Below are 72089 nucleotides of genomic sequence, written 5' to 3'. Positions count from 1 at the left end.
AAATCTCCACTTCATTGCTATCTTGGAGATGCTGTGTCTCATCGCTCGTGCGCCGACTATAACACCACGTTCAAACTCACTTAAATCTTGATAACCTGCCATACTCTCAATCCATGGTGCGTACCCATTAGAATGTTCATTCCTTTCAGCAGATCATGTAACTCTTCTTTACTTTCACTGAGGATACCAGTGTCATCAGCGAATGTTATCGTTGATATGCTTTCACCTTGAATTTTAACTCCACTCTTGAATGTTTCTTTTACTTCCTTCATTCCTTCTTAGATGTATAGATTGAGTATTAGGGGCGAAAGTCTACATTCGTGTCTTACACCCTTTTTAATCCGAGTACTTCGGTCTTCCACTCTTATTATTCTCTCTTGACTCTTGTCCATGTTGTATATTATCCGTCTCTCACTATATCTTACTCCTATTTTCCTCGGAATTTCGAATATCTTGCACAATTTTGCATCGCTGAAAGCCTTTTCTAGATTGACAAATCCTATGAACGTGTCTTGATTTTTCCTTAGTCTTGCTTCCATTACACTAGTCAACAGCCATTTTGTATCTGGGATGTGATACATCAACTAGTATGTATTTTGATGTGTAAAATCCGAATATACCTTTAAAAACGTTCTAGAACGTACCATTTTTGAGTTTTTAAGTTTTTCTTTTATTTTTCGTATTCAGTATTTCGCTTTTTGCTGTTCTTCTGTTTTGATGTCTAATTGTTTGTTTTTTATTTGCAGAGGAGAGCTAGAAGATCTACAGACCGTCAGTAAATTGTTGGTGTGATAATCCAGTGGTGTGACAAAGAGATCCTCAGTGAGTGTTTCCTGTGAAAGATAGCGCAAACTTTTTGTGTTTGAAACTTACACTAAGAAAAATGGCAACTAGTAAATCTCGTTGCTGTCGAAACCACCCTGGCAACTTTTGTTATGTGTGTGGGTAATTCACTCCAAAAGCCCAAAGAAAACCAATCACTGATTTGGTTAAGAAGGCACATAGATTGTATTTTGATTGTCTTGTTGGTGATCAAGATAAAAATTTTGCACCTCATATTGCCTGCATAACCTGTACTACAATCTTAACTGAGTGCCTGAAAGGAAAACGCTGAGCCATGCCACTCGCTGTTCCGATAGTGTGGTGTGAGCCTAAAGACCATTATTCAGACTGTTACTTCTTTGTTACAAATATTCGGGACATTCAAGCAAAACTAGACATAAAATAAAGTATCCAAATGTATCTTCAGTGCATTCGCCTGTGCCCCGTGATGAGTGGTTGCCTGTTCCTGCCTGTAACTTGAAAGTCACGGAACCAGACACCATGTCAACTGAATCAGAGAGTATAGAACATATAGAAGAGTACTGTCCTCAATATCATGACACTTCGCCTCACTCTTTAATCAAAAGGAACTGAACGATTTGGTTCGCGATCTACAACTTTCGAAACAGCAAGCTGATCAATTGGGCTCGAGGCTGTAACAACGGAACCTTCGAGCTCCAGGGATAAAAATTTTCTGTTTCAGATCACGAGGTGCTTCCATCGCTCACTATTTCGATAGGCAGAATTCAGTGTGTGTATGTAGAGGTGACAGTGGTCTGATGAAGCAGCTAGGTGTATGACACAATCCACAGGAGTGGCGACTATTTATTGAATCCAATAAAACCGGCTTGAAAGCACTTCCATCGGTACCTTTGGCTTAAGCAGTAGACATGAACGAAACTTATGAAACCATGGCTTTGCTGATAGAGGCAATCAAATATAAGGATCATGAATGGCAGATCTGCTGTGATTTAAAAGTTGTTGCACTCCTTATAGGTTTACAGGCTGGACTGACGTAATACTGCTGCTTTTTGTGCCTTTGGGACAGCCGTGACACAAAGAACCACTATACAGTCAAGGAATGCCCTATAAGGAAGTCATAAGTTCCTGGAAATGTAAATGTGAACAATACCCCACTGGTTGAGCCCGATAAAATCATTTTGCCTCCCCTTCACATGAATTTGGGCCTTGTAAAAGCTCTGGATAAAGAAGGTGTGACCTTCAGTCACTTAAAAGAAAAGTTTCCCAAATTAATTGAGGCAAAGCTGAAAGAAGGTATATTTGTTGGACGACAAATAAGAGAATTGCTGAAAGATACAACCTTTGATACCAAACTCACAGATATCCAACAATCTGCTTGGTCTTCTTTTAAAGCAATTGTGAAGGGCTTTATTGGTAACAGAAAAGACAGAAACTATAACACTGTGAATGATCTATTGGACAACTATAAGAGCATGGAGTATAAAATGCCTCTTAAAATTCACTTTTTACATTCTCACCTTGATTTCTTTCCGGAAAATTTGGGAGCCGTAAGCGATGAGCATGATGAACGCTTTCACCAAGGCATTCTTACAGGGAACACCGTTACCAAGGCCATTGGAACCCTTCGATGATGGGTCATTACTGCTGGGGGGTCTTGTTAGGGAGAGTGATGAAACGGCAAACAAAAGAAGAGCTCCGTCGTCGCACATTTCAAAAATCAATGACGATTAAAGGTGAAAATATCTCCTGAACTTAATTGTATCAATTTTCGCTATTACCATTTTTTATTCTGCTGTGTATCTAGGAAATGTGACGTCATAGAGAAAACTGGTTTTACCAGTGCATTCAACATCCAAAAAATAGGTAAATCCACCCATTTACAAACCAGATGCTGAAAAACGTTTAAATTTGTTAACTAATGTTATCAACCGCAACCTCAGTACTACCCCTCTGGTGCCATTTCCTTTCCTAAAGCCAAACTGATCGTCATCTAATACATCCTCAATTTCCTTTTCCATTCTTGTGTATGTTATTCATGTCAATAACTTGGATGCAAGAGCTGTTAAGCTGATTGTGGCATAATACTCGCACCTGTCACGTGGTGCAATCTTCGTAATAGTCAAATGGTATATCGCCAGACTCACACATTCTACACACCAACGTGAATAGTCATTTCGTTGCCTCTTCCCGCAATGATTGTAGAAATTCTGATGGAATGTTATCTATCCTTTAAGTCTTCCAAAGCTTTTTTAAATTCTGATTCCAATACCGGGTACCCTATGTCTACCGACTCCTGTCTCTTCTTCTGTTTCACCTATCCAGTCTTTCCCCTCATAGAGGCCTTCAGTGTACCCTTTTCACATATACGCTGTCTCCTCTGCATTTATCAGTGGAATTTCCATTGCACTCTTAATATTACCATTTTCGCATTTAATTTCACCGAAGGTTATTTTGACTTTTCTGTATGCTGGGGGCCAGTCCTTTCGACAATCATTTCTTTTTCGATTTCTTCGCGTTTTTCATGCAGCCACTTCGTCTTAGCTCCCCTGCGCTTCCTCTTTTTTTTCATTCCTCAGCGACTGGTACTTTTGTATTCCCTGAACATTTTTGTATTTTCTTCTTTCGTCGACCAACTGAAGTATTTTTTCTGTTATCTACGGTTTCTCGCGGTTACCTTGTTTGTATCTATGTTTATCTTCCCATCTTCTATTATTGCCCTTCTTAGATATATCCATTCCTCTTCAACCGAACTGTGTACTGAGCTATTCTTTATAGCAGTATCTGTAGTCTCAGAGAACATCAGGAGTATCTCTTCATTCCTTAGTACTTCCGTCTCCCACTACTCTGCGTATTGATTCTTCTGAGTAGTCTATTACACTTGAGCCTACTCTTCATTACAACTAAATTGTGATCTGAGTCTATATATATATCTGCTCCTGGGTACGCCTTATGACCCAGTATCTGATTTACATTCTCTACCTGACCATGGGTAATCTAACTGGTGTATTTCCGTATCTCCCGGCATTTTCCAAGTATATTTCCTCCTCTTGTGATTCTTGAACTTAACTACTAGCTGAAATTTATTTCAGAACTCAATTAGTCTTTCTCATCTCTCATTCCTTGTCCTAAGCCCATATTCCCCCGTACCCCTTTCTCCTATTCCTGCCCATACAACCGCATTCCAGTCCTCCATGACTATTAGATTTTCGTCTCCCTTTACATACTGAATTACGCGTTCAATATCTCATATACGTTCTCTGTCTCGTCATCTTCATCTTGCGACGTGTTTTCCATTGTCGGTTTGTTGTCGATTCTGATGAGAACAACCTTATCATTGAACTGTTGACAGTAACTCACTCGCTGCCCTACCTTCCTACTCATAACGAATCCCACTCCCGTTGTACCATTTTCTGCTGCTGTTGATATTACCCTAAACTTACCAGAAATCCTTGTCTTATTTCCATTTCACTTCACTGACAACCTACTACATCTAGATTGAGCCTTTGCATTTCCCTTTTCAGATTTCCTAGCTTCCCCATCACGTTCAAGCTTCTGACACTACACGGATCTACTGATTAAACGTTAGCCTCTCGCTGGTTGTGCTATCTTTTTCTTATGGTCATCTCCCCATTGGAAGTCCCGAATGGGAGACAATTCCGGAATCTTTTGCAAATGAAGAGATCATGATGACACTTTTTTCAGTTAGAGGCCACATGTCATGCAGACACACATTATGTGTCTTTAATGCAGTGATTTCCATTGTGTTCTCCATCCTCATGCCGTGGATAATTGCATATTCTTCCTCCTTTAGGGGCAGTTTCCCACCCAAAGGGCAAGAGAGTGCTCTGACCTCTGTCCACTCCCCCGCCCTCTTTAACAAGGCCTTTGGCAGAATGAGGGTGACTTCTTTATGAAACCTGTTCAACAGAAATAGTGTGGATCATTGTTGTGTGCCTAATATACTTGATAACCATTAACGTTACATTTTTCTGAATTAGGCCAGTGCATCTCATTTCAAGGATGTTACCGTTGGATATTTCTATCTTTCTGATTTCATTGTGAATCTCTCCACTTTGAAATAAGCTGCGGACGTTCAATGCTGCTGTATTTTTCACGACTAGCTCGGATACTGTTAGCACTTTCCACTCTATGAAGGGCTGTTGGCGGCTGGGGGTCTTGGCTTTACGTTTCTCAGTCGTGGTAAAGACTTTCCTTGGGAATAAGTACGAGGTGATCTCCCGTCGCCTTCTTCTCGCAGTTTTGAAACTGCTTATTTCATTATGGCTACGCTCCCAAATTTGTGTCAGCCCATATATAAACTGGTCCCTGTGTACACTAATAACTAAGCTGCTGCACTTTGTCATTACGAATTTCGATGGGATTCCCTCCTTGAAGGCTCCTCTGCCCGAAGCTGTTGTCATTATAGGGTGAAGACGAAAGACACCCTCAGACCTCGCAACCTACTACTGCCGGGGTCGAAAAAGCGAGTGGTCAAGAGAGGCCGATAGGAAAGGAAACATTCGTATATTAAGGAAGCAGAAGACTGACACAGGTATATGGGAGAAATGCCAGACTAGGCTAAGGAACCATGTTGTTGCTGCGCACATACTCACAAGAAGGAAGCGCCTGAAGGGACTGGTCTTTGTCTGCTTTCTCACCTACCGACGAGTCTGGCATGGCTGACCTTATTAAGAGCATACATCTACATAAAGCTCCCGTCAGCATAACTCTATGGCTCACTAAGGTTCACAGACCTCCTCACCACGTTGGTAGTCCATTTGGAGAACTAAAATTCTACCATCAGGAAAGGCGACTGTTTGTAGCAATTTCTTGAACCCTCCACAAGAACTTACATGATAGTCTATCTGATGTCGCTCGTTGCTGATCTGTTACGTCTTTCGTCACACATTTGTCCAAGATGTCTGCATGCATCTTCATCCCCTGAGGCGTTTGTTACTTCAAGGAAGTGGACAATGCCATCTGCTGCCTCCTCGACGAAAGAACTCTTCATTTTTACCGACGCTGAAAACTCAGAGCTCAGTGAAAATCTGACTCATACATACCGCCAACGCAACTACAAAAAGAGGACAACATGGAATAATCTTCCACGCACACCAAGCCTCCTAAGATGTACCAGGAAATCAAATAATTTTTTTTTTGTTTCACTGAAATACCCGTTAATAAAACATGTGTTTTAAGTATGTATTATCCTACGAGCCACTTTTCCTTCACGTAACCTGTTTCTAACTGTATAAATTTGATCGCGTTGGTGTATCTTCAGCAGTCTTCTGCCCCAGAAATACTTAAAACAGCTGCTGCGAGAGGGAGTCAGTACACCCTGAAAATCAGTTTTAATAAGCTATTCAATATGCTCTTTGAGTTTTGAAACAAGAAATGCAACAGGAGTCAAAATAACTTCAGAAAAGTACTAAAGTAATACTAATATTCTGAATAAGTTCAACAAGCCTTTGTGCTAATTAACTTGTGCAACTTTGTTAATTTATACACAACAATTTCTGTCATAGGTTCACAGTTTTCCTTGACATGCTACCTGACAAAGAAGTACGGACGTGTCGGGAGTGAGCTCGGTGCAGAGTCACACGCCACAGCGTTTGGTAAACTGGTTCCGGACGTTGCTGTTGGATGCTCCATTACATCACCGAAAACTGAGTCCGTTATCAAGACCAATTCTAGAGGTTTGTAGTATTACGTCTCTTGGGGGTGATACTTTTATGTCAAATGCCGGCCGTTGTGGCCGAGCGGTTCTAGGCGCTTCAGTCTGGAAACGCGCGACCGCTACGATCACAGGTTCGAATCCTGCCTCGGGCATGGATGTGTGTGATGTCCTTAGGTTAGTTAGGTTTAAGTAATTCTAAGTTCTAGGGGATTAATGACCTCAGCTGTTAAGTCCCATAGTGCTCAGAGCCATTTGAACCATTTTTTATGTCAAATATACTACAAGAAGAAGAAGAAGAAGAAGAAAAAAGGACGCCCCCCGAAAGAATTATCCGAACGGGACGGAAATCGCTAGATGTTCCATACATGTACAAACAAATGATTTGCACCAACTGCGACATAGTCGCGTATGTAAACAGTGATACAATACTGTCAAATGTTTTTTATTCCAGTCTTTGATCACAATATCAATTCTTTAGACGATGACCCGTTTCAGTCCGTAATGACCATCCTTTTTTAACACCATGTCCTAAAGTGAAAAGGCCATAATGGCATCGTCAAAACATATAAATATAATCAGAACAGCATCGTCACATAGATATAAAATAAGGCGTAGAATAGGCCACAACGTCAACACAGTCATTATTGCAACTGGCTACTTATGGTGTAAAAAAGATCTGAGGATGGTCATTACGGACTGAAACCGGTCATCGTCTAAAGAATTGATGTTATGATCAAAGACCGGAATAAAAAACATTTGAAATGATTTACAATTTCTTGAAAATTATATAATTGCTTCAAGAGAAACAGCTTCACAAATCGAGCAAGTAAGTAGCACACTGGTCCACCTCTGGCCCTTATCAAACAGTTATTCGGCTTGGCACTGACTGATAGAGTTGCTGGATATCCTCCTGAGGGATATCGTGCGGCGGGTTAGATCGTCAAAATCCCGAGCTTGTTGGAGGGCCCTACCCATAATGCTCGAAACGTTCTCAATTGGGGGGAGGTCCGGCGACCTTGCTGGCCAAGGTAGGGTTTGGCAAGCACGAAGACAGGCAGCAGAAACTCTCGTCGCATGGGTGCGGGTATTATCGTGCTAAAATGTAAGCCCTGGTGGCTTGTCATGATTGGCAACAAAACGGGCCGTAGAATATCGTTGACGTGCCGCTGCGCTGCACGGGTGCAGCGGAAGACAACTGCTATGAAATGAAATGGCGAACCAGACCATCAGTCCCGGTCGTCGACCGTATGGCGGGTGGCAGTCAGATTGGTATCACACCACTGCCTGGGGTGCCTCCAGTAACTCCTTCGCTCATCATCGGGGCTCAGTTCGAAGGGGGACACATCACCAATGACTGTTCTACTCTAGTCATTGAGATTCCAGCCCCACTGATCGGGGAAGACGCAATTTTTTTTTTAATATGAATTGGTAATTCCAAGCATTATACGAAGTTCCCTTTTTGATTTTTAATGATTTTTGTAAGGTAGCAGAGTGTTTCTTGCAATATGAAAAAAGTCCGACATCTTTTAGTATCCTATTCCACGTTATTTCCTTTCTCTTTAGCACGATATTTTGATTCTCTTTGCAATTCATGGTAGTTTTGTTCTCTATTAGCACCACACTTTATTGTTTTCTTGGGAAAGAAGCTGTAAAATACTACTAAAATAAGTCAACAAATACATTAAATTTAGCACAGGCATCTCTCATATTGCAGACGTCACTGTAGCCAGTTTCCTGTAAGCCTGCACTGAAAATTTCTGATCCTTGTTCGGTAATTACTGCTACGCACTAACGCGCTGCTTCCTGGACTCGGGTAGGCTCGCCGACCCTGGATCGAATCCGCACGGCAGATTAACGACGAGGGCCGATGTGCCGGCCAGCCTGGAAGTGGTTTTTAGGCGGTTTTCCACATCCCACTAGGTGAATACCGGGCTGGTCCCCATGTTCCGCCTCAGTTACACGGCTCGCAAACATCTGAACACATTCACACTATTCCATGGATTACACTCGACGCAGACAGTTGGAGTACACTAATTCCGTCCCAGGGGGTACGGGAAGGCGGCAGGAAGGGCATCTGGCAACCGCTTAACCATTAATGTGCCAAATACGATTAACGATGGCTGACACTGCGTAACTGCAGGACAAGGCTCAAGCGACAGATAGAATTCGTTAATTACTGCTACATCCTACCCAGACTTCTGGTGGTAGGGCAAGGTAAATCAATGTGCTATACTTTCTTTTGACCTTTTTCTTTGTTGCTTTAAACGTTCTTGTCCCACCTCAGCTTCCTTATCAACTAACACCTCTTTCAGAAGTGGGCTTGTTAAAAGACTTGTGCTTTGCGTACTGTGACTTTTCTGTTTTCAACTGACTTAAAAAGAAAAAAAAAAGGTTGTCGTTTCATAATATACATTTTGTTTTATTTCTTTATACATAACGACTCATTGGCCTGACTGATTTTTATGATTCTGGATGCATCCATATCGTGACCTGACAGATTACGAAGGGTGTCTCATTGTGGTTCTCCATTTGCCACGCTGATCGAATCGTGCAGTATTCAGATTTGTGGGGCATTTGGATGTAACAGTGATTCGATGGGCTCGATGCTGAACTAAATGGGAACGTGAACGCGGGCTTTCTCGGCAAGATTCCGGTCGACATTCTATGTCTTCCCACACCATTTTTCGGAGACCAGCAGCAGTCTATTAATTACCTCTGATACGTTCATCATTCGTGGTTGAATGTCTGCAACTCTACTCACCAGAAGACTATGGCAAAGTAATTGGCGTCCATCTAACATACTGGGTGGTTATAATTAAACTTTCCCTGTTTAACACGGAATCTAATTACCGTACGAGTACCAAAGGTGGTAGCATTAATGTCCAGAGTATGGGGTGCATGATTCCCGTGCGTCACAGCGCCACAGTCCAGTTCCAACTATGGCTACCAGGTGCCGTGATCGTCATTGATAGTCTCACACGTGACCAGTCGCAGTGCACTTGTTGAAACGTTTGGACAGGAGTAGCAGGGCATTATTGGTGATGCTCTATTATCAAAACAACAGTAATGATGCAGCTGCACTTCGAGAATATCACCGGCTGAATGGATTACAGAAGGATCCTCTTTCTCCATTTGCTGTTCGGTGCGAGATCAAGAAGTTCGAATCAACTGGAGAACTGGGTGTCGCTCCGGGAAGAGGCCGACGACCGGTTGCACCACAGGTGGTTGACGAAATCGCTATTGCTATGGCAGAGAACGTTGCGCGCAATTCCCGATCGTCGGGCAGTGCGCGTGCTGTGTCACGACGGCTGAACATGTGGTCTACTGTAGGGAAGGTGCTTCGAACCGCTATCAAATAGTATCTTTACAAGATCCTTATCGTACAGCAACTTACACCACGGGACGCACAACGATGTGTTGACTTCGCTCTCCACTTTCTCCCAAGGACTGAAGTTGACGAAGGCTGGGCCTGAACCCTACTACGGACAGACGAAGCTCACTTTTCTCTAACAGGTGAGGTGGACACACAGTATTGGCGAGTGTGGGGACCTTCACCTCCTCTCTGTATGAAGTTCCTCTGTATGGTGGAAGTGTCACCTATGGTGTGGCTTCATGGCTACGTTCATTATTGGCCCCTTTTTTTTTTTGACAGGCTGGTGCTCAAGGACCGAACACATGCAGTATGATTGGCCAGCGTTACTGCGATATATGTCATATCCACCCTATATTAGAGAGACGCATTAAACTCAACAGTTTTCATCCAAGATGGGGCCTCACCGCACATCGCTCGTGAAGTTCGCCTGCTTCTCCGAAACACATTTGGAAATGATCAAATTGTCAGCCGATTGGTTCCAAATGTTTGGCCGACACGATCACCTGATCTCACTCCCTGTGATTTCTGATTGTGGGGCTACATGAAGGACAGGTTTTACCAGGCTAACATTCACAAATGTGTTAATCTGAAGCGCAGTATATCAAGAGAGGTAGCCAGCATACCCAAATACATGTTTCAGTCTGCTGTGCAGAATGCAATCCTGCAGTTTCAGACACTCTTGCCAGGCGGTGTGGCCGAGTGGTTCTAGGCTCTTCAGTCTGGAACCGCGTGACCACTACGGTCTCAGGTTCGAATCCTGCCTCGGGCATGGATGTGTGTGATGTCCTTAGGTTAGTTAGGTTTAAGTAGTTCAAGTTCTAGGGGACTGATGACCTCAGATGTTAAGTCCCGTAGTGCTCAGAGCCATTTGAACCATTAGACTCTCTTCGACACTGGCGGGCACCATATTGAAGCCCTTTTGTAGCAGTAATGATACCGGTATGTAATGGTGTGCTGTACAGTAGCAGGACATAAAAAAATGTGATTCAGCTTAACTGATTTTGCATTATTTCTCTTTCCCATGTCCTTGACGTTAATACTGCCAAGTTTGGTCCTCGTACAGTAATTAGTTTCCGTATTACAACGTGTTAAATACGGAAAGTTTAATTATAACCACCCGGTACAACGAAACTCCGATAGAAGTGCTCAATTGAAAAGGATCCTGCGAACGCGTTTCAGTCAGCGTAGTCCGTCGCATAAACAGGCACAACACTTGCACTTGGTGGAGGAGAGACTGAATAGCGGTGCAGGCTTCTTGGTGGTGATAAGCATAAACCTTTTCCCTTGGAATTCAATTGATCGACAGAAGACAAGATTTCCTTAACTTGCTGAACACTGATGAGGGCTTCCCGCCAAATAGTTCTTGAAAGAAACTGAGAAGGATACTTTCTGAAGGGGAAATAACGAGCAGCAGCTATATTAATTAAAAGGCGAATCTATTAACGGGGATTACTACGAGGTGCATTCAAGTTCTAAGGCCTCCGATTTTTTATCTCCGGACTGAAAAGAGATAGAAACATGCGCATTGTTTTAAAATGAGGCCGTGTTCATTGTCAATATGTCCCAGAGATGGCAGAACCGTACGGCAGATGGAATTTTACCGCCAGCGGCGAGAATGAGAACTGTTTTAAATACTTAAAATGGCGACGTTTTCCTTACTTGAACAGCGTGCAATCATTCGCTTTCTGAATTTGCATGGTGTGAAACCAATTGAAATTCATAGACAGTTGAAGGAGACATGTGGTGATGGAGTTATGGATGTGTCGAAAGTGTGTTCGTGGGTGCAACAGTTTAATGAAGGCAGAACATCGTGTGACAACAAACCGAAACAACCTCGGGCTCGCACAAGCCGGTCTGACGACATGATCGATAAAGTGGAGAGAATTGTTTTGGGGGATCGCCGAATGACTGTTGAACAGATCGCCTCCAGAGTTGGCATTTCTGTGGGTTCTGTGCACACAATCCTGCATGACGACCTGAAAATGCGAAAAGTGTCATCCAGGTGGGTGCCACGAATGCTGACGGACGACCACATGGCTGCCCGTGTGGCATGTTGCCAAGCAATGTTGACACGCAACGACAGCATGAATGGGACTTTCTTTTCGTCGGTTGTGACAATGGATGAGATGTGGATGCCATTTTTTAATCCAGAAACAAAGCGCCAGTTAGCTCATTGGAAGCACACAGATTCACCGCCACCAAAAAAATTTCGGGTAACCGCCAGTGCTGAAAAAATGATGGTGTCCATGTTCTGGGACAGCGAGGGCGTAATCCTTACCCATTGCGTTCCAAAGGGCACTACGGTAACAGGTGCATCTTACGAAAATATTTTGAAGAACAAATTCCTTCCTGCGCTGCAACAAAAACGTCCAGGAAGGGTTGTATGTGTGCTGTTTCACCAAGCAACGCACCCGCACATCGAGCTAACGTTACACAACAGTTTCTTCGTGATAACAACTTTGAAGTGATTCCTCATGCTCCCTACTCACCTGACCTGGCTCCTAGTGACTTTTGGCTTTTTACAACAATGAAAGACACTCTCCGTGGCCGCACATTCACCAGCCGTGCTGCTATTGCCTCAGCAATTTTCCAGTGGTCAAAACAGACTTCTAAAGAAGCCTTCGCCGCTGCCATGGAATCATGGCGTCAGCGTTGTGAAAAATGTGTACGTCTGCAGGGCGATTACATCGAGAAGTAACGCCAGTTTCATCGATTTCGGGTGAGTAGTTAATTAGAAAAAAAATCGGAGGCCTTAGAACTTGAATGCACCTCGTATCTGCCTGAAAATCAGTATCTGCGAACACTGTGTGTAGAAAACCACTGTTTCCCACGTATGCCAATACAATGTGTCATCACAGGAATATTTAACAGAGGTACTTATACAAACAGCATAGGATGTTGCTGATATGAATATAGAAAAAAGGAAGGAAAATCTCAAATGGAATGAGGTAGCTACTTCAGAAAATGCATGAATTTCAAGAGAACAAAAATAAAAATATGACAGAGTACGGTTAAGTGAATAAAACGATCCGAAAAGCTTCGACAGGACTTGAGAATGTATACTGTTGACATAGTACCGTATGCCCCTTGTGTACATAAACTTTACCAACGACTGGAGTGATATTATAATAGACGTTAGAGAGTAGGCACGAAAATCAGTATCATGAGACTGAGGATTCCAAGCAAAATTTATGCTACTCTCTCCCTGCTCATCGAAAGAGGGACAGAGTTAATGCTGCCTCATTCGTTGGTAGTTAATATTCTCAATCAGTAACTTCTTTGGCTGTGTGGAAACGGTAGTGTTGGCGGTGTGTGTATGTGTGTGTGTGTGTGTGTGTGTGTGTAAGTGTGTGTGGGTGTTTTGTCTTTTGGTAGATGCCCTGCATACCGAGGTTTTAAATTTACTTGCATTGTGTGCAGTGTGCCCTCTCTTTTGTGTAGCTGTCGAAATATCGGTGGTTGCCGAAGACGTCACTCTGCTGCATTCCCGTAAGCTGTTTGAACATTTTATACGCTGGAAGAAACTCAAGTTTAACACTGAACACAGCAATAATTTTAATCGGAAGGAGGATGGTGTGGAACTGAAAGGTATTTGGATTCCGGTGCGGTGACAACAATAATGGATGACGGCAACTGACAATGGCCAACTGAGCTCGAGGTTTCCAAACCAAACATGTGACATCACTCTTCTGTGCGGTAGCATGTGTAAAGAAATTTTACTTCAGTTAGTGGCCAGCAAGGGTGTATTAGACCTTAGAAAAAAAGAAAAAAAAATGATGTGTCGACAGAAGTGCCGACACAGTGTTATTTTGAGGGGGCCGATAGGCACGCTATCTAACGCAGACGGGCGTGAATTCTGGAACAGGATAACTATTGAATGGTAGCAAGAAAAGTACGTAGCTGCTTTATACTTAACTTTAATGACTCCTTGTGATACATCTCTCTTGACTATACAAATGCGACTCGTAATATACATGCACTGTTACAATTGGCGCCTTGCTAGGTCGTAGCCATGGACTTAGCAGAAGGCTATTCTAACTGACTCTCGGCAAATGAGAGGAAGGCTTCGTCCGTATTGTCGCTAGCAATGTCGTCCGTACAACTGGGGCGAGTGCTCTATCGTATCTCGAGACCTGCCTTGTGGTGGCGCTAGGTCTGCGATCACACAGTGGCGACACGCGGGTCCGACATGTACTAAATGGACCGTGGCCGATTTAAGCTACCACCTAGCAAGTGTGGTGTCTGGCGGTGACACCACAAAATACAGCTGCCCCCACTGAAAATGTCTAACGTACATGTGACGGAAATGTTGGATATCAGCAAGAAATGCATCCGACCACGACATAATAACTAGTAATATTTTATCATCTGTGACAGTTTTCGGCCGTAAAAGCTTACATCTTACAGTGAATCCGAGTACACTATCAGTATGGCGTTACCTGGGACGACGCTGGGTACAGACGATCTGTTCTGTACAAGGAGATACATAGTGACAGTTGTTGAATTGTATGAAACAAAATCGTCATAACTTCTGAACGATTTGCGTTAGGACGTTCAAACTGCACGGTTGGCCGCGGGCCATGATGGGAATTAGTATGCGCAGTATGGTTTGGTTTAGCGACGAGGCCCACGTTCATTTGGATGGGTTCGTCAATAAGTAAAATTGGTGTATTTGAGGGACTCAGAATCCGCATTTCGCGCTCGAGAAGTCTCTTCGCCCTCAACGGGCGACTGTGTGGTGTGCAGTGTCCAATGACGGAATAATCGGTGTCATATACCGTGACAGTACGGTGACTACCAAACGATATGTGAAAGTTTTGGAAGATGGTTTCATCCTCTTTATCCAAAGTGACCCTGATTTCGACAAGATGTAGTTCATGCAAGTCGGAGCTCGGCCCCATCGAAGCAGGAGTGTGTTGATGTCCTGGAAGAGCACTTTGGGGACCGCATTCTGGCTTTGGGGTACCCAGAGACCACTGGTATAGGCCTCGACTGGCCGCCATATTTTCCGGATTTGAACATATACGGCTCCATTTTGTGGGGCTCTATTAACGACAAAGTGTACAGCAATAACACCAAAACCGTTGTTGAGCTGAACAGAGCCATTCAGGAGGTTATCGACAGCATCGATGTTCCCACACTTCAGCGGGTCACTCAGAATTTCGCTATTCGTCTGCGCCACATCATTGCCAATGACGGCATTCATATCGAACATGTCATAACCTAAATCCGAATATCTGTAGTGACGTTTACATGGTGAATAAAATGTGTGAAGGTCATAGTTTGTAACTAATTTACGTTTTTTTCGGATAGTTCAATAATCGTCCCTCTGTATATAAGGAACGATCAGTAAGTTTCAGTTCGACGACGTTGTTGCAAGGTATATGCAACGTAGCGCTACCCTGATGCTGGTGTATAAGCACCGTCAGAAAGGGATCAGTGTGGTGTTTATGAATTTGTGACACACATGGTGTAAATGTGGAAATGTAAACTGTGGTGATGTTATTACCAAATGCGTCCAAACAGACCAACGTGCTGATAATGCATTCTTGACTGCCGGAGGACAAACACCGGTAGACATTCATTGGAGGATGGAGAATATGTATGGAGCACACCCGCCCTATAGTCCGATTTCTTTGCGTGGGTCATCACGTCTTCACCTGTTTAAAAAACGCCTTGAGGGCTAGACGATTACGCTCGGAGGAGGACGTGCAGCAGGGCAGTTACGGACTTCTTCAGGCAGGTTCAAATGGCTCTGAGCACTGTGGGACTTAACTTCTGAGGTCATCAGTTCCCTGGAACTTAGAACTACTTAAACCTAACTAACCTAAGGACATCACACACACCCATGCCCGAGGCAGGATTAGAACCTGTAACCGTAGCGGTTCCAGACTGTAGCGCCTAGAACCGCTCGGCCACTCCGGCCGGCTCTTCAGGCAGCAGGACGGTGTTTTCCAAACGGATATCTTCATCCTGGTGCGTCGGAGGATAATTGCCTTAATGCACACGGCAATTCTGTCTGTTCGGCGTATCGATTCTGGACTGTGCAGCTTTCAAACGGAAACTTTTTGATCGCCAATTGTACAATGCATGGGAACTGAGGGAAACCACTTGGGGTGTTTGCATAGACAAACAAGCGAAATCTAACTAACTTATGGGCAGATGAGTTTCGTTGATAAACTGGCGGAAGTAAGAAATCTGTAAAACCAATCAAAGCATCCATAATGTGCAGAAAACAAATTAATGATGATGCCCTGGTAGGGTGCAGGGCTGCTCTCACAGTAACTTACTTTATTGTTCATCTGATGTTATTCATTACCGATAATAGCTCGTTATTCGCACATTTTATTGAAAATATCTGCTACTACCTTAATCCTCTGATGGTCAATCACCAGCATTGAGACACTGATCGGTCGATGGGGCACTGCCAGACTTGTTTATGACTTCATTGAAGTGGAGAATGCTACAGGCTGCGTCCTTGGCGAGAGAATCTTGACAACTCCGAGCTCAAGGAACATTTGTAACGTATGTACCGCCAGCGCAACAAGAAGAAGGGGGTTGCATGTAGTTACCATCATAATATAAATTTTTTATCTAAGAGGCTTATTTAAGAATAAATTAATTTTATTAATTTATTCCACAACCGGTTTCCAAGCTTCTTCATCTTCTTCAACATAAATGTTTCCATAATTATTTGGTGGCGCCTGAAGATGAAGCTTTAAGCTTTGAACTGGACTGGGAGTATTTGCACGGAATTAAAAGGTGCTTTGAAGAGAACTTACACTGCCGCAAAACAGTACTGAGGTCTCAACTGCACTGTCAGTGACTGTGTGTGTGTGTGTGTGTGTGTGTGTGTGTGTGTGTGTGTGTGTGTGTTTTCCGAGTTAAGCTTTGCTTTATAACTGGAGTTGTGTTTCTCAAATAATTATTCACTTTAAAATATAACATTCCAACTGTTAGTACTACACACACACCCTCACACACTAACGCACAGATGTATTTTTTCTATTGATGACTGTCTACTCAGTAATCTTTATCAGATGAGATGAGACATGTTCTTCAACTTGTACTCCTTATATCAGAGTCGAAGATTTGTAATCCTTGTTAGCATAGGCAGTTCAGCAACATGGTTATTATCAGATGTGAGAAATACTTACCTACACAAATATTTTCAGAAAACTTAAGTTAAGAAGTAAGGTACAAAAATTAAGCCGCGAAGCCGTCTCTTTAAATCTGCGACAACATGTGATTATGTTCTGTAATTCTATACGAAGACAGAATCGAATAGTGGAGAAGATATTACACTACTGGCCATTAAAATTGCTACACCAAGAAGAAATGCAGATGATAAACGGGTATTCATTGGACAAATATATTGTACAAGAACTGACACGTGATTACATTTTCACGCAATTTGGGTGCATAGATCCTGAGAAATCAGTACCCAGAACAACCACCTCTGGCAGTAATAGCGGCCTTGATAAGCCTGGGCATTGAGTCAAAGAGAGCTTGGATGGCGTGTACAGGCACAGCTACCCATGCAGCTTCAACACGATACCACAGTTCATCAAGAGTAGTGACTGGCGTATTGTGACGAGCCAGTTGCTCGGCCACCATTGACCAGGCATTTTCAGTTGGTGAGAGATCTGGAGAAAGTGCTGGCCGGGGCAGCAGTCGAATATTATCTGTATCCAGAAAGGCCCGTACAGGACCTGCAACATGCGGTCATGCATTACGCTGCTGAAATGCAGGGTTTCGCAGGGATAGAATGAAGGGTAGAACCACGGATCGTGACACATCTGAAATGTAACGTCCACTGTTCAAAGTGCCGTCAGTGCGAACAAGAGGTGACCGAGGCGTGTAACCAATGACACCCAATACCATCACGCCGGGTGATACGCCAGTATGGCTATGACGAATACACGCTTCCAATGTGCGTTCACCCGATGTCGCCAAAAACGGATGCGACCATCGTGATGCTGTCAACGGAACCTGGATTCATCCGAAAAAATGACGTTTTGCCATTCGTGCACCCAGGTTCGTCGTTGAGAACACCTTCGTAGGCGCTCCGGTCTGTGATGTAGCGTCAAGGGTAACCCCAGTCATGGTCTCCGAGCTGACAGTCCATGGTGCTACAAACGTCGTCGAACTGTTCGTGCAGATGGTTGCTGTCTTGCAAACGTCCCCATCTGTTGACTCAGGAATCGAGACGTTGCTGCACGATCCGTTACAGCCATGCGGATAAGATGCCTGTCATCTCAACTGCTAGTGATACGAGGCCATTGGGATCCAGCACGGCGTTCCGTATTACCCTTCTGAACCTACCGATTCCATATTCTGCTAACAGTCATTGGATCTCGACCAACGCGAGCAGCAATGTCGTGATACGATAAACCACAATCGCGATAGGCTACAATACGACCTTTATCAAAGTCGAAAACGTGATTGTACGCATTTCTCCTCCTTACACGAGGCATCACAACAACGTTTCACAAGGCAACGCCGATCAACTGCTGTTTGTGTATGAGAAATCGGTTGGAAACTTTCCTCATCTCAGCACGTTGTAGGTGTCGCCACCGGCGCCAACCTCGTGTGATTGCTCTGAAAAGCTAATTATTTGCATATCACAGCATCTTCTTCCTGTCGGTTAAATTTCGCGTCTGTAGAACGTCATCTTCGTGGTGTAGCAATTTTAATGGCCTGTAGTGTATTTGTGTGAGACGTAGTTCCACCGTCGACTGTATGCGTCGTGGGCAAGGCAACACGTGGGGATGGCCGTTGTCCATTTATGGGAAAGAGATACCTGGCCCATTGAACATCTCGTCAGTTTGTATCTCGTCAGTGAAGCTTTCGTAACGCCGGATCTGAAACACAGTTGTTGCCTGCCTTTTTTGGAGCTGGCATTTTAATTTGGAACTCTGATTGTGTGTTGTGCTTTGGTTCGCCAGTAGGATTGGGGTTTTCATTACTCGCTGTCGTAACATTCACTCTTTACGGCATTTTCAGCCATCGAATTAGCGTCAAATATGTATTTCCGCACGAGACGCGATTGGTAACAGTGAACTGTCTAGTTAGGGTGATATTACGACACAAAAGTGCCGAAAAGTAACTCAAATCCTTGATTGTCATTAGTGCTTGTGGACGCAACGTTGATTGTATTGTGAAAGAGGCAGACGATGTTTCAGCAGGAACAACAACGTAAATTCGGAGGCAGTTTGAGATAACGCAGAAATAGTAGAGCGACATGCTGAAGTGCATAGCAGAGTGGAAAAATGTTCTGTAGAAAATATTAACGCCACTGGTTCTTACATCAGCGTCGTCAGCACCTATGTTTCTGGCGTTTGATGATTCAATGGAAACTAGGAATAACTATTTCCAACGGGTTTTAGTTTTGCTTGTCGTTCACGTATTGTGTAGTTTATTGTCCTTTCTTATCGAGAAAGGTCGGCTGACCTACATGGTTTTAATGATAACACGCTCAGCCGTGTGCCTGTACCTGTTTATGTAAATGCGACTGGTTTCGATGCTCCACTCCACCGTCATCTGGCCTCTCTATTTGGCACACAGTGGTCCTATAACTAACTGTACACAGTATCATGAAATAGAATATAAATCGGCGTCCGCAGACCCACTGATGCGTGATGTGACGTATACATCAGCCAACAACTAGCAGGAAGTATTTCCTTCTAGTAGGTGGTTGATTTGTTGTACTGGTCACATCACGCATGAGCACTTCTGCGGACGCCTATTTTTATTCCATTTCATGGCACTTAGTACAGCTGGTTCCATGATCACTATTTGCCAATAGGAGGGTCTCATGACGGTGAAATGGACCACCGATACCGACCACATTCAAAGAAACAGATGCAGAGACACGGCTGACTGTGTCATCATTACTTCTCATATACTCATCATTTCTGATCCCACTATACATCTGAAGGTGAGGATGGATGTAAGAAAATTACAAATTATTATCCGTCAGTGTAATCTTCTCTGCCCGCAGTGCAACACCTCTTATGTCGAATCTTTTATTATGGATATGGTTATGTATGTAATTCCTGGCCAGGAAGTTAGGGCTAGTGCTCTCAGCCATTCGAAACAGCATCAACGGCACAACGTCCATTAAAAATTAACTTGACAGCTGAACAATGTGCATCCGAAGTTGTAGGCCGCGAAAGTGCCTTCCTAGACAAAGCCGTTCCTGAAATCAACTGACGCCAATACAACGTCATCATCTGCAATTCTGCGGGATCATAAAAAAGATGGAAGTAATGTAGTTAGAAATGCCTCATCAGTTATGGCTCAAGCATAAATGCAACCCGTTGATAGAAGTAGTAGTAGTATGCTGATGCATTAGCTCCATACTTAACAATCATATACAACCGTTCGTTCGACGAAAGATCCGTACGCAAAGACTGGAAAGTTGCACATGTCACAAAAATATTCAAGAAAGGTAATAGGAGTAATCCACTAAATTACAGGCCCATATCGTTAACGTCGATATGCAGCAGTATTTTGGAACATATATTGTGTTCGAACGTTATGAATTACCTCGAAGAAAACGGTCTATTGACACACAGTCAGCATGGGTTTAGAAAACATGGTCTCAGTTATGTGACTGGATCTGTGATTTCCTGTCAAAGAGGTCACAGTTCGTAGTAATTGACGGAAAGTCATCGAGTAAAACAGAAGTGATTTATGGCGTTCCCCAGGGTAGTGTTATAGGCCCTTTGCTGTTCCTTATCCATATAAACGATTTGGGAGACAATCAGAGCGGCCGTCTTCGGTTGTTTGCAGATGACGCTGTCGTTTATCGGCTAATAAGGTCATTAGAAGATTAAAACAAACTGCAAAACGATTTAGAAAATATATCTGAATGGTGCGAAAAGTGGCAGTTAACCTTAAATAACGAAAAGTGTGAGGTCATCCAGATGAGTGCTAAAAGGAACTCGTTAAACTTCGGTTACACGATAAATCAGTCTAATCTAAAAGCCGTAAATTCAACTAAATACCTAGGTATTACAATTACGAACAACTTAAATTGGAAGGAACACATAGAAAATGTTGAGGACGGCTAACCAAAGACTGCGTTTTATTGGCAGGACAATTAGAAAATGTAACAGACCTACTAAGGAGACTGCCTACACTACGCTTGTCCGTGCTCTTTTAGAATATTGCTGCGCGGTGTGGGGTTCTTACCAGACAGGACTGACGGAGCACATCGAAATAGTTCAAAGAAAGGCAGCACGTTTTGTATTATCGCGAAATATGGGAGAGATGTCACAGAAATGATACAAGATTTGGGATGGACATCATTAAAAGAAAGGCGTTTCTCGTTGCGACGGAATCTTCTCACGAAATTCCAATCACCAATTTTCTCCTCGGAATGCGAAAATATTTTGTTGACACCGACTTACATAGGAAGGAACGATCACCAAGATAATATTAGGGAAATCAGAGCTCGTACGGAAAGATATATGTGTTCATTGTTTCCGAGCGCTATACGAGATTGTAATAATAGAGAATTGTGTAGGTGGTTCGATGAACCATCTGCCAGGCACTTAAATGTTATTTGCAGAGTATCCAGGTAGATGTAGTATAATAGTAGTAGTAGTAATGGTGTTGGTGGTGGTGGTGGTGACTGTAGTGATAGTTCGTGAAGTTTAACACAAACAAGGAGTCGCTGCATTGAGTGCTTTGCAGCCGCAGCTTCCCACATCGCCCAAAGCTACGTGTTTTGCTTGCGATGCAGAGGGCATGGGAGCACTGCCAGCCAGTGCCAGCCGCGGCGTGTGCCGTGGGATGGCTACCACAGCACAGCATCAGGACAGTAGCATAGACTCAGTTCCACTCAAACTGAAACTGCCACTTGTCACAGGCAACGTGAACGTGGATTTTCAAGTGGATACCGAAGCTTTTTCTACTCCTAAATAATGCTGAAATGTACTAGCGCATCTGTCCCCCATCTTTAGAGGAGATTAAACATCGCAGGGTAAAGCGCAGTAATCATGCTGATGCTTTAAGAAACCACATAACAGTCAGTGTTACTTAGAAGCATATATATATTCCAATCACATGTTTTTAGTGTTTTTACCAGTTGCAGCTTGGTGGCAGTGTCGCCTTGCCACCAAGAACTGTTGCAGGACGATTGATTCACGGATCCAGTTATATGGTCCTTTTCGTGTATAGCGATTTTACGACTATGACGAGTGGGGCCTGAAGATGACATCTATGTAATGCCGAAACTGGTAGCACATAGTTTATAAAATAAAATAAACTTCTACAAAACATACGGCTGTTGGTAAATTATTGCATCAAGAAGTTCATGCCAGCCGTCGTCCCACGATCCATAATGGATCAACGAAGACTAATAGTATTGGATTTGGTGATTTGGATGCTTAATGGAGTACTCTGATTTATTTGAATCTGATCTCGGTTGTACATACATAACTGAAGCTTGACGTCGTTTACTTCTGCGTTAGGTCCGTGTCTTTTGCTATGAAAGAGGTAGCTAATGCGTACCTTGAGCGTTTAGGGAGATGAGATGTTGTGACACCAATCGCAACTAGCTAATGGACAACGACGATGTTGTAGTAAGGCATCAAACGACAAAATTCTGATTTTTAGCGGTCTTAAAGCATCTGTCAACGCTGTACTTAGTATAGATGTTTATTCTAGTCTGACTCTGGAGGAGGTGATGACAAAGTTATCGTCGAGCCAGTTCTATTCTAAGATTCAGCTAACGCTTACCCACCTTATCCGTAGAAGCAGAATTAGAGTTTTACGGTAGTCAATACACCTTTTAGGTTACGTCAGTATAATAGATAACCATTTCGTGTCACAATTGCTTCCGCAATGTTTAAAAAAAACCTTAGAGTAGCTTCTACAGTGTACCAAAACATGGAATCGTCTAGATACTATTTTGTCGAAATCTGACATTTTGAGACGGTGGCTGTGTAAAAAATACACGTTGATTCTTGCAAAGAACCAAATAGCAACCAGCCGCTATTGACAGTACCATTTATTTACACAAATAGCACAGTTACCGGTTCGATCCGACAGGCTCATCTTCAGAAGGCTTTTCACGTCTAGATACACATTTATTCATGCTTACGCTGGTTTTCTATTCTCTATCTCTCACCGCGCCCCTTGCAGTGAAAAGTCCTTGCTGTAATGGGGGTAATCGAAAATCCCATGTCATTTTATTGCAATGTTCTTTGCTTGTAATTACAAAACGCTGCAGAATATATAAAGCACTTATTCGGTATATATACGCATCTCCACAAAGTGTAAAGCACCACACACACGCATTTACGTGTGACGGTAGAAAATTAAGAAAGTACAAATTTACCTTCAGTGAGCGTCGATTACAAATAAACAAACATAGAAACCAGTCTGTTAGAAAATGTTACGCAAATAGATAATAATTGTATATGAATAAACATACGACAGTGGATATTGTATTAAAATAAGCTGGCTATTTGAAAGTTTAAATTAATTTAAGTATTGCATTAATGTGACACTGTGTAGGTTGTTGTGTTTTAGTGCAGTGTTCAGTGTTGCTGCACTGTCTGCAGGATGTTACTGTCAAAGGGAGTAGTGTTTGTTTAAGTTTCAAATTGGAAAGTAGGTGAATGAAATTTTGTAGAAAGGCTGCATTGCTTCACTCAGTCTGTTCATTAAAGAGATGATGTGCTGATTTGCTTTTGTATACCTACATTATTTTCTGTCTTTTAGAGCAGATTCATAAGGCCGCCTTTCTCAGAACAACGCAATATCTGGATGCGCTGACAACTATAACACCATACGAGCACCCTAGTGTACGCTTACTCTATTGACGACATACCATGGCGGACCCAAGGGGTAGTAAGTGATCGTAATGCCACCAGTTCCTCTCCTGTGACAACCTCTTCTTCTCAGAAAAGGACTTACAATCTACCTGCTCAATTATTTGCTGTAAGTATTCCAGTCTCTGTCTTCCTCTAAAGTTTTTACACTCTACAGTTCCCTCTGGTACCATGGACGTTATTCCCTGATGTCTTAACGCATGTCCTATCGTCCTGTCCTTTTATCTTATCAGTGTTTTTCATACTTTCTTTTCTTCACCGATTCTGCGGAAACATCCTCATTCCTTAGCTTATCAGCCCATTTAATTTTCAACATTTTTCTGTTGTGTCACATCTCAAATGCTTCGATTCTCTTCTGTTCCCGTTCGCCCATAGCACATGTTTCACTACTATACAATGCTGTGCTACAAATGCACTTTCTCAGAAATTTGGTCCTCAAATTAAGGCCTATGTTTGATACCAGCAGACTTCTATTGGCCAGGAATGCCCTTTTCGTATGTGCTAGTTTGCTTTGTATGTCCTTCTTGCTTCGTCCGTTGTGGATAATTTTGCTTCCAAGGTAACAGAATTCCTTAAATCCACCTACTTCGTGATCAACAATTTTGAGGCTCAGTTTCTCGCTGTTTTCATTTCTGCCACTTCTCATTACTTTACTCTTTCTTCGATTTCCTCTGATTCCATAATCTGTACTCATTAGACTGTCCACTCCATTCAGAAGATCATGTAATCCTTCTTCAATTTTACCGAGGTTAGCAATATCATCAGCGAATATAATCATTGATATCCTGTCACCTTGAAGTCTAATTCCGGTCTTGAACCTTTGTTTTATTTCCGTCATTGCTTCTTCGATGGACAGGTTGAACAATAGGGGCAAAGACTGAATTCCTGTCGTACACCATTACCCTTTTTAATCCGAGCAGTTCGTTCTTGATCTTACAGTCTTACTGGTCATTTTTGGTTCTTGTGCATAGTGTACATTATCCGTCTTTCCCTTACCTCTATCTTTCTCAAAATTTCGAACATCTTGCACCATTTTAAACTGTCGAACGCTTTTCCAGGTTGAAAGATCCTATGAGTGCATCATGACTGTTATCCAGCCTTGCTTCCATTATCAAGAGCAACGTCAGCACTGCTATTCTTCTGTATATCAGTCTTGTCAGCAACTTGGATGCATAAACTGTGAAGATGATTGAGATATATTTCTCGCAGTTTCAACTCTTGATATCTTCGGAATTGTGTGAATATTTTCCGAAAGTCTGATGGTGCGTCACCAGTCTCATACATTCTATACACCAACACAATAGTCGTTTGGTTGCCAGCTTCCCCCAATGAACCTAGAATTTCTTATGGAATTCTGTCCACTTCTTGTGCCTTATTTGATCTTATGTATTCCGAAACTCTTAAATTCTGACTGTTATCTCTTTCACATCAGCTCCAATTTATGCTTCTGTCACCGCCACGTTTGGTACTGCAAGTGTAAAAGTGTCCTCTACATTATAATATGGGTACCACATGGCAAATATCAGAGTTAAATAAATGTACAACTGGGGCAAGTAGCATTAGAAAATGGATTTCATTCCTCTATGCTGACACTCTCTCACGGGAATAATCAATATAGACGTCATACAATAAACTTACATCATATCTAACGTACTTTAATCTTGCAGTGCCTTCTTTTAAATGAGCGATGAGTCCTAAAGCAACAAAGGAGAGTGAACAGAATGACAATTTTGACGGCTTTTGATCGCAATTCATATACAATATTTGTTACAATAAAGAGGAAGAGTTTGCCGAATGACACTCACGAAGGAGTTAGATGGCTAATAATATTTGTTACAGCTACCGCAGAAATTAGCTCTTCCATTTTAAGCCTTCATTGCACTGTGCCTCGACATTTTTAAACATATGTTACTCTTTTTGATCGTTGCATAACTATAACGAAACCACTGTGGCACTTACCGAAGAACAGCGTCCGATACTTCTGTGACCTTTATCATTTTGTGTCTGTACCGGCAACAGTAATTCCTCTTTGCAGTTGCAAATAACCATATGATTAAGAGCGCGGCAAATATATATAAATAAATTTTCGGTCTTCGCGTAAACGAACAGCACTATTCAGAAACCACATGATAGTCCCAGCTTAATATGGGAATATATGCAACATGCTGTGCCATTTATTCTCTATGATTAAACTGCACGTTTCCATACAATCCTCGTATTCTCTTGTTCGAAACGATATCTTCTCTTGCAGATCCGTCAGTTTACGTCATCGGCACCTTTTTTGTTTTCTTACTACACTCTTACCGTTGGGAAGAAGAAGAAGAAGAAGAAGACGACGACGACGACGACGACGACGACGACTAAAGCGATATGACGGTTCCTTCCGCAACTACTCCTGTAACAACTAGTGTTTTCTACTTATTTGATTTGTACACCATAATTCTGAGTTCATGTTGTTTTCTATAAACGAGCTACAGAAAAATTCTCGAATCTTGACATTTTTTTTGGGGGGGGGGGGGGGAGGGGGTCATCAGCCCTCTGACTGGTTTGATGCGACACACCACGCTCTTCATCTCGGAGTAACACTTGCAACCTACGTCCTCAATTAATTCTGGATGTATTCCAGCCTCTATTTTCCTCTACAATTTTTGCCCTCTACAGCTCCCTCTAGTCGCATAGAAGTCATTCCCTGATGTCTTAACAAATGTCCTATCACCCTGTCCCTTCTCCCTGTCAGTGGCCGGCCGCGGTGGTCTCGCGGTTCTAGCCGCTCAGTCCGGAACCGCGCGACTGCTACGGTCTGCAGGTTCGAAACCTACCTCGGGAATGGATGTGTGTGATGTCCTTAGGTTAGTTAGGTTTAAGTATTTCTAAGTTCTGGGGGACTGATGACCATAGCGGTTAAGTCCTATAGTGCTCAGAGCCATTTGAACCATTTGAATCTGTCAGTGTTTTCCACATATTCCTTTCCGCTCCGGTTCTGCGCAGAACCTCCCCATTCCTCACCTTATCAGTTCACCTAATTTTTAAAATTCGTCTGTAGCACCACATCTCATATGCTTCGATTCTCTTCTGTTCCAGTTTTCCCACAGTCCATGTTTCACTACCATACAATGTTGTGCTCCAAACGTGCATTCTCAGCAATTTCTTCCTCAAATTAAGGCCTATGTTTGATACTAGTAGACTTGTCTTGGCCAGGAATGCCCTTCTTGCCAGTGCTTTTGATGTCCTTGCCCCGTCCATCATTAGTTATTTTGCTACTTAACTTCACCTACTTCGTGACCATCAATCCTGATGTTAAGTTTCTCGCTGTTCTCATTTCTGCTACTTCTCATTACTTTCGTCTTTCTTCGATTTACTCTCACTCCATATTCTGCACTCATTAGCTTGTTCATTCCATTCGACATTTCATGTAACTCTTCTTCACTTTCACTCAGGATAGGAATGTCACCAGCGAATCGTATCATTGATATCTTTTGACCTTGAAGTTTAATTCCACTCCGAACCTTTCTTTTATTTCCATCACTGCTTCTTCGATGTACACTTTTAACAGAACGGGGGATAGACTACACTCCTGTCTTACTTCATTTGTAATCCGAGCACATCGTTCTTGGTCGTCCACTCTTTTTATTCCCTCTTGTACCTTGTACATGTTACATATTACCCGTCTCTCCCTATAGCTTACCCCTATTTTTCTCAGATTTTTTGGACATCTTGCACCATCTTACACAGTCGAACACTTTTTCCAGGTCGACAAATCCTATGAATGTATCTTGATTTTTCTTTAGTCTTGCTTCCATTATCAGCCGCAACGTCAGAACTGCCTCTCGGGTGCCTTTACCTTTTTTAAAGCCAAACTGATAGTCATTTAGCATATCCTCAATTTTCTTTTCCATTCTTTTGTATATTATTCTTGCCAGCAACTTGGATGCATGAGCTGTTAAGCTGATTGTGTGATAATTCTCGGACTTGCCAGCTCTTGCAGTATTCGGAATTGTGCGGATGATATTTTTCGAAAAGTCAGATGGTATGTCGCCAGAGCCGGCCGGTGTGGCCGAGCGGTTCTAGGCGCTTCAGTCTGGAACCGCGAGACCGCTACGTTCGCAGGTTCGAATCCTGCCTCGGGCATGGATGTGTATGATGTCCTTAGGTTAGTTAGGTTTAAGTAGTTCTAAGTTCTAGGGGACTGATGCCCTCAGATGTTAAGTCTGATAGTGCTCAGAGCCATTTGAACTATATGTCGCCAGATTCACACATTCTACCCACCAACGTGAATAGTCGTTTTGTTACCACTTCCACCAATGAATTTGGAAATTGTTATGGAATGTTACCTATCCCTCACTAGGGGTAAGATAAATACTGCCTACAGGAAAATTAAAGAGACCTTTGGAGAAAAGAGAGCCACTTGTATGAATATCAAAAGCTCAGATGGAAATCCAGTTCTAAGCAAAGAAGGGAAAGCAGAAAGGTGGAAGGAGTATTTAGAGGGTCTATATAAGGGCGATGTTCTTGAGGACAATATTATGGAAATGGAAGAGGATGTAGATGAAGATGAAATGGGAGATATGATACTGCGTGAAGAGTTTGACAGAGCACTGAAAGACCTGAGTCGCAACAAAGCTCCGGGAGTAGACAACATTCCATTAGAACTACTGACAGCCTTGGGAGAGCCAGTCCTGACAAAACTCTACCATCTGGTGAGCAAGATGTATGAGACAGGCGAAATACCCTCAGACTTCAAGAAGAATATAATAATTCCAATCCCAAAGAAAGCAGGTGTTGACAGATGTGAAAATTACCGAACTATCAGTTTAATAAGTTACGGCTGCAAAATACTAACACGAATTCTTTACAGACGAATGGAAAAACTAGTAGAAGCCGACCTCGGGGAAGATCAGTTTGGATTCCGTAGAAATATTGGAACACGTGAGGCGATACTGACCCTACGACTTATTTAGAAGCTAGATTAAGGAAAGGCAAACCTACGTTCCTAGCATTTGTAGACTTAGAGAAAGCTTTTGACAATGTTGACTGGAATGCTCTATTTCAAATTCTGAAGGTGGCAGGGGTAAAATACAGGGAGCGAAAGGCTATTTACAATTTGTACAGAAACCAGATGGCAGTTATAAGAGTCGAGGGACATCAAAGGGAAACAGTGGTTGGGAAGGGAGTGAGACAGGGTTGCAGCCTCTCCGCGATGTTGTTCAATCTGTATATTGAGCAAGCACTAAAGGAAACAAAAGAAAAATTCGGAGTAGGTATTAAAATCCATGGAGAAGAAATAAAAACTTTAAGGTTCGCCGATGACATTGTAATTCTGTCAGAGACAGGAAAGGACTTGGAAGAGCAGTTGAACGGAATGAATAGCGTCTTGAAAGGAGGGTATAAGATGAACATCAACAAAAGCAAAACAAGGATAATGAAATGTAGTCGAATTAAGACGGGTGATGCTGAGGGAATTAGATTAGGAAATGAGACACTTAAAGTAGTAAAGGAGTTCTGCTATTTGGGGAGCAAAATAACTGATGATGGTCGAAGTAGAGAGGATATAAAATGTAGGCTGGCAATGGCAAGGAAAGCATTTCTGAAGAAGAGAAATTTGTTGACATCGAGCATAGGTTTAAGTGTCCGGAAGTCGTTTCTGAAGGTATTTGTGTGGAGTGTAGCCATGTATGGAAGTGAAACATGGACGATAAATAGTTTGGACAAGAAGAGAATAGAAGCTTTCGAAATGTGGTGCTACAGAAGGATGCTGAAGATTAGATGGGTAGATCACATAACTAATGAGGAAGTATTGAATAGGATTGGGGAGAAGAGAAGTTTGTGGCACAACTTGACTAGAAAAAGTGATCGATTGGTAGAACATGTTCTGAGGCATCAAGGGATCATCAGTTTAGTATTGGAGGGCAGCATGGAGGGTAAAAATCGTAGAGGGAGACCAAGAGACGAATACACTAAGCAGATTCAGAGGGATGTAGGTGGCAGTAGGTACTGGGAGATGAAGAAGCTTGCACAGGATAGAGTAGCTTGGAGAGCTGCATCAAACCAGTCTCAGGACTGAAGACCACAACAACAACAACAACCTATCCCTTCTGCCTTATTTGACCTTAAGCCTTCTAAGCTCTCCTAAATTCTAATACTGGATCCCTATCTCTTCTAAATCGACTCGTGTTTCTTCTTGTATCACACCAGACAAATCTTCCCCCTCAAAGAGGTCTTCAGTGTACTCTTTCCACCTATTCGCTCTCTCCTCTGCATTTAACAGTGGAATTTCTTGTACAGAGAGTTGACAATACAGCAAAAACACAACACATTACCGCTTCAAATACGGTGCAGGAAAACAGCTGACATTCAAAACAGCTTCCAGTAGTCTCGGGGTCGATAAATACAAGCCCAGTGCGGTTTTAAGCAAATTTCATGCCATTATTCCTGCAAAACAGTGGAAAGTTCAGGTAACGATGCTGAAAGTAGATAGCGATCATGCACTGTTCTCTCCAAAGTAGAACATAAACGCTCAATAATATTGAGATCTGGCGACTGGTGGCCAGAGAACATATGACAATTCATCCTCGTGCTCACAAAACGGTCCTTGTTGTGTAAAGAGGGACCCTAAACTCTTACAACACAGTATCACCATTGGGGAATAAACATCGCACCACGGGATGCGCCTGCTCAGTCATAACGCTCACATAATGCTTAATAGGAATGCGACCTTGCAGAGTGACCATGAGGTGCATGGAATACCACGATATCAAATCCTCACCCAACTCCCGCCATGTTTCATTCTTGGGCTTAAACTCGGCCAGAAACTGGAAACAGTGGTGAAGTAAACTCATCTAACCAAATGATATTCTTCCAATGCTCCACAGTCCAAGTTTTATGGCTTTGGCACAACGTTTGTATCAGTGACGAATGGTTTTTTATTTCCACGTCGACCAGAATTTCCCTGCTTCTGGAACTCCTTTCATGTTGTTTTGGTGTTAACAGGGTTCCCGAGTGGACATTCAATTCTGCAATGACTTTTGCAGCACTTCTCCTTTTATTTTTCGTCATACTACTCTGCAATTACCGTTTGTCACACTCACCCAACACTCACTTTCTTCCGTGGTGTAACTTAAGGGGCTGATGTGCTTTTTACGTTACCTTGGTTACGGAAGCGCCCTTCATAAGAACACCAACAATTTGACCACGTTCGAATTCACTTCTCTGCGACATAACTGCACAGAACACTGTTCTGAGCACGACAGACGGTTGCAACGAATTGAGGACATTGCACAGCTGTTGTTCGTGGTCAAGTACAGCAGTGCAACCTGCAGGCTTGCCTAGTATCTACCCTTATGTTCAAGCGCGTATTTCCATATTTTTGTCCAAAGTACGTATATTAGCAATATAAAAATGACTTTAACAATATTTCGTCTTTAGGATATTTTCGGTAGAGAATGTCTGCTAAAGAAAAGCAGCTTGGTAATATTGTAGTGGCATGTGTTACAAGTATATTCACTCAAGATTTTATGGCAAAGATGCAAGTATCGCAACGAAATTGTCAGTGACTGAGGAATGTTTTTTTTTCATATTTATATCGGTCGTGGACCCCATTAATTTCGATCTATGACTACCATCTTCAAGAACTGAGAACAAACATCTTTTCAAACACTTCCAGCCAACGTATGTAAATAGGAGCGACACACTCCGTCTTAGAGCGGGTAGCACTAAGTATGTTCGGCCTGACGGCTTGTAAATTGTATACACATACTTTCCCCGTGAATCAGACTGCCTGTTAGTGAAAACCGAATCGAATTCCTTTCAGTAGTGCCTGAAATTAGCATTTACTTACAGAGAGAACAACGTGGTGGGTGATGGCAGAGTCAATAAGTAAGCCGGCCGGAGTGGCCAAGCGGTTCTAAGGGCTACAGTCTGAAACCGCGCGACCGCTACGGTCGCAGGTTCGAATCCTGCCTCGGCCATGGATGTGTGTGATGTCCTTAGGTTAGTTAGGTTTAAGTAGTTCTAAGTTCTAGGGGACTGATGACCTCAGTAGTTAAGTCCCATGGTGCTCAGAGCCATTTGAACCATTTTTTAATAAGTAAAAAGACAAAAGGGCTTCGTCGTTTTATGTAAAAATCTAAGTGAAATATTGCGGTTCGTACTGGTAGCATGTTTGTCAGTCTACACTAGATAGAGGATTACATTCTGGGATAGCAGTATTCTACATTTATTTGTTAGTTTTAGTCTGTCAGATTAATCGTCATACAGGTACTTCAACATGTTCCACACAAAACTATTGCAATTACTCAATACTAATACATTAATGAGTGTATAATTGTATTTATTATTGCCTTTTTGGTGACGTATTTTTTCTTTAATCGTTCTCTCCGATCTCTTACGACGCGCTGCACTCGTCAGTGCATTCTGGCACGTGGACACATTGCTTCCCTTCTTCAGTTATACCCTTTCATACTTCTCTTACATAGATACCCTCCAGTCATAAGCATCACATAGACACATCAATTAAGCGTGTTGTTTTGCACCACCTCAACTACGTTTAATACGCCTAGACTGACTGTGATTACAGTATTGTGGAACTGCCTTTCTTTGGCTCTGATTTTTCGGCAAATACGAGTATATGCTCAGGACGATACTATATTACACATATTTTTGTATCGCTATTATGAAAGGACTCGCACTGTGAAGTCCTCACCCTGTAAGTGCAGCACCATGTTAGAAAACTTATCTGTGTACGCTCTCGTGTCTGTCTGCTAGTAATTTAACGCATTCCTCGGTAATAATACCTACTTAATGTTAATGTTAGTTGTTTTGTTTTGGTTTATTACTATACCTTAAGAAAATTGCTGCATAACAGTTTTATTGCGTATTACAGAGAAATATTTCTAGTATATAAGCCGCTTCATTTATACGGGATAAATTATATTTCTTTTCAAAACTATTGTAGGATCTGTCAACTTAAAAAATGACGAAAACAGTAACATATTCACCTAAAAAGGAGGTAGCGTACGTATAACATTTTTTTTCCGATGGAAAGACACAAAGTTCATAAATCAGTAATATGGTCATTTCATTCCCGCTATAACCAATATACCATCTTAAATATGGTTTAATTCTTGAAGAACCGCCTCGCATTTTGGTGGAGTAATGAAGAGTGTATTGCTACGTGTGCGTTCATATTTCTAGCTGTCAGGCATGCCCTTTTCAACGAATCAAGGAAAAGCAAAAATACTGATGGTTCCACGTTTTTAACATCACTGTAGTATTTCTAGGCACATCTCTTACAAGAGCTCGTGTGATAAATACTTGGAACAAACTTAACTGCACAACAGAGATAGAATACTTATTAATCACATTGAGTAAACCGTAATTTTCACATACAGCAGAAGGAACTACAAAGCTGGTGGGAATGTGTTCCCATTCATTAGTGTGGCCGTATTGCCATCCATTAGGTTGCATCATATATACAGGAGTGTTGTTGCTGTTCTTACTCCCGTAATAAATTTCAGCTAGTAACAGAGAATACTCTGTTCAAGAATCACAAGAGGTGGAGGTATAATTGGAAGGGACCGGGTGATACGGGAAGATTTCAGTTAGATTACATCATGGTTAGATAAAGGTTCTGGAATCAAATACTGGATTTTAAGGCGTACTCAGGAGCAGATATAGACTCACGTCACAACTTAGTAGTGATGAAGAATAGACTGTAGTTTAAGAGATAATTCAGTAACAATCAATATGCAAAGAAGTGGGATACGGAAGTACTGAGGAATGACGAGATACGCTTTAAGCTCTCTAAGGCTATAGATACAGCAATAAGGAACAGCTCAGTAGCCAGTCAGTTGAAGAGGAATGGACATCTCTAAAAACGGCAACCACAAACGTTGGAAGCAAAAACATATGTTCAAAGATCGTAACTGCGAAGAAACTACGGGTTAGAGAAGAAATACTTCAACTGATCGATGAAAGAAGGAAGTAAAAGATGTTCAGAGAAATTCAGGAACACAGAAATAGAAGTCGCTGGAAAATAAAATAAATAGGAAGTTCAGGGATCCTAAGACGAAATGGCTGCATGGAAAACGTGAAGAAATCGAAAAAGAAATGATTGTCGGAAGGAATGACTCAGCATATTGGAAAGTGAAATAAACATGAGTGATAATAAGATTAAAATTGTAACGACAATTCCACTGTTAGATGCAGAGGAGAGAGCGGATAGGTAGAAAGAGTACATTGAAGTCGATTTAGCAGAGATAGGGCATCCACTATCAGAATCAGAATTTAAAAAAAAACTTTGAAAGACTTAAGATCAAATAAAGGAGAAGGGATTAATAACATTCCATCAGAATTTGTAAAATCATTGGGGGAGGTGGTTCCAAAACGACTATTCACGTTGTTGTGTGGAATGTATGAGTCTGGCAACATACCGTCCGCATTCGGAAAAATATCATCCACACAATTCCGGCGACTACAGGAGCTGACAAGTGCAGGCCGAGCGGTTCTAGGAGCTTCAGTCCGGAACCGCGCTGCTGCTACGGTCGCAGGTTCGAATGCTGCCTTGGGCATGGATGTGTGTGATGTCCTTAGGTTAGTTAGGTTTAAGAAGTTCTAAGTCTAGGGGACTGATGACCTCAGATGTTAAGTCCCATAGTGCATAGAGCCATTTGAACCATTTTTTGATCTGACAAGTGCAAGAATTATCGCACAATCAACTTAACAGTTCGTGCCTCCAAGTTTGTGACAAGAAGAATATACAGAAGAATCATCATAATGATCATCAACATTTATTGCATTTACGGGCCTTTAAGGCCTAGAGCAGAATAAATAGTGTACAAACTACAAAATAAAAGGAATACAGATGGACAAGTCAGTCACAATGTCAGTGCAGTAGATATTTATTGCAGATGGCGGTCCATCGCTGACGGTCCCCGGCCTCATCTTCTACCGCTGTCGACTTTGAGTACGGCCAGTACCCGGTTCTTCCATCGCGTCCTCGGTCGTCCCTTTGGGCGTCTCCCAGCAGGCTGGGAACGGAGGACAAGGTTAGGGAGGGATTCACCGGCTCGGAGGATGTGGCCAAACCACTGTAGCCTCTTCTTCCCCAATATTCGGCCGACGTGTGGCTTTCCATAGCTCTGGTAAAAATCTTCTTTTGTTCTTCGTTTCCATTTACCTTCCACAGTATTGTAGACAGGTCCGTACAACTTTCGAAGTACCTTCATCTCGAACGCACAATTTGCTTTTTCAGTTGTTCCTGAAGTCGTCTAGGTCTCACAAGCACATAAAAGTACATGCCGTACTAATGTCATGTATAGCCAAATCTTGTTTTTGAGCGATATCAGCCGGAATTTAAATAAATTGTTTAGGCTGAAGAAAACGCGATTACCGTTTGTCATTCGTTGCTGCACCTGCTTCGTCACTTCACTTTTGTTGGTCAGTATAGATCCCAGGTATTTGAATTCTCGTACTCGTTCGAAGGGATGCTCGTGAATAATAACTGAGTGGAGAGGAACTTGATGTCGCAAGACAACGAGAAATTTGTTTTACTCTCGTTCACTACCAGCCCCATTTATTTCGCGTTGTGGAGGAATCGGGAAGTGTCAGTACTTACTTGCTCTTGGGTGTCGCCAAGGATCACAACATCGTCAGCGAAAGCCAGGATTGTGTCTGTTCCCACCATCTCCATTTCTCTATTTCGTCCAGTGTCACGGCTTACTCTTTCCAAGGCCAAGATGAACAGTATTGGCACCAATAGATCTCCTTGTCGCAATCCATTTTGAATACCGAATGGTGATGATAGTTGGCTGCGAACCTTACTTGACATGTTGACTGGGAGTAGCAAGCTGCTACTATGCAATACTGTTACTGGTGACGGGTTATGATGCCTTTATCGTTAACGTCCTAAGAAGAAATGAAAAGCTGAGCCCTACCAAAAGACGTAAACTCGAGCAAAGAGTAGCGTGAACATAATATTTTCCATCTGATAGCTCCAAAAGTGTGTTTTGCGCTACGAATTCTTCCGCAAGGATATGTCCATCACAGATGGAATTTGTTGCCAACAATCGAGACACATTTCGGTCACAGTGTACGAAAATCGACCGACAAAACTACATCACTTGTGCTACTGCATGATAACGCGCTCTGTTGATTTGACAAACAAAACTGTCCAGGAGATTGAGGGGGAAGTCATCACTCAGGCACTTGTATTGATAGGGGTGTCATCTCCCTTTGATCGTATACTCGGAAAAATTTACCTTTCTCGCTCTTGACCGATCAGCCATCAAGGCAATTCATTTCTAGACAAAAATGCTCTTCAGACTACACTCGTTAATTGACATCTTTAGAAACAGTAGGTTTCTGCAGCCGTAGAATTTGTGAATTTCTAAATTACTCTAGTACTATCAGATTGTTTTAGATATTGTGTAAGAATATACTGTTGCTGATTAATTTCTCTTTCATGATTACTGTTGTGTTCAATAAACTAATGGAATATGCAATTAAAATGTTCATTGTCCTAATACAAATTAAATTCAACGTACTACAGACACATCACGACGGCAGTCTATCTTAATGAAGCACTGAGTGTGTGGAAGACGATTGTACCTATTTTAACACGAATTAGTAGGATATTACAGACTTTAGACATCGAAAAGGGTATATTTACTTCATGTCTTGCATTATGAAAATGTGGCAGACAGATAAAATTTTGTATTCACAACAACAAAAATTATGTTGGCAGAAAACAAAAGTGGCATTATGAATTTTGCAGTACCATGATGTTTTCGCTTTGACACTAAGGGGTACTGAAAATAGCAAGGCGAACTTTGCTCGAGCGTTGTCTTACGATTCCCGTATTGAGTTTCTATCTGCCTGCTCGTAGCTCTGCAGCAAAACAATAAAAGTCTGACTTTCAGCGAGTCTCGAAAGGTGAACGAAAGCAGCTTGCACCTGGTAGAGAAGCACATTACCTCGGAGCCAGCGAAGAGGCGCGGCATCTGTGTCTTACTTATTGGCCTAATAGCCGCTATGACAGATAAGTCGCAGCATAAGAGATGAGAGTAGCTGCATTTTCCGTGTCGAACTACATTTGTGGACTCAAAAGCACTAACTGATATCCATACACCACGTCTCAAGACAAAATCACTCACATTATTCAATTGAAATGACTCGGTAGTATCAAGTGAATTTAGCAGGATAGTTCTGTGCCATCAGGGATGTAATCCGTCGGTAACAGAGTTGCCAAACGTATTCTGCGTTGCTGTCAAGTTTCAGTTGTACTACCAAGAAGGATACTAGCTGATGTGTCCTGTGAGTGACGTCGGAAGTGATTGTAGCTTCGTCTCAAAGTTGTGGGTTTCAAGGGCCGGAATATCCTCACAATATGTCAATGAATTTTATTCGCATTTCTGTAACTAGATTTAGGGGCTAGAGTGTAATTACTTGTAATACATCGATGCACTGAGTGCAAACGAAACGTCATAAATGAATAACTGCGACAATTATTTGTGTTTTACTGTCTTAATCGGACCGAAACCTTGAAAGCGTATTCACCAGACGCGATTCACAATATTGGATCTTCTCCAGTGGTTGAGTTGGCAACGTATACAATATTGCTATTGAGATCACTGACATTGGCACATCCGCCAGAAGACAGGCATGACCTGGCTTCTTGTTATCAGCTTTCCTGACGGATACTCTGCTGTTTCTCGAAATGCGAAGTCTTAAGGTGAATTAGAATATTCCATATGGCGAAAATCTGATGTTTCTATTCTTCCAGCTCTAGTATTCAAAAAATAGTCACAATAAGTGACGGAGAAGCGCCTGTGAACCAACAATTTGTAATGCAGTCATAATTAGTGGAATCTGAGAAACTCCATCTGTCATCTGATACTTGCGAAAAACTACTTTTTTCATCTGCACAGCGGCGCAGTAACTCAAGGATTTCGTAGGATTCCTATACTTAATTTCGTTGTGATCGTTGTTTGTGATAGTGGAGGAGGAGCAAAACCATCTGACTTGAAATATACTTTTCCAGCAGGATTAGAATCGTTGGCTACAGTTACAGTAACACATCCAGTGCGGTATCAAGAATGTGGGTATTCACTCATTGCTGTGGTATAGACTGGGGCAGGAACAAGCAGGTTTCCCACAAAGTAAACGATGAGACACACTGTAATTAAGGCATAAAGTAACCAAGTTTTTTTATGTCCATCCTTTTGGCAGGAGATCTCTGGGACGACGGCAGTTTACTATTGTGTCAAAATAAAACACCTACAGCCATTCTTATGATTTTATTTTATTTTGTTGCTACCAGTTTCAGCGCTTCAATGCGTCGTCTTCAGGCTGTTGTTGCTGAGGTACGGGTTGATATGAGTTGCCAGCATTACTAGATACGCAGTCGTCTGAACCTTACGTTTCAGCACTCTAACCATCAACTCGATGAAGGTGTTTTATTTTCTCACAACATAAAGCAACCATCACGCAGATGTAAATTTTCCAAATCACTGTCACTTATATTAATTGTTCAGAAAATTACAATTATATCTAGTGAAATGAGTTGCTTAATGCAGCTCCAGTCCGTCGGGATCACTGAATTGCCAAACATGTTCGAAGTAGCATCCAAGATAGATATATCTATGTGTGTGTGTGTGTGTGTGTGTGTGTGACATATCCGAAAGAACAGGCACCACACATATGTGCATATACAGGGTGTTTCAGGTGGAGTAGTAGATGTTTTAGCATGTTGTAGTATGGGCGAACTGCATAAAAAATTCCATATAAACGTGTCTACTTTTTATTGACTACAGAGGTACAGCTGTTAGTATGTAACGCTAACAAAATCAAAGCAAAGGGAAATGAAGACGTTCAAAGTTGAGTTTCAAAAATTCCCCCACCAACTTCAAAGCACTTTTGACTTCTCTTGATAGTACTGTATGTAGCTCTTCTGAGATCGTCTTTGTGTTCTTTTATGAGGGCTGCACTATTCATAATCGGAACGATCAAATCGGCTCTTAGGTTTATATTTTCTTTGTAGACCTCGCCTTTCAACCATCCTCACAGGTAAAAATCCAAAGGGATAAGATCAGGTGACCTTGTTGGCCAAGAAAAGTGCCTAATTTACCAGTCCCTCTTCGGGGAAATGTTAGGTTTGGATGATGTGTCACCTGACGACTAGAATGTGCAGGAGCCCCGTCATGCTAGTGGAACATACGAATTCTTGTAGCCAAAGGAATGTTTTCCAGTAATGTTGGAAGCGCATTTTCAGGGAAGTGTAGGCAACGGTGTCCTGTAAGGACCAACAAACAAAGCGAAAATGCATTAAACCCAGCTGTATGTACTCAATAAAAATTGGACAAATGTTATAAGGCATTTTTTCTGCAAATTGTCCAACTGCCACCTCCTACAATATTTACTATTCCTCCTGAAACATCCTTTATAATTATTCAGGTCTCGACGGGCCATCGAAAGTTTTCAGTGCTAGACGCAAGTCATCGTCTGAACCCTTACGGAAATACAGTGTGGCCGCTGCGAACATTGGAATAATGGACGGGGTGGGAGCGGGGAGGGGCGGGGGGGGGGGGGGGGGGGGGCGCTGTCGTACCGCGTACGTGGTATGCGGCAAAGATGGGAATTTGCGTCTGACGAGGAGCGTGTGTAGATAGGTCCTGCAGGGAAGTCTGCCGTTGTGTCCCGATAGTGCAATGGTCAGCGCGTCTGCCTAGTAAGCAGGAGGTCCAGGTTCAAACCCCAGTAAGGCACAAATTTTCATTTGCCGCCGTTACTGTGGACGTCTATCCTTCGATATTTGAAATGCATTTGTTTTTTGAGGCAATACAGGCGATTTTTGAACATTTGACTTGCCATCAATGTAATGGGGCTTCAACGGCATCCATTCCTTAATCATTCCTTTGTGGTGGCGCTAACCCATCTCATATACATCCGAATCAGATTGTAGCGCATATTTAGTCAAAAAACGAGTGCTCAGGACACAAGTATTTACGAACAGTAGAAGCAGGATTGCAGCGAGCTGATCACTTAACCAAATGCAACATAGAGTACACGTGTAGTGAGTCACTGCAGCTACATAGCTGAGGGTAATATTTGTCAAGCAATTCACTGCAAAATTAATGTAATACCAGCACGATGATCTCTGTTGTCATACTGTATCATTAGCAGCTCGTGAATGGAATAGTATGTTCGTTAAATCAGATCACTCAAGCTGATGCCAAATAAAGAGAAGCGACGACGCCACCACACTGTCTTTTCTTAGGTAGTCAGCACTAGATTATGTGCGCCACCATTAACGTTACTGTAAGCAGTCTGACAGCATAACACCACCACACCCACTGACAACTGTACCATTATCATCACACAGTTGTTACTCGAAGTGATTATAGGTTGCTGATGTTTGTCAAGAATAGGTGAAAGCGCGTCATGAATGTGAAGTTCCATTCGTATTACGACTACAGCAGAGAGAATCCTAAACAACAGTAAGAGGTTACCCAGCGAAGGGAAGAGTCCTCGTATTGTTTCGGGTTCTTGCAATTTGATATTAACGTAGGGTCCGATGGTTTCACACTAATGGGTTCTTTTGGCTATCGGAATACTGGTATGGGAATTATCAAAGTGTAATTGCTAGAACATTCAACTACCTTAATAACACCTCATTTTGGATTAAATATGACTCGGAAATCGAAGTTAACTTGACGTTTCCGTCCGCCTCCTGACGACTTACTGAATAAAGCCTGAAGTGCAATCACATTTGAGTTTCCTGCCGCATGAATTCTGTAAAGAGTTGTGGCAGCTGGCAGTCACTGCTCTAGGGAAACTCGTCTTTGTTGCATTTCTTTCCATACCGTAATTAGCACAATAACGTAAGGTTCAGTCTGCCAAAGAACTTGATGCCCGCAAGTCCTTAATTAAGAATATACCAGCGGCAGTAATGCAGGAAAGAATACAGACTGTTGGACAAAAGAGTGGACAGCTCCCTGATTTTTGCGATTCCGATAGGGCCTACGGTACGACTCTGGTGTCATATTATGCTTCAGAACCTTAAACTGTTTATTTTTTCACTTCATACCAGAACAAAAGACTTGACATGTTAAGAGGAAATGACTTATATGCTCCTCAGAAACTTTAGTTTTTGTGTTTATTTTCTCACATCATTCTAAAACAAGGGCGTTGATATGAGAGGAGGAAATGAAATATACGCTTCTAAGACTTAATATTTCCTTGTGTGCTACTACTGTGTGCTACTACTGCGTGGATGAAAGCTCTTCAGTTAATTTTTGTGTGTTGGATAAATTTTGATATCACCTCACATTACTTTGTGGGAAGGTTCCTATTTTCTTGGGATTCAAATAGAGTGGACATTTCATCACTAGTGAATATTCAGATGACTAATGACATGATACCCTTTCCAATTGCTCCATGGCACCTATGGGTAGAGTCTCACGTCGGTTACTATAAGAACGTGCAGGCAATGATGTCCGATCACTGACGTCAGAGCCAAGGTGATTTCTTTCTGTTTATGGCGAAGCGTCTGCTGCAGTGTCCACGCTCAGCCAACATAAACTAATCGCGGCGGCATTGGGCACTGCAAACCGCTGCACTGGTCGCGATCTGCGATAACAAGGGCGCACTGTCCCTGCTAACGATATTATGGAGTTAATACATTTTACTTACTTAACGTAATATGCAGGACATGGGTTGGGTAAAAATTCAGTTTGTTGTAACGAAGCATTGTATTAAAGTACTTTACAGTTTTATTTGATGCAGTATTTATTGTTGCTTGTCTCTAATGGTTCAAATGGTTCAAATGGTTCTGAGCACTATGGGACTTAACATCTGAGGTCATCAGTCGCCTAGAACTTAGAACTACTTAAATCTAACTAACCTAAGGACATGTCACACGTCACACACATCCATGCCAGAGGCAGGATTCAAACCTGCGACCGTAGCAGTCGCGCGGTTAGGGACTGAAGTGCCTAGTGTCTCTAATGGATATAGTATTAATTGAGATTATGCGTTAAGACGAAAACACACACACACACACACACACACACACACACACAGTCATTCATTCCAGTGAGAGTAAGACTGCTGACTGTTGATCAACATATGCGCCAATCAGTTCCTCAGTTGGCGTCGAGTGGATGAGATTTTTCAGTTATCTGGCATTGCAAGAATAGTGAGGGGGAGACTGAAAGTAAATGGAACTGTATGCTAAAGAGCTGTGACAAAGCAAAGATTGACTGATTATCATGGGTTTTATGGACGAGTATTCTTTTAGTAACCAACCCACCCACCATCACTACGTAAGGTTTCTTTAAGGCATCGGGGTATTGATTCCAATAAGGACTTCGACAGTGTAGCGTGATGGTTTACTTCCCACAATACGTTTTGTATATTCATCGGAAGGTCACTGGCATTTGTAGCGCCACAAGGCAATGACCTCGTTAGCTCTTCCCACATATTCCCTATCGGGTTGTGGTCCGGTGATCGTGGAATAAATGGCAACTGCTTTATTTCCCCTTGGCCCTGAAACCAATGTTGCACTGCTCTGCTGTGATGGATGGAACTGTGGTTCTGTAAATAAATTATTATTTCGTTACTTCATGTATTTATATTTAAATAACGTATTTGTAATAAGCACACTGTATTAGTATTTTATACAGTGTTTAAGAATCTGGGCACTGTCATAGATAAGTGATCTAGATTCAACATTCGATTAGGAATGTTGTTTACCGAGACTATCATATCATGAGAGTTGTAGTCGGAAATCCACATTAAGACTGACTGGCTGAATCCAATTAGAACGACCTGGTGTCGAACTGAAATTACAGAAATCGGATAATTTGAACGTCTGTATTGCAAAACGCTGCACACATAAATTTCTTTGATGGAGTAACAGGTAGTAACCGTCTAAGAAAAAGTGAGGAATATGTCTACTAGAAGCAATGTAACGCAATAATGACGTATATTTATGTGATGCAAATACTGAATCTAAAAATACACATCTATTTCAGTGGTGGGAAGATACACCATGCCGTATTTGCTGATGACATAATAATAATAATAATAACAATAATCCCTTGTGAGGTTGTTAGATCCTCCATCGGGCGCCTCCCCAGGTGGCGGTTAGGGGAAAGCCTCCCAGACGTGGGTGGTGCCGAGGAAATGAAATACTTGGGATGGGCCAAATACTAACACAATCCTCAACGGCTAACCAACCCACTGAACCCAAACTCCAGACACGTCCGAGAGAAAATTACCGGTATTCTGGTCGGCGCCTGTTAGCTCGGCAGAAAATATTTCGTTCCAAAGGCTTCAACCTCTGGTCCTATCCAGTCTTGGTATCATCCAGACCAAACCAATGAAACACAAGCAAACAGGAACTGTGCAAGTAAATTCAATTTTACCCCAGGTGGTACACAACCCGCCCGGCGACAGACGGCAACTGGACTTTCGGATTCTGGGGAGTCCAGGCTAGCAGAGCAGAGAATATCGGAAATCCCTGGTAAACTTCCGTACAAGCAGAAAACATTCATTGGAACACTAAATATCTGTTCATTGATCCAAACAGGAAAAGTACATAATCTCACATTAGAAATCGACCGCCAAAAAATTCTCATCCTTGCTATTCAGGAAACATGACTGACGATGAAACCTTACATAACGGAATCTATCGCATCTTCAAGAGCGAAACACAACAGAAGGTAGCGAAAGGCGCACCAGTCTTCGGCATGGCGTTTCTCGTACACAGATCCAACATCAGTGTCAAAGAAATCACATGCATCAACATTTGACTTATGACTATGCGCATTCAGAGCGTCAATAAAAAAGTATACACTCATTAATGCACATGCCCCCCCCCCCCCCCAGCATCGAAAATAAGAAAACCCACGAAAATGTCGAAAAATTTTAGGTTTCTTATTTTTATGTTCAAATGGTTCAAATGGCTCTTAGCGCTATGGGTCTTAACATATAAGGTGTTCAGTCCCCTAGATTTAGAACTACTTAAACCTAGCTAACCTAAGGGCATCACACACATCCATGCCCGAGGCAGGATTCGAACCTGCGACCGTAGCAGCCGCGTGGTTCCGGACTGAAGCGCCTAGAACCGCTCGACCACAGCGACCGGCAATCAGAAGAGAATCGAAGCATTTGAGATGTGGTGTTACAGGCGAATGTTGAAAATTAGGTGGACTGATGAGGGAAGGAATGAGGAGATTCTGCTCAGAAACAGACGAAAAGAATTTGTGGAAAATACTGACAAGAAGAAGGGACGAGAAGATAGGATATCTGTTGACACATGAGGGAATAACTTCCATGATATTAGAGGGAGCTGTGGAGGGTGAAAACAGTAGAGGAAGATAGAGACTGGAATACATCCAGCAAATAATTGAGAATGTATAGGGTGACAATTATTGAGCTACATGAAAAAAACAACATAAATTAGTTACAAACTACGACGTACATACATTTTATTCAACATTTAAAAGTCACTATAGATGCTCGGAATTAGGTTATAACATGTTCGATATGCCTACCGTCATTGGCGATGATGTGGCGCAGACGAATAGCGAAATTCTGCATGACCCTCTGAAGTATCGGAACATCTCCTGAATGGCTCTTCTCAGCTCACCAACGGTTTTGAGGTTATTGCTGTACACCTTGTGTTTAATACTGCCCCACAAAAAGGAGTTGCAAGTGTTCAGATCCTGAGAATATGGCGACCAATCGAGGCCCATGCCAGTGGCCTCTAGGTACCCCAGAGCCAGTATGCGGTCCGCAAAGAGCTCCTCGAGGACATCAAACACTCTCCTGCTTCGATGGGGCCGAGCTCCTCCTTGCGTGTACCACATCTTGACGAAATCAGGGTAACTTTGGATAACGGCGATGAAATCATCATCCAAAACCTTCACGTACCGTGTTGTAGTCACAGTGCGATCAAGGAATATCGCCCCGATTATTCCGTGGCTGGACATTGCACACCTCGCAGTCATCCATTGAAGAAGGAGAGACTACACCTTCGCGAAATGCGGATTCTCAGTCTCCCAAATACGCTACTTTTGCTTATTGACGTACCTATCCAAACGAAAGTGGGCTAAGTCGCTAAACCAAACTATATAGGGCATACTAATTCACATCATGTGCCGCTGCCAACCGTGCAGTTTGAACGTCCTAACACAAGCTGTTCGGAAGTTATGACGATTTTATTTCATGTTGTTGTTGTGGACTTCAGTCCAGAGACTGGTTTGATGCAGCTCTCCATGCTACTCTATCCTGTGCAAGCTTCTTCATCTACCAGTACCTACTGCAACCTACATCCTTCTGAATCTGTTTAGTGTATTCATCTCTTGGTCTCCCTATACGATTTTTACCCTCCACGCTGCCCTCCAATATTAGAGGGAGCTGTAGACGGTGAAAACAGTAGAGGAAGACAGAGACTGGAATACATCCCTTGATGCCTCAGAATCTGTCCTACCAACCGATCCCTCCTTCTAGTCAAGTTGTGCCACAAATTTCTCTTCTCTTCGATTCTATTTAATACCTCCTCATTAGTTATGTGATTACGCAACTAATCTTCAGCATTCTTGTGTAGCACCACATTTCAAAAGCTTCTATTCTCTTATTGTCAAAACTACTTATCGTCCACGTTTCACTTCCGTACATGGTTCAAATGGTTCAAATGGCTCTGAGCACTATGGGACTTAACATCAGTGGTCCTGCCCGAGGCAGGATTCGAACCTGCGACCGTAGCGGTCACGAGGTTCCAGACTGAAGTGCCTAGAACCGCACGGTCACACTGGCCGGCGTTCCGTACATGGCTATACTCCATACAAATACTTTCAGAAACGACTTCCTGACACTTAAATCTATTCTCGATGTTAACAAATTTCTGTTCTTCAGAAACGGTCTTCTTGCCATTGCCATTCTACATTTTATATCCTCTCTACTTCGACCACCATCAGTTACTTTGCTCCCCAAAAAGCAAAACTCATTTACTACTTTAAGCGTGTCATTTCCTAATCTAATTCCCGCAGCATCACCCGATTTAATGTTTGATGTTCATCTTGTATCCTCCTTTCAAGACACTGTCCATTCCGTTCAGTTGCTCTTCCAGATCCTTTGCTGTCTCTGACAGAATTACAATGTCATAGGCGAACCTCAAAGTTTTTATTTCTTCTCCATGGATTCTAATTCCTTCTCCGAATTTTTCTTTTGTTTCCCTTACTGCTTGCTCAAGATACAGATTGAATAACATCGGAGATAGACTACAACCCCGTCTCACTCCCTTCCCAACCCTGCTTCCCTTTTATGTCCCTCGACTCTTACAACTGCCATCTGGTTTCTGTACAAATTGTAAATAGCCTTTCGTTCCCTGTATTTTACCCCTGCCACCATCAGAATTTTTATTTCATATAGTTCAATAATTGTCACTCTGTAGGTTGCAAATGCTACTCTGAGATGAAGAGGTTGGCACAAGAGAGGAATTCGTGGCGGGCCCCATCAAACCAGTCAGGAGAATGAGGACGGAAAGAAAAAGGTCAGAGGCGGATTTCTTTACACCTCTACATTTACAGGTTTCTGGGGTATACTGATGCATCTGTGTGCACTTGGAATTGAATTGGCAACTGTTACATATGCAACGTAATACACAATTTCTACGGCGTACTGTTTCCATGATCAGGCGTAGCGGTCACGCTGTGTGTGTTATTCTTTCTCCCGTCTCTATGGACAGTCGGTCTGCTGCGCTGCAATGAACTACAACTGCACGGCCTTGTTTGTGGGAATGTGCGCATACGACCCGTTACTGCCTGCAGTGTTCTCGCTGCTTCTGCCAGGAGTTGGGATAGTTGTTTAAACTGTGCGTGTAATCGCCAGCGTCTAAGGTGATGGTGCCGGAAGTGAAGGTGACCGATGCCGGTGCGAGATATCAAATGAGGTGAACGCTAATACTGCTGTGGCTGTAATCGCCAAGTTGAGTACCATCGTTAGACCCCTTAGAAGTAGTAGGACAGATATTACTAACTACTCGTATTAACGCTTGTCACCTCTATCCTACTCCCCAAAAGTTTTGTAGATTGTAATCTATTTGAGAATGATTGAGCATATTTGGAATTAATAGTCTATCACATCACCGGAAGACAAAACAGCAACCAGCACACTTTCTGATGAATACTTTGTTTCGTCGTAACCGGTTTCTGGCCTGAGTCCATCGTAAGACAGTAGCGAGAATTGCTTTTTAAAACTGTCATCACTTTGGTCGTATAATGTAGTATACATGATTTTCTTGGTTACAAACTGTTCTACATTATATAGAAGGCTTTTACACTTTACTTCCTTGAGAAAATATTTTTATTTATTCATTACTGCAAAGGGGTCATATGGAGCATGCTTGCCACGAGGGTGATTAAAGTCAAGATGGTGGGCACACTTTTACATCTGACGTCACGTGATTTTATTGATTATACGAGAGAATAAGATTGTGCAGTAATGGTATACTTCTATAGTTATGGTGAATAATATTCCAAAGATACTTTGTCTTAGCATAAATCGTAGTGAACACCATACATTTAAATTAAAAAGTAGTGACAATGTAAATTGAAAGCTTTTTTATACGATTTCTTACTGTCTAGGCTAATTACGGCACTATATATATTCCATCCTTCAGTATAGCATTACTGAAGCTGAATGAAGCTTTGCAGAGCTTTTGGTTTCTTAGCTCTGTTTTGTCATTCAATATACGATCAACTTCGTTCCAACCAATTCATGTGTACTTCTTTCTCAGCAAATTTCTAAGATTTCTTCCATTCTGTCCTCTGTGTTGCTATGTTAGGCCATGTGAGTAGCAGAGGCAGTTCATTTATTTAAGTTCTTTAGCACGAGTGCGTCCATGTGTTCTCTGTATCTGAGTTTGAACTCCTACCAGTCGAACCAATCCAATAGTTAGGGCACCCAACAAAACCAAAATAACAGAAATTAATTTTGATCCAACCCTCAAATTACAAACAAAACTAAAAAAAAGTTTTGAAAGAATTGTAACTTCCTCTTATATTAAAAATACAAACAAAACTTAAAAAATATGTTGGAAAAACGAAACTTCCTCTTATCTTCCACTGAAAATCTGAGCGCCCACTGATAACCCTCAGTTCCAAAACTGCTATTCTAAAATTAATAATTCAAACTGCCTGGTACCCGAGACTGTCAACACACAGAAGAGGCCTTTCTACAACATTAATAAAAACCGTAATTAGATTCTCTGTAAAGTTTATACATCTGAAGATAATTTTTGCAGAAACAGTAGCTAAGGGCACACCGAAAGCATTAAAGATATTTCCATTTCGAACATAGCCTGATTCACGTTTTCCGATGTTGTTACCTTGTGTACACAAATATACCAGTAAACGAAACAATCTCATTAATAAAAAATAATCTGCTTAAATTAATGGTGAGATCTGGGCATACAGCTGAGTTGTCAGTTTCATTTTATGCAAAACGTTTCGACGATCGACCCAGCCATCTTCTTCAGGTGCTGCGAATTTTGCTGTTACCTGTGTTCGCTAGCTTAGACCAACCTGAGTCAAGTCCAGGCAGCAAGCACACATAACTGCAAAACTCGCACTTGAAGAAGGTGGCTGGGTCGATCGTCGAAATATTCCGCAAAAGATGAAAACAATAAAACGGTTGTTTACCTGTTAATTATTCATGACGAGAAAATCTGAGGGATCAGATATGCTTGGATATAAATAACTCGGCTTGTCAGAAATCAGTGAACCTGTGGATATACTAACTACGGTGCTATCGCACAACTATTTTATCTTTAATAAGAAATTTTATACACAGGAAGATACACTGATCAGCCAGAACATGACATACGATGTACTATCGACATAAACTCGCCCAGAAGATATCAGCATCACCTGGCGATGAGTGACTGTTAGACACGCAAACGGTGCATGAAGTATCAGTGAGCGTGCTGCCCGTATGTAGAATGCGGATGGCGCGCGATCTACCTGAGTTTGACCGAGGGAAGATTGTGATGGCCCTGAGGCTCGGCGCCAGCACTTCGGAAACTGCGCGACTTGCCAGTTGTTTGAGGAGTGCTGTGGTGAGTCTCTTCAACGCGTGGCGAAACCAACTGAAACAATGTCCAGATGTCGTGAGTTTGGGGGGCCACCTCTCACTACAGATGTCGGACGTCGTAGGCTGGGCGAACTAGTGAAACAGGACAGGCGGCGAACTGTGGCGGAACTAAAGTGGACTTCAGTGCTGGGCAGAGTGCAAGAGTGTCTGAAAACACGGTGCAAAGAATACTCCTAACGATGGGCTTCCGCAGCGGTCGACCCACGCATGTACCAATGTTAACACCACGACATCAGCAACTACAAATGAAATGGGCACATGACCATTGGCCATGGACGTTGGTGCAGTGGCAGAGCGTTGCATGGGCTGATGAATCTCAATACATTCTTCATCATGCCGACGGGAGGGGGGCACAAATCCATCCTCTTCCAGGGGAACAGCTCCTTGACACCTGTATTGTGGGACGGAGACAAGCTGGCGGCGGCTCCGTTATGTTCTGGGGAACATTCGCGGGGCATCCATCGGTCCAGTGGAGCTCGTGCAAGGCACCATGACTGTCAAGGAGTATCGTACACTGGTTACAAAGCACGTACACCCCTTCGCGCTGATCATATTTCCCGATCATATTCTCCATCAAGAAAATGTCCATGTCACAAGGCCAGGAGAGTGATGGAGTGGTTCGAGGAATACAGTGGCGAGTTTCAATTGATGTGCTGTCCCCTAACTCACCAGATCTGAACCCTATCGAATACATCAAGGATGCGACTGGACGTGGCTCATCGTCTCCCTTCCTGGAATGGCTTGTATGTGCAGACGTGGAGCCAACTTCCTCCAGCGACCTACCAAGGCCTCATTGCTTCCATGCTATGACGCATCACTGCTGTTATCCGTGCCAAAGGTGGACATACCAGCTATTAGTTATGTGATCATGATGTTCTGGCTGATCACTGTAGGTTAGCAATGGGCAGCTGTCTAGCTGATGTGCTAGCCGACATCTACATAAATAATTTGAAATCATCTTTTTTTTCTCAAAGCCAATGTACCAAAACAAGAAAATTAAGTAGCATGAACGATATTTGGATGATACACTTACCTTGTTCTGCGGAACAGTGTGGGTGATGCATTATTTTGCAAGAGAACTCAACAAACTGCACTGTTCACTGTGAGCTGTAGAACATGAAGTTCAGAAATGCCACAAACTGTTGGATTTAAAAATTAGCAAATACAGTGGAAAACAAATATCAAATATCATAAAACCAACTACAATTGAAGTCACAATTAATAGCAGTTTATGTCATTGTGAGCAAAACAATATGGTTTATTGTATTGTCGAGCGCAGACACCTCTGCATGAAGTCAAGATACAGTAGCTGTTGGGAACCTGTGAAGCATTTTAGACGCCTTTAAAAAATTGTTGGAGTTCAGCCTGAAAACATTACTAGAGAACAGTCGTTTATTCAAGATGTTTACAAGTCTTCGTTCTTCCACACCAGACTTGACTGTTGCTCATTCAGATGTGTATTTGATTCTATCTGACATCCGTTTAGCGAGCTAAATGTCTGTGCATCCAGAAGATGATGTCAGTGACCCTGGCTCCTCAAGGGGCAGCCAGCTGGAATGCATGGTCATTGCCCAGCGCTAAATGATACTTGCATTGGCTGCTGGAGTGTTCTCGGTACCACTCCAAATTCTATGACGACTCTTGATGACTCATCCGTGACGTACCTGGTATCCGTAGTCGTGTGGTTGGTTGATCTCCTACCTACCCCTGGCAGGTTTCAACACTCTAGGGTGCCTGACTCTTGAACAGGAACGTGAAATCTAAGAGGCGCTGTTGCTGGCTTCCACATCAAAGTTCCTTAATGGCAACACACTAAAATGTGGTGTTGTTAGAAGACAATCAGTTTCTCCATTAGTTGATGGTAGGTAGCGATCAGCATGAAGTTCATTAGGTGGAGGCCATCATCTCAAGTACATTTACGCCTAATTCATATGCTGCACTGGTGCCTCCAGGACATAGATTCGCTAAAGTATCATAACCATGAAATCGAGTGCTATTAGTATCAACGCCATCAATCCTAATGGTAACTGATGACAAGAGGTGAAGAGCTGGGGTATTTAAAGGGAGCTAGCATGAAGCAGTGACACAAGACTTGGTTTGTAATGACCACACGTATCCTCCTTATTCTGCCATATTCACTTAACAGGCTGTTAATTGCTGTGTCAGTTCCTCGCTATATGCTCTCGTGATAGAGATACGAGTTTCTTGCACCTTATGTTATGACCTAACGAATAGGTTTGTCTCACGTCCTTTGTTTTTCTGTCACAATTTACTTTTTTCCGAATCCATATTTTCACTCTACAGACAGTGTCGTAATGTGTTGGCGACCCAACCCACTTGCGACATATTGGCTTGATTCCTGCTTCTACCTCTGTCTCTAGCAAGACTTGATTTTGCCTGCGGTAATGGGCATGAGTTTTAGTAAAATTTTTCTACTTTTCATCACCTTACTATTCTGTGTTGTAGCACATCAATCCTCATTAAAAATATTCATGCCAATATCCCATTTCTTTCACTTATTACTAATTACTCTATACCTGCCTTTTATTTTAAAACTTACCCTATCACTGCTTTCTGGGTTGCTTTTTAACCTAGGTCTTGAATATTAGTCAGCTTTTTTCATTCTCTACCGGTTGCATAGACTACTTACAGGTTCCATTTACATTATCTATTACAAGTTTTACTGGAGGTGGACCCTCTCTAAAAACAAATCTGTTATTAGTTCGTATCCATTCCACAGGTATCTGCTGGATAGTTCCTTGATTTGAATGAGATATCTTACGCTTCACACAAAAGTAAGTTGCGCATATGGACACTAGAACCAAGCTTATGCTCATCATTGATACATTGAAAATAACTGTATTTTGTCTATGTTTCTTGCAGTATTGTATCACATGTTGCGTTATTGAATTGACTGAAATTTGTTCTTTTTTGAAGTTATAATTTGGCTAGCAATTGTAGCAAAGTGGGATCTAAGGTTTCTTTAATAAACGTTAGGTTTATTTTAGGTCATATGTGTGGGTCCTCTGGTCAATGGATCATGATGTGGGACACGTGAATCATTGTTGCGCCTGGTATGGTAGCTGGAAGGTGGAACTGTCTTCCTGCTATTTTACGACTAGTTCCATTAATTAACAATCTGTTGCCCTGTGGTTCTAGTTTCAGGATAGCTGGTTTACCGTTTCTATAGCCAGTGATAATTACTGTTTCAGATGCAAATATGAAGTAAATCCAATGATTTACTATTTTCTGTTGCTTCCATTTTCCTTAAGAAGAATTACATTTCACATAAATGACAGGTTATTCGTTCGTTTCACCCTTATTGTACAAATGATAAATTTTCTTCGATACAATCTTTTAAATCTGTTACAGACATAATGATATGAACATTTCTCCATCTGGAAACTAATAATACTTTATGAGTTTGTATCTGTATCCATTTCCCAATTACGCTGTTGAAATTTTGGTGTCTTCATTATACACTATTTCAAACAAAGTTCTTAGCAGTTTCCCTCTTGCATCTAACCAATCTCGTTTTTCATGTATTAGCATTCGTGGTACTAATTTTGCTCACTGTTGTAACTCAATTTGTCACACAAGAGCTTCAATTCCTGAGAGAAAAGGAAGTACCATCAATCCCCTCCCTCCTTCATACATGTAAATAAACATAGACCATGACAAGTAGAGAAAATTAAGATTAACGTAACTAACAAATATCATTTACGCATTTTATATTAAATTTATACCATTTCCTAGACCTAAGTGCATAATGTAGGGGAACTCGGGGCGGAACGGGATACTTAATGTTTAACAATTTCTATAAAATAAGGGAACACGAGGAAACACTTCTTCAAGTGATAAACAGACACTTTGTAGTGTAACCTAATGTACCTTATTTTCAAATCACTTAAAACAATACATTTTGCGTTTTTTACAATTTCCCGTTCCGTCCCACCCACGGGGCAGAATGGGATAAGGGTATTTTTTGTTAAATTGTTGCATAAACGTTGAATTTGAATTGCGAATATCGTATTAAACTATGACAAAATGTTGTATAACGGGCAATTCAGACTAAGGAATGTGTAATTTAAACAATTAAAAAGTCATTCTTCAAAATAAGAAAATATTTTAATGTCATTCTGAAAAATGTACAATGCTTAATAACCACCAAACCACTAACTACTAGCCCTTTCGACAATAGTCACAAATCAGTATTTCCTCTTCATCTTCCTGTCTATGCCAGCACATGAATTGTGTGCCCACTCGAAACACATCTGGCATGAGACCCAGCCCTCATTAAAAATGGAGTAGAAGTCCCCACGGTAGAGACACTCAGCATCCTATCTCTCTGATTCTCTCTTGTCCATCATCTTCTTCCTTTTATTTTTCTTAAGGTCTTTGATGTCCTCTGTTTTGGGTTTTTTTGGATGCACAGTTTGATATTTTTGCCTTAAGTTGCATTGCACCTGACGTCTCTGTCCTGACATTGTTTATATTTGTGCACCCTCCTCCTTTCTGTAGGCCTACTTTACGTGCGACAGCATTCTGCAGTTCCTTCTTATAAAGAGAATCTGTTAATACGACTGTTTTTCCTTTTCGTCTTGTAGTACACCGAGTATTTTGACGGATTAGTGGGATTAGAATGATAGCCTCGGGCGATAACTGGAAAGCTGAGTTGTTCGGCGAACATAGCTGGTTGGGAGAGTCTGGCATCCATGAACATCCAGGCTGGGGTTGCTTTCTACTTGCATAAAAATATGACGGTGCAGAAAGGGACACTATCCCATTCTGCCCCGTCCCGTTCCGCCCCAAGAGCACTTTTGTGGTTAACAACTTTTATGGAGTGTAATAACTGATGTATTTAAACGCATTAAATAACTAAAGTATAACAAATGCCATGCACTTTAAGGGAATGTCTCATTTTAGGGTTTACAGGTAACAATTAACAGCTTACCTGGCGTTGAAATTCACCAAACATTAGAACAACGCAAGCGGTAACGTGACGGACAACAATTCACTTAGATCTCTCACTTCAAACTAAATCAGAATGGCTATCCTCACTTCCCTTCCATTCGGAGAAATAGTTACATGCCCATACAACAGGTTGCAATACTGTCCAGTCTAGAAAAGAGCAATTTCCCATTGTGCCCCGCTATCCCGTTCTGCCCCGAGTTCCCCTACTTTTCTCTTGTTTATTTTTCTTTGGTAATTCTTCTTTTCTCAAAACGGTCGGAGGAATCTATGACAAAGCATTAGTCTCACCTCTGTACTGTTTGACTCTGCTTACATGGACTATAGAAGCTCTATTTGGCAACTGTAGTTTGACACTGACTGTCGAAATTATTTCGATAACTTGGGAAGGTCCATGATATTTTCCTAATAACTTTTTCGTTTTGCCCTTCCGTGTATACAAATTAGCTAGTAATAACCACTATCCTATTCTATATTTTACTCATGAGTTGCCCAATACGTCCTTGCTTCTGTACAGCACGCTTTACCCTTTGCAAGTTTGTCTCAATTTCTTCACAAAAGTTTTCAGTGGTTCTCCATATGAACCCAGTTTAAGTTGGACTACATCAAAAAGTTGACAGTATTTTATTCCTTCATACAAGGAGAGGCCATTTGTGGTATGAATTTTTGAATGATATGTGCTAATGACAAAACTGAAATATATGTTCCAGTCTGAATACAGTGCACTTACATAATGGCTTAACATTTTGGATAAACTATGGTGAACTCATTTTCTCTCCCTGTTTGTTTGAGAATGGAACGGACTGGTGTATGATTTCTTAACTTTCAATAGGCGACATAACTGTTTCATTAATTTGGACACAAAGTCACTTCCTTGGTATGTAATAATGGTTTCTGACATGCCAAATTTCACTAACCAGTAGTTTACAATTATCCATTCTATCATACTCACCTTTTCATATGTGATGGTTACCATAATTAAATATCAGGAAAAATGATCTCACATCGTACGGAGATATTTATTACCTACTTGTGTTCCATTAAAAGGTTCTAAAACATCCAGTCCTAGCATAGAAAATGATTTTTCAGCTTCTGATATTCTGTAAATGAATTTTACGATGATTCTAGTCTGGTCTTTGTGCTCACGGATTACGGTTTCTTACATATTGTTCTACATCACTATGATGTGTTTTCCATCAAAATCTTTCGGCTACATGTCTATCAGTTGTTCTTTTCCCTCCATGAACTGATAACATGTGGTCATGTGCTTGGTGTAAGAAATACTTCCAGTCACAGCGCTGCACGAATTACAGCGCGAGGTCTGCACTTCGTAAATCCGCAAGGCACGCCTTCTTGTGTTTCAAACTGAATTTGTGTTCGAGCCGGCCAATGTGGCCGAGCGGTTCTAGGCGCTTCATTCTGGAACCGCGAGACCGCTACGGTAGCAGGTTCGAATCCTGCCTCGGGCATGGATGTGTGTGATGTCCTTAGGTTAGTTAGGTTTAAGTAGTTCTAAGTTCTAGGGGACTGATGACCTCAGCTGTTAAGTCCCGTAGTGCACAGAGCCATTTGAACCATTTTGTGTTCGAAACAATTGACACTCACTGTCAGCTGGTTGTCCCTTTATCCAATCTGCCTGGCTTTCACCAACCAATCATAAATTGCAGAGGTTGAAAATACGACTTCAATTGTAAGTTACTTTATTTTCACACGACCGGTTTCGGACTATTATAAGCCCATCCTCAGGTGTCGTAGTTGTGCTGTGGTTCCCGAGCGCCGCGTATACCAGCCGCGGTGTGCTGCCTATGAGCGCAGAACAGGCCCCATCGGCGTCTACAGACACCCTGACCATCTTACCTTTAACAGCACGTACTTCATCATAGGTGTAACCAGTTCAATTGGTGATACCTTAGCAATCAGTGTACCGTGTGACATTGGAACATTTATCGCTGTTGGACTCATCGGTAACAAGTTCCCACCAAGTTCAACTGTGCACTGTGAAAGATTAATTTTTGCATGATATCTATCCAGGAAATCACGTCCGAGAATCACGGACTACCCTTGTCCCGCAGTTGAAAACAGTTTCATGTGCTAACGAAACTCTATAATTTCAATCCTAAAAACTAACTGTGTTGTTCTTCATGACACCAAATCATTATATACGACTCCACGTTATGTATACCGTGGAGTCCCTAGTTTTCTCCTACCCACGAGGTCTAGACTAACCACAGATACAAGTGCACTGGTATAGACTAAAAATCTACGTTTTTTACCATTTGCAAAGCCCATCAAACAACAGTCCGTCCCAGCAATAGTGTCTATAACAGTGTGACGCACTAGGAATGTCTCCGAACGGAAGAAACATCCCCATTTAAGTTTAACGTTTCCCGATGCTTAATTCCGTTACCATGTATTCTGCTCCAACATTCGTTTATCTTATGACCTAAACACCCACATCTGTAACATTATGGTTGATTGCATTGCCCCTTCAAATGCTCTTTCATTCCAGAAAGATTACAATTCTTTTTTTTCGGAAGCAAACACTCGCCTATCATTGCGCACTCGTATAGCAATACCTGTTTCCTGTAGATGCATGGCAATACATAGTGCTGTAGCCATCCCCTCTAGATTTTCCATTCGTACTCTTGGCGCTCACACCGCAGAAATTCCTGTCAAAAACACATCGAGAACTCTGTTTTCTGCCTTCCTGAGTGACGCGATCCGCTTCTTGATTCCCTGTCAACTCGTATGTATGCGCGTTTACTTTATGGATTCTGGGCGAAAAAGTTTCCACATTCTCATTTGCGTTCTGTATAGACTCATTCAACCTTTTTTCTGAAAAACTTAGCTCTATTCTGCTTACGGCATTTCTGACGCAAACACCCCGCTAATTGTTGAAATATACTTGCCTTGCTCAGTGTTTCATGATACATCACGTATTCTTTGCTTCACCCATAAGGCGTAAATTGGTCATCTGTAATTACTAATTCCGAATGCAGCTAAAATATCATTACTGAATACCGTTTTGCATCCTGTTGTTGTGCCAGAGAAGAATGTCATTAAGTTAGCTACTGAAGGACCTCCGGAAAAGCGGGGCATTGCTACTGGCGACTTAAATTCACTCACACCTGACTGTAGCTTTTGTGCATCCCGCAAATATTCTAATTGAACCATGAGTTCTTCATGGCTTAACTTCTGAGAGCATTTTCCTATAACAATTGTGACACTTGCTCCGTCAGAGCGGTTATACTATCAACAGTAGTAGCTGACTTACCACTAACTTACACTTATACTGAAAATACGCACTTCCAACAAAGCAACATATACCGAATAAGAAAAATACGACTTACTTTCCCTGAATTCCGATAAATCAAGAGTTCCTTAGGATTCACAAAAGATACAGTAGACTCAGCACGCCACTCAATACGCCTAAACTCGGCCATCTTACACCCACAGAAAGAAAGATGTCTTTTGTGCTAACCGCTTTGCGGTAACTGCTGCGGGGTGTGAACTTTGTAGATGCAGACCACTGTCTTCAAATTCCAGGCATTGGAGTCGAACACTTCCGATGGGAAATCATCTGATGAAGACGTTGACACCAATTTGGAGAGGGCTGAATGGAGACACATCTGCGTGAAGGCAGGATAGCTGTTGGGAACCTGTGAAGAGTCTTAGACGCTAGTAAAACATTATCCAAATTCGGTCATCTATTCAGAATCTTTACAAGTCCTCGTTTTATCCGCACCAGCCTTGATGTTGTTCATTCAGCTGCGTGTTGGATTCTAGCTGATGTCAATCGAGTCAGCTCAATATCTCTCAATGTCTGCTTGCCCAGGAAATAATGTCAGCGACCCTGGAACTGTGGCATGTTGCCAGCTGGCCAGCTGGCAGGTGCAGACATTGCCCAGCGTGAAGCGATTTTCACATGGGCTGCTGGACTGTTCTCACTCCCACACCGAATTTTACGATAACCCATCCGCGGCGTACCTGGTGGCGGTAATTGTGTGGTCGGTTGGTCTCCTCCCTACCGTTGGTAGGTTTCGATACCATGAGGCAACTGAGTGTTGAACATGTGGACTCTTAAAAGAGTCACAATGAAGTTCCGTGCTGTCAGCACTCTGTGATGTGTTATCAACAACAATCAGTTTCTCCAACAGTAGATCACAGATGATGAACAGCATGAAGTTCACAAGGCGAACGCCATCGTCTTGGGTACACCTTTGGTTAGGTCACAGAATGTGCTGGACCATCTAGGGCATAGATTCACAACAGTAACCTTGGAATCGAGAGCTATTAGTGTGGGTGCCATCAACTGGAATGATCAACTCATGATGAGAGCGGGAGGGCTGAGGTATTTAAAGAGAGCTAGCGTTAGGCTATGACATAAGGCTTCGTTCATAATGACCATGTATCCTCCTGACGTATTCACTTAAGGGGAGATCCGGAGCAAAAAATGGAAAAAAATTGATTTTTATGTTTTTGTTTCATTAAAATCTACGGAATCTCCTGAACATTCTGATATATTATTTATTTGGTGGAAATATTATCTTGTTGGTATTATCGTCCTTTACTGTACATCTGCATTGTCAGTTTTCTTCCTCGCGACTGACATTGACTCATTTGAACGGTCATGTTTCCGAAACTATTTACTATAGATGGCTGTGGTTTTGTTGTTTTGTAGTTGACAGTCTGCTCTACACAGTGTATTGTTTCCGTAGCTCTTTATTTGTGAATAACTTTCTGTTTAGTGGGTTTTAGGTCGTGCAGCAAGCAGACATTGACAGCATTTTGCAGAAGAAAAATGACAAAACCCCGCGGAATATTCAAGAAGCGAAGAAACAAAGATAACAGGTTTTACCGAAAATGTGTAGATCATGAAGCTTGTTTGAGGTTATCAAAAGGAACTACAAGCGACAGCAGTGACAAGAAAAGTGCAGTGACTACACCCAGTGCTTCAAAAAGGAAAGTTGACATTAGAGTTCATGAAGAGCTCAGTGTATAAAAAGACATGGATACGAATATAATTGTGGAGTTCGGTATTTTCGCTTGTGTTCTAAGTGAAGCAGTGAGTTGTCCTCTTTGTGGTGGTGCAGTAACACTGTCTGAAGATGTATCAGATTGGAACGGAATTGTTTGTCATTTACGTATTTCCTGTCAGAACTGCGAATTCTCTAAATCGTTTTGCACATCAAGCAAGTGCCAAAACAACTTGTATACTAATAACGTAAGACTAGCTGGGAAAATGTTGTGCAGCATCATGAAAATTTGCCAGGTCCTCCTACAGAGTATGAACACTACACAAATGTCATTGGTGATTGTATAAAGGAAGTGGCTACAGATTCCATGATATCTACAACAAAAGAAGCAGTGGAAGCAAATCATGGTTCACTGATATCAGTATTGCCTTTGATGGTTCAACAAGTGTTGACACAGGAAAAGTCCTGGATCTTGAGATTTTGACAACTTATTATCAAGGATGCACATGTGCTGGCGTGGATAGATAGAGAGTTGAAGCCCATAAGCTAAACGATGGAAAAAATTATGAGGGAACAAGTGGAGGGATGGAAGTGGCTGTTGCAGTAAATATTTTTCAGCTATCTGAGGAAGAAAGGGGAGTTAGGTACATCCAGTTCTTGGGAGATGGAGACAGCAAGTCTTTCAATGCAGTAGTGGAAAACAAAGCTTACAGTGTGCCCATAACTAAACTAGAGTGTGTAGGCCATGTGAAAAAGAGAATGGGTACACGTCTCAGAGAGTTGAAAATAAAACTAGGTAACGCAAATCTATCAGATGGTAAAACAATAAAAGGTCCTGGCAGACTGGCAGTTTCAAGATTATTGTGGCAAAGCTATCAGGGACAACACCAACGATTTGCACAAGATGGTGAGAGTGGTGTGGGTTATCTACTATCATAAAGTTTCAACTGACAACAACCCCAAACTTGTTTGTGTCCTCCTCCTGAGACATGGTGCAAATATAGAAAATCTGAAGCTGAAGGATCTCTGGCAGATTTTAAGCATAAAACAGTGTGCTTCAAGCAGTAATGGAGGCTCTGAAGCCTATATTTAGAGATCTGGCCCATACAAATCTGTTGAAAAGGTGTTTGCATGGGAAAACACAAAACGTCAATAAATCTTTCAATAATCTCTGGACTGGCATACCAAAAAGTGTATTTGTTGGGATGAAGACCCTACAGCTAGGAACGTATGACACTGTAATCACATTTAATAATGGATGTAGTGGCAGACTGAGAGTACTTGAGAAGCTGGGAGTGATTTTAGGGAAGCACACAGTGGAAGGTCTTCACAAAGTGGACATCGGAAGAGTGAAGAAAGCTGAGGTGAGAGTGGCGTGGGCTATCTACTATCATAAAGTTTCAACTGACAACAACCCCAAACTTGTTTGTGTCCTCCTCCTGAGACATGGTGCAAATATAGAAAATTTGAAGCTGAAGGATCTCTGCAGTGAAAAAAGCTGAGGTTTCAGCAAAACATGTGACCAAAGAGGCAAGGAAAAGGAGAAAGCAACTGTTACTTGATAGAACTGGTGGTGAAGATGACCTAGAATATGGAGAAGGGTGTCTTTAGTAACATCATGTAACAATAAAGGTAAGAAATTTCATATGAAACCTTTAAACGTCCTTTTCTCAGTTTATACATTTTTCACTAGAAATGCCCCGTTTCCTCAGAAACTATTCATCCTATTGCACTGAAACTTTTACAGGGTCCTGCACAACTATCCAGTAAGCCATGGATCAAGAATATACGTTCAGCTCAGCTATTTTTACGTATATTTATGTTAACAAATTTTTTTCAAAAATACAGACATTGAGTAAAAAATTTGTAAATACTTTTGTTTTGATGCAAAACCTTCCATCATAGATCAGTAGAAAAAAGAGTCAGTCGTTAATATATGGCAGAAAATCCAATTCCATATCTACAACAGTCTCTGAGATAATGGGTCATTAACATTGGTGAATTAACATGGGCGAGATAGGGGCCCAGGTCTCTCCTTAAAAGGCTGTTAACTGCTGTGTCAGTTCCTCACTATGTGCTGCTATGAAAGAGATAAAGTTTCTTGCAGCATAGCTTAAGACCTAACAACTATGCTTGTATTACTTTCGTTGGCTTTCTGTCACAATTCCTCTCCTGCTGATTGCATATTCTTTCTCGACAGATGGTGTAATGAGTCTGTAACTCAACCTGTTACACCATACTGGCTCTCTCCCTGCTCCTCCTCTGTCTCTGTCATGATTGGGTTTTGCCCGTAGAGATGTGAGTGAGTTTAGAAAAAATTTCTAATTTTTACCCCTTACTATTCTGTGTCCTAATAGGACAGTTCTCAATAGATGGCGAAAATTCGGTTGTGTGCTAAAGATAAATTACAAGAACTGATGCCAAATGAACTATAGCTCATAACTTTTGTTTTTGAGTCATCAGCCATCTGACTGGTTTGATGCTACCTCCCAAGAATTCCTCTCCTTTGCCAACCTCTTCATCTCACCGTAGTTACTTCCAACCTACATCCTCAATTACTTGCTGGATGAATTTCAATCTCTGTCTTCCTCTACAGTTTTTGCCCTCTACAGCTCCATGCCCTGATGTATTAACAGATGTCCTATCATCCTGTCCCTTCGCCTTTTCAGTGTTTTCCACACATTCCTTTCCTCTCCGATTCTGCGCAGAACCTCCTCATTACTTATCTTATCAGTCCACCTAATTTTCAACACTCGTCTCTAGCACCACATCTCAAATGCTTAGATTCTTTTCTGTTCCGTTTTTTCCACAGTCCATGTTTCACTGCCATACATACGTACGCTCTCAGAAATTTCTTCCTCAAATTAAGATATTAGTTTGATACTAATAGGTTTCTCTTGGACAGGAATGCCCATTTTGCCAATGCTTGTCTGCTGTTGATTTCCTCCTTGCTCCGTCCGTCATTGGTTGTTTTGCTGCCTAGGTATCAGAATTCCTTAACTTCATCTACTTCGTGACCATCAATCCTGATGTTAAGTTTCTCGTTGTTTTCATTTCTACTGCTTCTCATTACTTTCGTTTTTATTCGATTTACTCTCAATCGATATTCTGAACTCATTAGATTATTCATTCCATTCAGCAGGTCATGTAATTCTTCCTCGCTTTCACTCAGGATAGCAATGTCGTCAGCGAATCTTATCATTGATATCCTGTCACCTTGAATTTTAATTCCACTTACTTCTATTTCCATCATTTCTTCTTCGATGTACAGAACTGTAGGGGGAAAGACTACATCCCTGTCTCACACCCTTTTTAATCCGAGCACTTCGTTCTTGGTCTTCCACTCTTATTATTTCCCCTTCCCTTTTAACCTATTATATCTTACATGCCTCTCCCTATAGCTTAACCCTATTTTCCTCAGGGTTTCGAGCATTTTGCACCATTTTTCACTGTCGAACACTTTTTCCAGGTCGACAAAGCCTGTGAACGAGGCTTGATTTTTCTTTTGCCTTGCTTCCACTATCAACCGCAACGTCAGAATTGCCTTTCTGGTGTCTTTACCTTTTCTGAAGTAACACATCCTCAACTTTCTTTTCCATTCTTCTGTATATTATTCTGGTAAGCATGGATACATGAGCTATCAAGCTGATTGCGCGAAAATTCTCGCACTTGTCTTCTCTTGCATTCTTCGGTATTGTGCGGATGATATTTTTCCGAAAGTCAGATGGTATGCCGCCAGACCCATACATTCTACCCACCAACGCCAATAGTCGTTTTGCTACTACTTCCGCCAATAATTTTAAAAATTATAATGGAATTTAATCTATCCCTTCTGCCTTATTTGATCTTAAGTCCTCCAAAGTTCTCTTAAATTCTGATTCTGATACTAGATCCTCTGTCTGTTCTAAATCGACTCCTGTTTCTTCTTCTATCACATCAGACAAATCTTCCCCCTCATTGAGGCCTTGAATGTACCATTTCCATCTATCCGCTCTCTCCTATGCATTTAACACTGGAATCCCGACGACCTCTCAATGTTACCACCCTTGCTTTTAATTTCACCGAAGGTCGTTTTGACTTTTCTGTATGCTTAGTCAGTCGTTCCGACTTCCGATATTCATTTCTTTTTCGATTTCTTCACATTTTTCATGCAGCCATTTCGCCTTAGCTTCCCTGAATTTCCTATTTATTTTATTTTTCAGCGACTTGTATTTCTGTATTCCTGACTTTCTCTGAACATTTTTGTACTTCCTTCTTTCATCGATCAGATGAAGTATTTCTTGTGTTACCCATGGTTTCTTCGCAGTTACCATATTTGTACATAGGTTTTCTTTCCAACTTCCGTGATTGCCCTTTTTAGAGATGTCCATTCCTCTTCAACTGTACTACCTACTGAGCAATTCCTCGTTGCTGTATCTACAGACTTAGAGAGCTTCAAGCTTGTCTCATCATTCCTTAGTCCTTCCGTATCCCACTTCTTTGCATATTGATCCTTACTCTTCATCGCTACTAAATTGTGATCTGAGTCCATATCTGCTCCTGGGTAAGCCTTACAATCCAGTCTCTCATTTCGGAATCTCTGCCTAATCATGATGTAATCTAACTGAAATCTTCCCGTATCACGCAGCGTTTTCCAAGTGTACCTCCTCCTTTTGCGATTCTTCAACAGAGTATTCGCTGTTACTAGCTGAAATTTATTGCAGAACTAAATTAATCTTTCTCCTCTCTCATTCCTTGTCCGAAGCCAGTAGTCTCCGGTAACATTTTCTTCTACTCCTTCCCCTACAGCTCATTGCAGTACCCCGTGACTATTAGATTTTCATGACCTTTACATAATGCATTAACTTTCAAATATCCTCATATTCTTTCTCTATCTCTTCATCTTCAGCTTGTGACGTCGGCATGTATACCTGTACTATCATTGTCGGTGTTGGTTTGTTGTCGATTCTGATCAGAAGAACCCTCTCACTGAACTGTTGAAAAAAAATGTTCAATTGTGTGTGAAATCTTATGGGACTTAACTGCTAAGGTCATCAGTCCCTAAGCTTACACATTACTTAACCTAAATTATCCTAAGGACAAACACACACACCCATGCCGGAGGGAGGACTCGAACCTCCGCCGGGACCAGCCTCGCAGTCCATGATTGCAGCGCCCTAGACTGCTCGGCTAATGCCGCGCGGCTTGAACTGTTCACAGTAACTCACTCTCTGCTCTACTTTCCTATTCGTAACGAATCCTGTTCCCATTATACCATTTTCTGGTGCTGTTGATATTACCCTATAGTCATCTGACCAGAAATCCTTGTCTTCTTTCCATCTCATTCCACTGACCCCTAACATATCTATAGTGACCCTCTGTATTTCCCTTTTCAGATTTTCTAGCTTATTCAGGCTTCTGATATTTCACACCCCTTTTCGTAGAACGTTATCCTTTCATTGATTATTCAATCTTTTTGTCATGGTCAGCTCCCCAATGAGGAGATCCGAATGGGGGGTTATTCCGGAATCCTTTGCCAATGGAGAGATGGTGATGACGATTTTTCATTTACAAACTACATGCCCTGTGGATACACGTTATATGTCTTTAATGCAGAGGCTTCCATTGCCCTCTGTATCCTCATGCCGTTGATTATTGCCATTCTTCCGCCTTTTGGGGACTGTTTCCCATCCCATGGACAGGAGAGAGACCCGAACCTCTGTCAGCTCCTCCGCCCGCTTTGACAAGGCCCTTGGCAGAATGAGGGTTACTGCTTATACAGGAAGTCTTCGGCAGCCAATGCTGATTACAATCAAAATTTAAACGGTGGGGAGTTTCGAACCCAGGACCGATGAAATTTTGGTTACTAATAAAAGGCGGTACCCCTGAACCACAGGTGCATAGCTCATAAAAACAAATACGGTAACAGTAATAGCTCAAAGTCTACAAAAAACAGCATTTTAATACAATTACCCCCTGATCCCCCCTCCTCCGCTCCCCCCCCCCAACACACACAAACTCTGTGAAACATATGTACTCACTCTTCATTCATTCATATCAAATTGCGAACTTATTCTGCACAAAAACATCTAGATTAGTTTCACCGAAAATAAGAAAATAGCAGAAAAGTCTAGGTCATAGCAGTACGTAACTTCAAATTAGATAAATAAACCGACGGAAAAAAGTCACACTACCAAGAAGGAGTTGTGCGATATAAACGGAAATGGTAAAGAGCGTTTCTACATCTTAAAGACGATGTCTCTTCACATCTCATGCCAGTCGCATAAGAGTAGTGTTAGTAGCTCCGCTATGAGGATGCAAATCAGTTTTGCTTTAAATACACGCTGTAATGGTCGTGAACGATAGATACCTTTGCAATTGGACGTAGTGAGTTGACATTAGTCAAGAACGCTTTTAAGGCGGCAAAGACGTCATTAGCAGTACCTCACCGAGTTTGAACGAGGTCGTGTAATAGGGCTATGAGAAGCTTGATGTTCCTTCCGTGATTTTGCAGAAAGATTGCTGGCAGTGGTGGTCAGGGGAATGTACGGTCGCAAGAAGACAAGGCTCAAGATGGTCACGTTCACGTGGCACTAACTACCGAGAGGGACGACCATCATGTTCGTCGTGTGGCTCTTGGGCACCATTCCGTATCTGAAAAAAAAAAAAAATCACAAATCGGTTACTTCAAGGACAGCTCGGAGTCAGATGTCCTGCAGCGTGCATTCCACTGAAACCAGACCACCGCCATCTATGGCTTCAGTGGTGCTAAGGGAAAGCTCGTTGGAGAGCTCGGTGGAGATCTGTTTTTTCTTCTGGTGAAAGTTGGTTCCGCCTCGGTGCCAATGATGGCTGTGTGTTGGTTAGAAGGAGGCTAGTTGAGCCTGCAACCAGCATGTCTGCGTGCTAGATACAGTGGTCCTACACCTGGAACTATGATCTGGATTGCGATTTCATATGACAGCAGGAGCACTCTCGTGGTTATATCACGCACCCTGTCTGCAAATCTGGGCGTCAGCCTGGTGATTCGAACTGTTGTGCTGCCATTGTGAACAGCATTACAGGGGTGTTTTCTAACAGGATAACACTCGCCCACATACTGCTGCTGTAACACAATATGCTCTACAGAGTGTCGAGAGGTTGCCTTTGACTGCTCGATCACCAGATCCATCTTCAATCGAGAACATATGAGAAATCATCAGATGACAACTTCAGCGTCATTCACAAACAGTATTAACCGTCTCTGTACGGACCAACGACTTGCAACACGCATGGAATTCCACCCCACAAACTGACATCACGCACCTGTACAAGAGAATGAATGCACGTTTGCATACTTGCATTCAACATTCTGGCGCTTACACCGGTTATTAATGTACCAGCATTTCACATTTGCGATGTCTTATCTCGTGCTTGCATTAACCTACGATCTTGCGATGTTGATCACTTAAATTTGTAACCTAGACAAATGTATTCCCAAAATTTCATTACTCTACATTAATTATTTTTTGCTGTTGTGAGTTTTTTCCGTCACTGTATTATGACTGTCCACACAGATCCCTCAGTTCAATCATCGTACATATGTAGTATAAACGTAACACCAACATTCGATCTTATCATCTGCATGAGTTGGCATATTCTCATATGAGAGAGAACTTCAATGAAGTGCTGCTTACACCAGAGAGATAAAAAATGTGGTTCTAAATTGCGCTTGAGTATAAAATTTTTAGTCATCATCGTTACAAATCGTAACTTGTCAAAACCATGAAGATAAAATATACAAGTATGCAAATGAGATCAAAAGTGTTGCATGCTTGCGTAATTTATCTTCCTAGTTTTGACAAATTACGATTTGTAACGTTGTTGTTGTTGTGGTCTTCAGTCCGAAGACTGGTTTGACACAGCTCTCCATGCTATCTTATGCAAGCCTCTTCATCTGCGAGTAACTACATCCTTCTGAATCTACTTACTGTTCTCATCTCTTGGTCTCCACCCTCTACGATTTTTATCCACGACTCTTCCCTCCAGTACTAAATTGGTGGTCCCTTGATGTCTCAGAATGTGTCCTACTATACTCCATACAAATACTTTCAGAAAAGACTTCTTAACACTTAAATCTATATTCGATGTTAGCCCCAAAGTTTTTATTTCCTAATCCAGATTTTCCTTTCTTTCGTTTATTGTTAGCTCAGTGTACAGACAAACGAACATTGGGAAGAGGCCACGTCCCTGTCTCAGTCCCTCCTCAACCACCGCTTCTTTTCAATGGGCCTCGACTCTTATAACAGCCATCTGGTTTCTGTTCAAACTGTAAATAGCCTTTCCATGCCACCGTCAGAATTTGAGAGAGAATATTCCAGTTAGGTTGTCAAAAGCTTTCTCTAAGTTACAAGTGCTATAAATGTAGATTTTCCTTTCCATAACATATTTTGTACGATACGTCAGAGGGTCAGTATTTCCTCGCGTGTTCCTACATTTCTCCGAAAGCCAAATTGATCTTCCTCGAGGTCAACTTCTAACAAGTTTTTCATTCTTTTTAAGGAATTCGAGTTCGTATTTTACAACCGTCGCTTATTAAACCGGTAGTTCAGTAATTTTCACAATGTCAGCATCTGCTTTCTTTGGAACAGAAATTATTAAATTTTTCTTGAAATCTGGGGGTATTTCGCCTGTATTATACATCCTGCATACTGGATGGAAGAGTTTATTCATGGCTGGCTCAACCAAGGCCATCAGTAGTTCTAACGGAATGTTGTCTACTCCCGGGGCCCTCTTTTGATTAAGGTCTTTCACTACTCTATCAAATTCTTTAAGCATAGGATCTCCTATCTCATGTTCGTCTACTCTGTCAAATTCTTCAATGTATCATATTCCTGTCTCATCTTCATCTACGTCCTAGTCCACTTCCATAATATTGCCCTCAAGCACATCTCCCTTGTACAGACACTCCCCATCTGTACACTGCTTCCACCTTTCTGCTTTCCCTTCTCTTCTTAGGACCGGCTTTCCGTCAGAGCTCTTGATATTCATACAGGTGGTTCTGTTTTTCCCAAAGGTCTCTTTAATTTTCCTGTAGGCAGCATCTATCTTTCTCCTAGTGATATGTGCTTCTAAATCCGTACGTTTGTCCTCTAACCATTGCTGCTTAGCCATTTAGCACTTCCTTTCGACCCCATTTTTTTGACGTTTGTATTCCATTTCGCCTGCTTCATCTACTTCATCTCCTTTCATCAATTAAATTCAATATCTCTTGTGCTACCCAGGAATTTCTACTAGCCCCAATCTTTTCACCTACTTGATCCTCTGTTGCCATCACTATTTCATCTCTCAAAGCTGACCATTCTTCATCTACTGCATTCTTTTCTCCTGTTCTTGTCAATCGTTCCCTAATGCTCTCTCTCAAACTCTTGACAAACCCTGGTTCTTTCAGTTTATCCATGTCTCATCTCCTTAAATTCCCACCTTTTTGCAGCTTCTTCCGTTTTAATCTACAGTTCACAACCAACAGATTGTGGACAGAGTCCACCTCAGGTCCTGGAAATGTCTTACAATTTAAAATCTGGGTCCTAAATCTCTGTCTTACCATTATATAATCAATCTGAAACGTTCCTGTGTTTCCAGGTCTCTTCCACCTATCAACCTTCTTTCATGATTCTTAAACCAAGTGTTAGCTACTATTTTTCCTTCTCTTCCTTTTCCTGCTATTGAACTCCAGTCCCCCATGTCTATTAGATTTATGTCTCCCTTAACTATCTGAATAATTTCTTTTATCTCATCATACAATTCTTCAATCTCTTCATCTTCTGCGAAGCTAGTTGGCCTATAAACTTGTACTATTGTGTTGGTTGTGGGATTCGCGTCAAATCTTGGCTGTGATAATGCGTTCACTATGCTGTTCATAGTAACTTATTTGTTACTATTTTTTACTCTTTATTAAACCTACTCTTGCATTCCCCTATTTGATTTTGTATTTGTCACCTTGTATTCATCTGACCAAAAGTCCTGTTCCTCCCACCCACCGAACTTCACTATCTCCAAGTATATCTAGCTTTAACCTATCTATTTATTAATTTAAGAAAGGGAATTTTCTAAGCTACCTGTACGATTAAAGGATCTGACATTCCACGCTCCGATCCGTAGAATGCCAGTTTTGTTTCTTCTAATAACGACATCCTCTTGAGTAGTCCCTGTGCGGAGATCCGAATGGGTCCTATTTTACTTAACGTATATTTTACTAAAGAGGGTGCCATCATCATTTATCCATAAAGTACAGCTGCAAGCCCTCGGGAAAAATTACGGCTGTATTTTCGCCTTGCTTTCAATCGTTCGCAGTACCAGCACAGCAAGGCCTTTTCGTTTGATGTTACAAGGTCTGATCAGTCAATCATGCAGACGTTACTCCTTTAAGTACTGAAAAGGCTGCTGTCCCTCTTCAGAACCACACGTTTCACTGACCTCTCAACAGATAACCCTCTGTTGTGGTTGAACCTACGGTACGGCTGTACGGACGTATGTATCCTCGAGGCACTCAGGCCTCCCCACCAACGGCACAGCGCATGGTTCATGGGGAGAAGGGGGGGGGGGGGGGAGAAGATTTGTAAGATGATTTTTACTCTTCATTTGTATACTCAAGTGCAATTTAATATGTGTGGTTTAGAACCACTCTTTTTCCATCTCTTTGTTGAATTTGTCTCTTATATGAGAATGTGCTAAGATAAAGCAGACGGTGCTATCTGACCTTGCCGTATACGTTGACACTATGTTTTCACCATGACTAATCTAAGGTAGGTTGTATGAACAACGGTAGCTAGTTATCAAATTTAATGTTGTTTACTGTTTGCGATCTAGACAAAAGATTGTGTACAAATTTTTTTTTTAGTTTTCTGAAAATAGTTAAGAACGCTGTCCTCCATTTCTTAATAATGTCAGATAATACTAATAAAATGATAGCTAAACTAAATCATAACCTAAATCTTAAAAAAGAATCACAGCCAGCATTTATAGACTGAATTCCTCCGTGTGCCCTAAATTTTATATTGATCACACTGGTAGGGGTATCAACATTACATACAGGGAACACATGTATGCAGTCAAGCTAAAATATTGAAATAAATCAACCTCGGCTGCTCACATGGCCCAGTACAGCGATAGTGGGGATAGCGTTTAAGAAAACTTAGAAATACCACACTCTGCTGAGAAAGGGGTACAGTTAAATTTGTCGGAATAGAGATATACAGCTGCCTTCACGACAAACTGAAAATAAACTTCATATAAAAAGCTTTCAGTTTAAATTGCCACTGTTTTTAAAAGCTAAGTTATAGAGTCCATAATGGTGTAGGCTAGACGAGTATTTTTGCAATAACGTAAGCCGTAATTGTATATTATACTGTCTTGTTCTCCAACTGTGTTACGACTTATCTAAATTGAAACTACCGTAAAATAATTTTAATAGAATAATCAATAATGAGAGCGATGGGCGATGTGTACACCTCAAAGGCAATATCGGTTAACTTAAATAAATCAAGTTGTGAGAGTACAGCTGAGCCTTCGAAATACCACTGTGGATGTCTGAATGATCCTCACTGAGTGAACTGGCCGATAGTCAGTCCGCTCCCCATGGACTCGTATGCATTTGGGAAAAAACATTTCACATACAGGTGACACCACGTGACATAACACATGACTGTTGCCCCCCAAAAAAGATAAGAAACAGGGTGTTCAACCAACTATGAAATGAAACTGTGGTCCACATTAATCCTTCTTTATTACAAAGTTCCCTGAGACATACCTGGATAACAAATTGTTACAAGTTTATTCGATCACAAATAATGCAGAGAATAATAGAGTCAACAGCTCTTGTTATGGGTCCGTACTAATCTATCCGACAAAGGTTGGATGGGTTAGGTGAACGAGACAAGACCTTAGTATACACATGAATCAAGGGAAGAAAGATCCGCAGTGGTCGCCCAGTGATTTCCAGAATTTGCCAGAAGAATGAGCAACTACACATGGAAGTAACATTGTTGGAAAGTCATGAATGAGAGTAGAATCACCCAAAAAAAGTAGTGGATTTTAGAAGTGGGTAACCCCAACGGTTTGCCCAAAAAACACACGGTAGTTCAGGTACGCTGATCGCCCAAGTTGAGATCTCTCATCAAAATCAGCAATTAGATGCATGGAGTGTAGCAGGCACTGAGATCTAGCACATTTTGCGACACATCAGGCCTCTGGTGTGCTCCCAGACAAAGTCTCAAGACCAGTAGCTCTTCTGCTTATTTGATTCTGATGCGGCCTCCGCTGTCTCACAAGGTAAAGTGTGTTCTGCACCGACACAGAGTTATTTCTGCATTCTACCGATGCAAGCAATTCTCGTGCGCCTATAAAAAAGATTGTACCACATGCTGGCCAATGATATTTTTGCTAACGAGTCAACTATCTACCCTCACAGCAGAAGTTTTACAACATTACCCAACCGTTGCATACACAAGCGAGTAGTTTTTAAGCAATTCTAAGTTACTCCAGTTTTGTTATTTCAGATAATACATTCTTCTCCAAGTCTGCACTTCTTCGAAATTGGCGTCCTGACTTCTCCTACTCCGCTGTATTTTTAGATTAGCCAATGGAGATTCTCTTAGGAGTTGTTAGGCCATCTTGAATAAAGTGGGGGACAGAAATTCGGCTCAACGCTTAATAAAGAGAGAAGAATAACTGTTCCCAATGCAGCCAGGACACTTCTCATGGAATGCCGAGATCTTTTTCTATCACTGATTACTCCTTGCATAGTGTTCCCAGAACGGGACTTTTCACCACAAAAGAAAGTTTTTTTAAAGTGTGCTTTGGTCGGATGGCCCTGTTCGTAAAAACTGAGACTCTCTGCGAATGCAGGTGTTCACCATGCTGTGTTAACGATTTCTGCGAAACTAATTCCGGACTCCATATCGTACAGAATGCAAAAAACTGCAGTGACGTGACTCGCAGATGCCATCACTGGCTATGGTCGGGTCGCTGGCCGGTACCACGTCTGTTCGATCGCCTCACCTTGCACTTGCTTCTCAAAAACAAAAAAACAAAACAAAAAATTATACACAAAACAGCCTCCAGAGAAGAGCAGGAATTAATATAGAACTAGCTGGCTTACTCCTGGCAGCCACTGGATTGTTAATTGAAAGTGCTCACCATTTTATTAATTGGTGAGAATAAAATTGAGACAGAAATTATTGTAAATCAGTTATGAATAACACATGATATATGCCAACCTGGCGACAGCCTGGCGTGTATCGTCATTCCTACCTTTAGGGAAAAAAATTGCA

The sequence above is a fragment of the Schistocerca piceifrons genome, chromosome 4 (assembly GCF_021461385.2).
Source record: "Schistocerca piceifrons isolate TAMUIC-IGC-003096 chromosome 4, iqSchPice1.1, whole genome shotgun sequence".
Lineage (NCBI taxonomy): Eukaryota > Metazoa > Arthropoda > Insecta > Orthoptera > Acrididae > Schistocerca > Schistocerca piceifrons.
This window is presented reverse-complemented; position numbering follows the sequence as displayed.